This window comes from Varroa jacobsoni, unplaced genomic scaffold (genome assembly GCF_002532875.2).
Source record: "Varroa jacobsoni isolate VJ856 unplaced genomic scaffold, vjacob_1.0 scaffold_991, whole genome shotgun sequence".
Classification (NCBI taxonomy): domain Eukaryota; kingdom Metazoa; phylum Arthropoda; class Arachnida; order Mesostigmata; family Varroidae; genus Varroa; species Varroa jacobsoni.
In genome coordinates, this window is record NW_019213893.1 from 38,995 (window position 1) to 111,083 (window position 72,089).

Below are 72,089 nucleotides of genomic sequence, written 5' to 3' on the forward strand. Positions count from 1 at the left end.
ATGAAATAACATGTCAAACAATTACCGGAATCAATTATAACTTCCCTGCTACGTTCAGTGTTGCCTTCAGTAAATATACATAGACTTGTTACAGTATTTGCTAAATTATAGGAAATGTTATCTAGGCGACATCATACAATAACTTAGCTAACTTAAATCTTTGCGTTGGCACGCAATGCGATATAGGCGACGATATACCCACCTAGTTCCTTTCACTATTCCATTTACTTTGTGAAAATCTTTCCCAAACACGAATAGAGAGTTTCGTACGGCTGTCGCTTGAATAACGCTTGAATTTGCAGTTAACTTTTCAATTCTGGATTCTACCGGAAGGGAAAATTGTCTTACACTGCATTATCTTGGTAGAATACATCAATTGCGCACAAAATTAGCCACTCACGGAACTCGTGTAAGGCAAACTTCACAAGGAATCCTTTCACCTAACCTAATAAAAACACGAATGGTCAGTGGTATACGTCTAGGCACTACCTGTGTGATTATCGGATCCCATCTCGCGTCCGGTATCCGAAAACTGTCGCACCGTAACCATTTTTAAGAGCAAAAGTGAAAATGCTGTATTGGGTGTCTCCGTTATGGCGTCTCATCAGTACACATAATTCATGTAAAACAATAAACTGGTCATCATCATATCAAAAAATAAAGTGCGACCGCATCATAAAGTAATTTTCCGTTTGAATGATGTGCAGCACAAATGCGTTTACGGATTGTGGGCGAAGGATTGTTCTCGAACCTATACGAAACCCCTAAGGTGGCTGGCGATTTCGAAGAAGCACGAAGCGAGACAGAGGCCGGGCTTGCGAGAGGGAGAAAGTTCGAAAAGGTACAGAACTGAAAAGATCGGTTATACAAATTTTACAATACGGGTACCTGAATTCACATTTAGCAATGAACTGCTATATCGTATAAGCTAATGAGATTGGCGTGGGCCTAACTCAAAGTCAAAACCCTGTATTTTATAACGGTTAATTCTATAATTACCTTTAATAGAAAAAATCGAATGGAAGGAATCGATAAGAGGGGCTCAGCAATGTATTTTTGAGGCTGCCAGCAACACAGTTGGCAATCCACTCCGCCTCAGATGTACGTAAGCTAATATGTTTGTTCATACATATTATGTTAGTTTTAGGATGGACGATAAGCCATTTATTTAATTTCAATCAAGACTGCGAGTAGGAACCGCTTGTCTCCACAATGACTGTACACAAATCTGCTAAGTATAAATATTAACAAACGCTAGTTGCTTGGATTTTAAGCCTCGAAAAGCTCAGTAGTCCTTTGTCTTTACGTTGTAGGTTACTTTATAGCCCGTTATATATATATTGCGACTGTTTACGAAAGTTTGCAGTGGACCCCACATATAGTAAGGTTTCTCTTGCATCTGAGAGGCAAAAAGTGGTGCTTTATAGACATTCCAGAACAGACGTAACCTTAACGAAATTGAAAGCCTTCTCAACGCAACTCTACCTGCTGATGATCTTGGCTTCTGTTATTAGGGCGGAAGTAACTTCTAAAGTGATCAGAAGACAATCTGCCGGCAGACGAGAAAGCCCAACACCATCAGGCTGCCCGGAAGCACCTGGCCTCGTTTTCGCCGGTCATCGTGGTCATTCATGTACAACTGGCAATGTCCGCGCTGTGAGATAGCACTAGCTCGAACACGACACGTAACAATTTTCCGGTCAATTTCCCTCTTTTGTATTCGAATCGCTGCCTGGTCTTCCCAAAAGAAGACTAGGTCCTATCTTTTGACGTTCTTGTAGCAAGCTAGTAGAATGGGTGGGGAGTTATACAGGGCTTAGATGCCTGCATTGCCAAATGGCGTCGACACCGGAACCGCTGCGCTGTCAGCGTAGCTAACGTCACGACCTACCGTACCTGAGTATATTTGCACTCTCTTCAGAGCATCTTATCTACCCGGACTGCTCACTGCACCCGTTCAAGGCGTATCAAGACGCTTCTCGTGGCTCGTCAGTTGGTGAACTTCGCAGTACTCGCAGAACGCATAGCTTACCGCGCTCTATTCATACCGACGGGCATACTGAGGGTCCTTAAGCCATCAGCAATATATAACTCATTCACGCAACATTAGCCAGTAGGATCTAGTTAGATATTAGTAAGATACGAATGCTATCTTTGCCTAGGACAAGCTTGCAAGTATATCTATGAGACGAAGAAATGACAGAGATGCACTTGTTTTGTGCGTGAGAACCTTGTTGGACCGATTGTAGTAACGACCAATAACCGGTCTGATGTACTATTAGACTATAATAACGCGCTGTTGTCGGACTGACCTTGAGTTCACCGCACGACCACAGGAGGCGGGTACAGTTATGAGATTTTAACGCGTTTATGGTTGTAGTAACAGTTTATTCAAAGTAAAGATCCAGTAACTAAATATATCTTTCAGAAACGTCGACAATATAACTAATTTGCGTTATCTCTTTTAGGTATTTATTTATGGGTCAAAATAACATATCAAAATAACAAAGGATTAACACTTTTTATAGGGACGGTGTGGGTCAATCGCCAAATACTCTTGAAGATTTACGTTTTTATGTTTGCTACGAAATACCCAAAATCATAGAAATTTCTTTACTAAATAATACATATTTAGCATCTAAAAACATCGCTAAGTTTTACATTAGGATTCATAGGATTTATTTAACGCGTAAATTCACTTCCCTCATGAGCAGACTGGTCCATCTACGCCATATTGAAATTCCGTCAGGTCTCATCAGTTAGACAAGCTAGTATACGAAGTTCGTTTTACTTAATCTCTGATTAGAATTCGTACTTTCCCTCAAGAGTGACACGATATATCGTTACGTCACAACTCTCTAACTCCAATTCAAAATGCTGAATAGAGATCGTCAAGCAAGGGAGGGAAAAGACCGAACGAGACATGCTGAGCCTATAACGATGCTATCGTCACTTCAGCAACCGAGTTCAGTGAACAGCTGATACGATGCGCTCCGCTTAAGAAGACAGGCGCGTAGGATCGACTTCCTAACAGACGACCGCCACGGAAGCGCCAATATTTGCTGAGGGTAGCTTGCAAGTGAGACTGATGCTTGGAACTGCTGGCAGGACTGAAATAGGAAGACAAAAGATATCAGTATCCACTCGGTCAAGCAAGCTAGTGGACAGTTATACGAAAGGGTCCTTTCTCTCAGTGAGTGTGAACACCCGTTCTTTGTTGTCCAATCCGTGATTGATTAGCCCTTCTCCTGTGTATTCCCATTCGTTTGGTTTGGCATCGCTACTACTATCCATTACACGACCTAGTTCGAAGTGATGCGATGCCCTCTCCTGTATAGGCCAACGTATAGAGAACGGCCGGCGCCGGATAAGGACATTGTAGTCGCCGAGACGCCTCCTCACTAACTGGCGAAGGCTGGTCAGCCATCTAAAGACACCGAATGGACCATGCAACTATTTATGCGTGTAGAGAAACGAAAAGAGTAGAAAAGATGTCGAAGGAATGAGCGGCAGGCCTTCTTGTCGACATGTCTCAACTTTTCGCTGAAAATCCTCACAGTCTACTGCATAGAATAGTGCATATCCTGCTGGGGTGACTAAGCCTTAAAGAAGATTCAAGGGAAAAGCTGGAAGCGTATACTTTAGTTTATTGTACGTGTACAAATTCGTGTAAATAGAATAGTTCCGTTCTTCGTCCTATATTCGATATGTCCGACACGACAGATAATTTATGTGTGTGTATAAGAGGCCAAAACGAACTTTTAGTTTTGGCTTTTTCGACCCCCTTACAGTTCTAATTATCGGACCTTTTAAAATTTCTCAGCATCTGATAGGCATTACACATGGCATCTTAGATTAGTTACAAAAAAGGTTCATATTTACCCTAATCTAAATGTCACTGTTCCTTAGAACTTAGTACATGCTAAGCTATTTTAGCTAACCGTAGGTGCAGGTCTGAGCGAGCTAACTTCGTACGAAGATCAGAGACAAGAGCAAGTCTTGGCAATAGCCACGAACACACTCACCGTATGAAGCTGCTGATAACTTCACAGACGCGACCTCCGTCCCCATCTTTGCAGTTTACTATATCTAAGAATGGTACGTACTGCCTTTGGGAGCGCTTAACTGAAGCCCTTAACCAAGAAGAGTGTTAAGCCAGAACGTGGAACCGCTGGCAAATTTCCAACCTGTTTTAGCCTGCTGGCACGAATGTTGCATAGACAATTGCAGTTCTGCTTTTCTGTAAAAAAAAACGGAAACAAACCTGTACCGCCTTAGCTCCGACGCGGTAACTACAGCGAGATCAAATGACAAAAAGAGGTTGCAGGAAAAAACAAAATTTCACAGGGAAACGCGCGTTAAAGTTTAAATTTGTACGCGATAGATTGTTCTATGCCTTCAAAGATTCTTTTACCTCAAATATTCGATTGCCCTGACCTTGTAGATTTAGTATTTAATACATGTAATATCTGTGAATTGTTACTAAGGCTACCAAGGCACTATTGTTATGACCACATCAACGGTGACGGGTAACAGATACGTGTTTGCCGTTATTGAAAATTGCTTTGGAAGGTCAAATTCACTTTACCGTTGAAAGTCTGATAATCAGTAATAACCAGTAAGCGGGGCAACGACTTCCCCTCACGCGAGTCATACTTTGCCCCCATAAGGCTTCAAGCACCTATTAAATATATAAATAGCCCGATAGCCTTGTAACATTTTTAGGGTTATTGATGCCTCGAAGCCAGTTACCGTTGTGTAAAATGTAGGGTAAGGGCGGGTATTAGGCTGAAATTAACCTCATCTGTGTATCAAAGTTTGACGAAAAAGATTTGTTCAAATTTTCACTACATGTGCAAAACTAGATATTGTATATTGAATGAAATTAGTTGTAAATATCTGTTATACGATAAATTGCGCTACTTTTTAGCTTTAATATGAATATCTGAGGAATTTTATAAAAATTATCTCACCGTACTTTATCTGACTCTGGAGTGTGCCCCGAACCCGGAAATCGCTCAAAAGGCAGCAACAAATACATATATAGGTAATCGTTACAACATCTGAAGGACATCTGTTAGATGTTTTCTTGCCCTTACTACCAACTAACCGATCCACGACATCTGTTTGTCTGGCACAAATCTGTGGAATCGATCGATTTTCTATGCGATAGTCTTCCCCATAAGCATTTACTGCTCAAAGCCAGATCTCAATATAACGAATTTGGCTTGTAATGTGCCATCATGCTGAAACAGAGTGCCCTTGGAGCCCGATGTGTTTCATTGGCCCTCGAACACTTCCGGCATGTAATGGCTTCTGTCTGTCTCCAAAGCTAACACATTTAAAACAGCCCGCGATACAATTTTTCGCGCCTATTCTCGTTTATCGCCTCTTTAATCAGAATTGTAAATTAATAGTATCTATCAAATATATATCATAATCGACAAGTAGTTTCATATTTGTTAAAAGCAAGCTTGCTTATTAAAAGGTGAAGTGTCCAAGTGTTACTTATTCAGATCGCTCAATTTCTTAAACAAAAAGACTTCGAATACTAATTTACCTATAGATTCGACACTGCTCTAGCATTACATAGGATAATTCAATACTTATCCACGGTTCAGTGTCTTCTTGAAGTGGCGAACACACGACTCTTAGCTTTAATGCTTGCGAAAGAGAGTTCGTTATACTTTCGTTTGCTCTGCCAGCTCCTTCTTTTAGCGAGTGTACTTGCTCGGAGAGATCATCTAACAGCCTTTGAGGGAAGGCGAGTGAAGCCATTCACGTAAATGTCCGCCCATCTTTCATCAAGATTTTCAGTAGAGAAAAAGGCGCTAGTTTTCTTCGTGCCTACAGCTAGAAAAACGATAACATAACTGGCCACTTTGCTGTAAATGGTGCGATGAACCGCCGATGATTTAACGACGCCGTTTGCCAAGTCGTATATATTTATTCCCCAAACGAGAAAACCTATCTAGGCCTGTCAATATGACAAGTAGACGTATATTGACACATACATATGAATATTGAAGCTTTAAATTAGTTGCTGCAAGCCATTTGCCTAATGTCAGTATACGAGAGTCTTCCCGACCTTCACCTGAGTGCACTTCTTCCAATGTAGGCGTATGAAAACTTCCTAGGCAATAATACGATTGGGGCGTTGTATGTACGCTCTACGTTTCAACGTGGAATTGATCACATCGAGTCCACAAGCGTCAAGTTCGGTGCTCAGATACCTACCGAAGGATCACCAATTTAATTACGAAGTACGTCATTGCGTGCAGAATAGCGAACCATGATTACTATAGCATTCAACGTATATATCGTTAAAAATTAACTTAGAGTCTTCGATGCACCGAAAACGATCGAACCATGACTCTGTGCAGCTTGCCATAAAAAGTCGTTTTTTTTGCAGATATTTGAGACAATATGGATTTTGTAAACGTAAATCTATACAGAGATGTAATATTCGATACAGCGGTCCTAGCTATATATTCAGAACCAGATAAATAGAAGCAATGATATTATGTCAAGTCCTGCGAAGTTTTAGCCTGTGTTCTGCCGTGTCCCGACAAATCCGTAAAGGACTAAGGCTGTTGTAGAGATCACCATCGACTCTCAAAACATCTAAGAAATGTTTATTTGAAACGGCTCAGTTGAAAAAGAAGGCAAAAATAGTAAGAAGTATTATTGTTTTATTTATAGGATATTTTAAAGCTTCAAAGAAAAATTACATTCATTTTTTTTCGTTACCTGCAGCAAAATTTTTCAGGTGCTAGATATGGAAGGTAAAAACTTTATTACAGGAATACTGGCTGACTTCGGAGACTTAAGTGATTTGTTCAATTTTTCTTAAAAATAAATAATAATAATCTATTCCATACGATAGATTCTCTCTGAAGAAATCGACTTACGGCCAAGCCTCTCCTTAATCACTCAGGTACTACGTTAAAAAAGGTATTGCAATAGACTGAATTTGGTCCGCTCTGGTATATCCCGATAACACGAATCAGTACTAAAATTACGATAATATCTTTGTGAGAATTACGATTTAGTGCGGGACGAAACTTGTGTAGTACTACAAAAATACAATAGAACATATTTATTTTTATTTGGTCTTTTTGCAAACTGCTGAAGACATCTATCTTGTGTTCGAAAAATGTCATACATACATCAAAAATGATGTGAGACGTTTTAGGTTGGCCTCGGACGTTGGATGAGAACTGCTAAATAGCAGCGAAATACAAATATATAACGAGCACCGGTTTTTGCTCTTATATCTGCATTTTTTCTTTATTTTTATTACAATCGAAGATCGTCTACTACCTTGCTTGGCGCAGTGGAAGAACTATTTAGGCAGTTACAGACTGCACTTACTTCGTTAAGTAAAAGTACATTTACACCAAAACTCTTTGTTCTTATTTGGTTGGCATGTGCATCGGCGAAAACGATCGTAAGACGAACCGTTACCAAAACAACCAACTCCTGATTGAAATGGAAGTAGTCGTACATCTTTCCTAGAATACATTAATTGGTAAATATTTCAAAGAAATATAATGCATCAAAACTTATCAAGCATCAACTGTTTGACGATCAGAACACGGTCCAAGGGACAAATTCTCAAAAATCAGCTGCGCATATAGGCCAGGCGTCTACCGTTCCACTGCTAGCTCAATTGTGTTAAATAAATTCAGATGGTTAGATGTCAATACGTCATTTACTGTAGGTCAGTGATCTAAATCGTCGCGACTATACTCCCTATCAAGAATATTTACACAATACCGTTAGTTGCGTTATCCTGTAAACTATAACCATTTTCGAAAAAAAAAAACTTAGACATCTTTAACTTTCATTTATTCCATTAATAGCTTCAGTTTTATTTGTATCATGGAGTCGCCGGACATATATTCTATTATGCATTAGGTTGGCCCGCACGGTTTTCAGTTTGAAACCTTGCTCTGTGACTTTCTGAGCCGTTTGCCTAAGTTTCTGATTCATTTCTAACTGCGACCTTTATTATTTTCGCAATTGTTAGTATTCACCTATACAAGTCGCAAGTTACGTACCACTCAACTTGGCTCTATTAGGCGAAGGATTTTTGAACTGGCCGCTGGACCTTTAATCTGGCTAGTCTCGCACAGTATTTACTTTACCGTAATTAAACACAGACCAAATGCCATATGTCCCCATACAAAATACTTACAAAAGTAATGTCAATTAAGAGGTATATATATACATGCTACTTTGCATTGTTTGCTTAAAAGAAGTGCTATACGGGCAATAGACTATACAAATATGCTCCACAGAGGTTATTTGCTCTTCTGCACATTCCGTTCGCAACAGCTGCCATTGGTCCCGCAGCTTAAATACTACAAACATTAGCTTCCAGAATTTTCTTTTTTTCGTTTCCTATAGCCCTTAGTGCTCCTAGACTTTAATAGTACATATATTCTCCTCGTAAGTGTAGTCCTCCGAAAACGTCCACCTCCGTTTGTTCTCTTCTGTTCTTTTTCGATGCCCCGTGTCCACGTCGTCTGGCCTGTTGGCCGGTTCATGTTGGTCGCTTTAAATAATCATGAAAAGATGATCAAGTTGACTAACGACGAAGGTGAGTATCGCTAGCCGGAGAGGAATTCGGGCCTTCAGGACAATACGAGCAGCATCGAGTTAGATACGAATTCGGCCATCACGCACAATATCCAGCTCTCCCGCAAGAAGCTGCGGAAGCCTACGTATAATGGCCAACGGCGGCTGTCAGCGCGATCTCTGATGGATGTGCGACCGAAAAGGATCAGCAGGGCGGTGGATCATGACCATATTGGATGGCTGGGGTAGCCAAGCAGGTTGTGAGCTGCAATACAGGTCAGTACAGGCGAGTCCAGCCTGGTCTTCTTCTCATATATCTGGAGACGACAAGACCAGCCCGTAATGACAAAAAACATCGTCGACAGACTTCGGATCTACGTCATCGTTAACGCATAATCTTCTTAGTCATCCTATGCAGCAGAAAAAAGAGCGTAGAAATGAAGAAGTAAAGCAGTTATCTATCAAGCTGATTTTGGCTTTAATGTTCTATAATCGAAACCAGAAGTAAGCATATGATGCATGACTTTGAGAACTACTGCGCCTAACAGCGCTGTGCCATGTCTACTGAGAGAACGGTCCGAAGGGCTAATTTTATCGCAATTTCCCAAATGGATTACAAGGTTTAGGCACTTCACTGCTAAATTCTCATTCACTCGCAGTTATGTACAGTAAGCAATTTTATGTTATACTTGGAAAATCCTGCAATGATGATTTGGCCTTTAAACGATAAAAAATATTCAAAGCGAACGCTTGTGCAATTTAATCAAATCCTAATCAAACGTATCAGGTGAGGTTTTCTCTCAAGTTCATCCGATAACACTCAGCAGTTTGGGTGTGGTTTCTGACGCATTCAGCGAGTTGTTTAGGTTCTGAGTTTCGCTATCAGAATTTGTTCGTAGAAGTAAAATCTGGTGAGACGCCCAATAATATCTTTCACTGAATAGCCAGCGTTCTGCCTCAAAACACATCATAGTAAACATTTAACCTAGTAGATAATTTAATACAATTTGTATAGAAATAGAGATTTATTGATTGATTATATTCCTATAGTACATATAATTATAATTAGTGAATCGTCTATGATTTAGAAAGCAGTAATATATCTTGCTATCAATATATAGATTCACATGTGTTCCGTAGCGTAGCTGTTTTGAAAACGAGACATTATTTATGTCTCGACCAGAGCTATGATAATAGTCGCACGCGACGTTTCGTACCTACTTAATTATCCTTGTTTACGGTGCATTCTTACGACCGGTTTATATGTTCGAAGGATGACCGCTAGGTGACGCTTCTACTATTGATGACTGCTATGCCCGCGCTTCGGCGTCAAACAAAAAAAATAAACGTATGCAATTCAAGGTGGCGACTCGTTTAAGGAACATCAGTTACGCCGTTGGAGCCGATGAAGCATTTCTCGGTCCATATAGTAACATTGATCCTTTCGAATCGATTGGAAATGCTATTCGGTCAACGTATTTACTATGATATTGTGATTGTTACTATGTGCCAAAAACTCGATTGAAATTCATGCGGACTAAATATGTGACATATCTAGATCCGATAGATAGATTCTATCAGATCTGATATCTGTTCTGTAAAGATATAAATACAGTAACTGTAGAATCTGAACTTAGCGATGACAAGCATTTGCTTTTATATTCTGACGTCTGAAACGAAGAAGCACACACGAAACTCCTGTCTAGGACGTCTGCAGAGGTGCATCTATGGGGCAAATTCATTCCACATATAGGTGTAAAAGTTGAAATCGTTCTACAACAGGATATGTTCGTGACACGCCTATTTAGTACCATAGGAATGGATGTTGATTACGGTTCTGATTTTGGAAACTAGATAAATACTCATATCTATGCAGGCTGCATACTGTTTTATTAAATTTAATTCTGTTCAACACCGTTTGCTTGGGCAACATTCGATTTGAAATTATAGTGACAGTAGGTATGATAGTTAATTTCCATAATATATAAGTATTTTCCATATTATCATTGTAATAACTATGCTGAAGACGCTGCGAGTGTAATACTGTGTATATAACATACTGTAATAGACGTCACATAAAAATCTCAGCTTATATAAAAGTAAATGACAAAATTTGCATATTGTTTGAGAGCTGCTCGTTCTGCCGGAGGATGTTTTTGCTGGACTTACAAAAAAAAAAACTGCCAGTATTAATAGATTCATACGACTACTATAACATTGATTAAGTATAAACTTAGGCTTATTTCCGTTTGTTTTGTTAAAAGATATGTTTGTTTTGACCGCATCTAAAGTCTAGGACTAAACATTGATAGAGGCATTTTGTGCCACTCGGAGCTTTAACTTAGGCCTTAACTTTACTTTTTTTTTGTAATGCAGAGTGAACTCGAAGTAGATGAGCACGAACAAGCTTCCTTATGTAACGCCTCCATATAACATATTTTGAAGCATAGTTGTCTTATATGTATAAACTCGTACAACTATCTTCGAAAGCGGTCCGGTATTAAAGTAGCCCGACAGTCCGATTAGCAACGAATTGGGAGTATTCAATTTTTTAATGCCCTTACGCATGACTCATCATCATTCGAACGGAATAATAATACTATTGTTAATGTTCATTGTCAGAACACGAGCCATGTGTTCAATCATATCCAACATCCATAAATTTTTCTGTAAAATGGAAAATTTAATGAAGCTAAAAAATAAATGCTTCGTTATAGTTTGTGGAAAAACGATCCTTTCAAATGAGCTCACGCCGATTTTTTATTTATCTGTAAGCTATGTAAGAAATATATTTGCAAAGCAGAGCCACCTTTACGAGCACCGACAACATTCAACATAATAGCACGACCAGATCAGAGGGATTCAGTGACGATGCTCGTTGTCCTGGGGTTGTATTAAACCTGAGAAAGTTCCTTTAGGATATCGGACCATTGCCCCCTGAATCTATCGCGATCCGTCTCTGTGAATCTGATCTTCTTACAATTTCGATTGATAAATCGACAAAGACGTTCTTATCACGGCCTTTCAATGAACGGCGATGTCGGCATAACCGTGGTCGCACATATAGCTATGCTTAAAGCGTGAAATTTTATGCTTTAGATTCAATGAGTAGTTTTTTTGCATACGTCCTAAGTGGAGTAATACAGGCGCCCCTAGCGCTTGCGACGAACGCGCTAGGTTTATTGTTGAAAGTCAACATTCTTATTTCTACCAAAGCCGTATACTCAGTCCTGCTGAACAAATATAAGCCAGCAAGGACTACAAAATATTACAACACGTTTTTACAATAGGCTCTAGAGAGGGATCCACGTTGTTCAGTTCTCAGAGTCGTGTGAAGTTCCACTGATAAACTTTGAAGTATCTCTACGTGTGCTTCTCCAGGTCAATTTTTGTAACCTAAGTATAACAAGCTGTTTGCGTCGGCTATCAAATACACGGTTTTAGTAAATTCAGCGATGCTGGGACAAGTTATATACCACCGAACGTAGTGAGTATATATATGTCCGTAGTAAAAAATTAACGCAGCTTTAATGCTACCTTAACTGGGAGAATCGCAGACGGTACGATTACAGAAGGTTGAAAAATAGTGTATAGTGGAAGAGTAGTCCCTTATACGTTCTCAGACGAAAATGCCGTTTGGAACTTGCTGGCACTGGGGTCAGGGTTCTCTCACCGACAGATTCTGTCGTCGGCTAATTGACGTAAACAAGTAAAATTAGCAAGTGAACCGTGGAAATTGGACGGAGCATGGAGGGAAAGCTTCGTTTTAGGAATGAATGCGTGATGCGTAAATCACGTACCTATTCATGAATAGTCATTTATGAATAGGTACGTGATTTAAATCCTTTACAGACGTATGTCGACGCTGTATGTCACCAACAATTAAACAGCGTGTTTTTAAGTTGAGTGACGTGTTTATACCTAAACTAAGTTAATTTACAGGAATTAATGGGAAACGTCGGATTCATTTCAATATGGCTTATTTCATATTTGATTTAGGGAGTCGAACTGCTGCACCTAAATTTTAACACGATATTAACACGAGAAAAGCTACTTGTACCTTTTTAGAAGGTCTCTGACCATCACTGACCGAGTAAGCGTTAGATGACCATCATAGGACCGTAGGAGAATTTTCCTGCTCGTCTCTCGGAATAATCTATCTCATACATGGACTTCTCTAACGTGGGATGCCACAGTATCGGCACATTGCAGTTGCGCATCGGTAAGCTGCACTATTCCAGTGCGAAGAGAAGATCGTTATATCGATGTTTTCATCGTTTAAGCCAAATAAGATCGACGAAGTTGGCTGTAGTTCAGTTTTAATAATAGACATAATACTTTTTTCTGTGAAAATTCGCCGAAAACCATAAATCTATGCATACCTATCTTTCTAATAGTGGTGATGTGTTTACAGTATAAAAAAAAAAACGTTACTTATCAAACCATAGGTCGAAAATGTTTCTCGAGAGTAGCTGTGCAAAGAATGACAGCTAAAGATCGTTTTGGCAGACAGCGGAGGGAGTACGCTTCAGTTTTTTTCTATTTTAGACTCGTTGGAGATTTCATCGAAACCTGATACAAAGCTTCCGCAGACATAAGATGTAGAGCTTTAACTTTTAGGTTCAAAATGATTGAAGATTTTCTCTTTGAATTGTGTGCAAAGGAACTGATGAGGCCCTAAGAAATCGCGAAACTTTGACATTCGTTACTCGTCTGACATGCGGTGTTTTGTCGCATCTAAAAGCGTTATAAAACAAGCCTGTCGCTGGTACGTACACCCAGTTGGACCGGTAACAACGATAATAATCTATTCACTCGCGTATATATATACAATTTTTAATAGTTCTACCATCTCGCAAACTTGTCTCGGCGACAGAGTCGCAAAGGTCCTTATCACTCACGATCTAATGTCATTGACGTTCGTTTGTGATCGCGATAGGCCCGATTCGGTGTAGTCTTAAGGTAGCTATGAAAAATGGGGGAACCACTGAAAGACTACACGCCGAAATATTTTACATGCCGCGACAACTGGTTAGCCCTTATACAATATATGCATATACGCATGGGGTATTTGGCGGCCACTTCAACAAGGTGTTTTAATTTGAACTTTTTATAAGGCCTACTTCTACATAAGCTGACTTTAGGGTATTTGGACTCGCTGAACTCTGGTATTTTCGCCTTGTTTCCTTGTAGACTCCATCCGCAATTTTTTTGCCGATACCAAGGAATTCTACCAACAGAAAACTGTAACACACTCAGACATTTTATTTTCAGTGTGGTCATATGTCAACAATTCGATTTTCGATTTCTTTACTTCATTCAACTACGAAGATTTCGCTGTGCAGCAAACTTTTTTTATTCATTCTTTGGAACGATATTTTTATCTCAGAATGACCATTCCTAACCTTATGTTAAGGTTCACACAAACGCACGTATTATCTAATTGTAAACGTAATTATCCTTTTTCCCGGAATTATCTAGTTTTGACCCGGTAATCTGGATACTTTAAAAATAAAGAGAAGGGCATTCTGTTTTCCAGACATGAGGTCGTCCCGGTCAGCTCGAGCAAAATCATCAGCTGAATATTTAGTCGAGATAGAGTTATTATCGATTGATTACTATGTTTCTTAATCGTCCGTTGATGGGATCAACTTCCTTACGTTGTGTTTCACCTTGTATGATTTCAGAACGATTAAACATATTCATTACTTCTTAATAAACTGAATCACGGCATTCGCGTATGATTAATTTCCGTTCCTTACATAGCCGCTATGATACTGCTATTCATTGCGAAGTGGATTTCAACCGTATGCTCGCTCGTCTTGTCCATCGGACTAGCGTTTATTTTAGACATGTGTAGATATTACAGGCTGTCAGATGGAACTTATGCTTTTACGTACTTTGCTACACTGTGGTACTAACAAAATAACTGAGATTGGTAATTTAGTGCCACGAATGGTCTCGTTTTTTTCTGCTATTAAAATCAGCAGTGGGCATTCCGGGTGTCCTTATAGACGACGCTCTAAGGGTAACGTGGACGACGCTGGCTATAAAATGTTGTGACCAAGACCATTGTTCATGGGTAGGCGCTCTTTGTGTTTAGTCTGTCTTTCTATCTGTATAGGTGCCTATCTGGCAATTTCTTTTTCCTACCTCTTTGCTTAATGAGAGGCCACTTCCGGAGAAATGCTGACTCGCAGTAAAGGGTTCTCGTTCGGTGTCGTTTGTGACGGTCGTCCAGCCATCAACGACCCCTTCATTACAACACTTCACAGGGAAAACCCAGCCTTCCTTGAAGATCGTTAACTGCGCTTGCTTATGACAGTTCCACTCTTGGGTCTATCATGCGTCTATTCAAAGGAACGCGGGAAATACTGAAATAAATTTCACTAAAGGTCAGGTTGATTATGACGTTTTTTCAAAGTATTATGAGGTCATCCTTAAGAAGTACGCAAGTTGAGAATGAGAATCGGTTGTGGATCGCCTATATTTGTATATTTAAAAAATGAATTATCGTTTTTTCTTTTTCGTATCGACTTGGCTATGTGATAGGGAAGAGCAGAGGGTATTCTTTTTACAATAGTTTTGATGTTATTGCCAAGTAGAAGGGGCATTTCTATGGCTCTCAATGGCTCATTAAACAATGTATGTTTCTGAGAACGTGGCTTTCAAGCCGTCTCGAATCGACTATTCGAAGGTGAATGTCAATTGAAGAAGACTCTGAAACGACAGGAAAACAATGAGCTTATCATGTCCGTGATTTACTGATACCAAATGTATCAGAGGGGAAAAACTACATTCCAATAAATATAAATATCTTGACAATTGTACACGATTGGCCGCTACCAAATCCCGCAGCGCCGAGAGAACTTTATTTATCCATAAACACTTTATAAAGACCAGCTATACAATTGAGGCCGGACCAAGGACTGGTGAACGACCTTGATTGGTTCCGGTATGTAGAGCTCGACGATTGGATCTGTTTAAAATGGAACCTTTAACTACTATTAACTAATACTTCTGACCTTTTCACTTGTATGTCAGGAAAAAGTAAGGCAGTGAACGCCAAATGTTTACATGGATCACAGTTATTTGGTAGCAAACGTATAACGCAATATAGATGCTGTGTATAGTTCTTGCTTGCCGCAAATGACTAAACTTGATGTTATTATGGACCTGCATCCATCGCCTATCATGCGAAAAAAAAATAGCAACGCGTTAAACAATTGATTGCATCGTTTAGTGATTACATCTATCTATCTAACGATTGTTCGAAATCGACAGGCTCTCGTTCCAGTGTCACATAAAAAACGCTAACATTTTATTTTTCTTGTATATGATGTTTATTAAGCCAATGCCACCGAATATCGTGGACCAGCTAAGCGATAACTGTGAAATTTTTACACAGCCAGTGAAGTTTTACCGATGTTTTACTAAGCTAAAACTAATTGAGCTGTTCAATGAGTAAAGAAAATCTAGGACTCCAAGAACGAATTAACTAGCAAAAAGCACGTGGCATAATTTCAAAAAAGTGAATAAATATCTATCTACAAGATCTACATCTTTCGAGCTTGCCTCGAGTTCTGTATATACATTATGTTTATCGCACCGAATGCTATGTTGGTGTTATTCTGTCTACTTTCAAGTTAGTGTCTTTCTTAGCACACATAGACATAAAAATGAATAAAGGAATGTTGCCTATGCTGAAAAGTGTCCGTCGAAACAATCTGTTTTCAGCCATTCACCCATTCAAAGGAATAGCAAAACTTGAATAATCGAAATCAATGCAGCGTAAATTCGGAGATAGCGGGCGTGCATTTCCCGTCTGTGCAATTTGGGTCAGCTTAGAGGCGGCGGGCTACCGATGTTTGCACCATATGCGGAATCCATCTAACCGGTTTGAGAAAAGTAGGCGATCGATGCGACCTGGGTGGGGTGAACGAACGAGGCTCGTAGAAATAGCCTGCGTTTATAGGTGAGACGTTCCACTTGAAAAGATTTGTTAGAAATGCTGCGCCAACTTAAGTTGTCCTCAATAAGCTCTGCGTAAGTCGGGCCGAATTGAAGCTATCGCATGATATGGATTCACCTAAGAAGAATTGACTTTACTAAGCGCGAAACTGGTGGTAGGGGCAAAACTGGGTGGGAGAAACATTTCTCGATTTTATACGCGTGCAAAGTGTGCGAATGTTGAAAGCATAATGAAGTAATATCGGGACAAAGCTACATTTATGCCAGCATTTCAGGGATTGAGTTAACAGAATAAAACCATTTGCTTACCTTCACATCCGTTGTCTTCTCAAGCAGAGTACAGCAGGTATTTAGACATAGAAAAACGAAACATTATGTTGATTTATATTGTATTCATGATTATCACGTTCATTAAACATATTGATCGCATAAGGTTCTTCCTATCCGAATTTTCATTCCACCCTAAACTTTGTTCGACTAATCTAACTAAGGTATAAAAAGTATTTCAGTATTAATTAACTTGTCGATTCGCTCAAATAAGTCACGCATTGACATCAAGAAAACTGTTTGGGCTTACAAGATGTACCCTCTTCCTGGTCGATGAAATCGCGCTGGCTAGATATACCTACTATTTCACCATATAATTTAAGGTAAAGGTTAGGTAAGGCTCTCTGAAAAACCGCAGTTTGCTAGGATCAACTCTCCGCTAGGTAGAATTTCGCCTCAAAGTTTAACCGATAGATTACCACACGTGCTGTGCCTGTCATCAAGCTAGGAATGACGTTTCGCGACGTTTACAAATAACACGCTTAAAAAAAAAATGATGTTAATCGCTGTGCTCTCGTTCCTGATCGAAACAGATGTCGATGCCTACTTAACGGACGCGGAGAAATGCAAGGACCAATAATTTCGAATGCCGAAAGCCCTTTGTATTGCTCATCATAGACAGACATGGTTGGCAATACGATTCTAGGTATTAGATCACAAGTCTTCGTCGACAGGTATAACATCTAAACGACCCTTAATTAAAAAATGCAACTTTATAACTATTACGCCAATTGTCCAAGTAAAAATAACGATTTATAATAGCTCATTGCCGTAGCATACATTCACACTCTCAAATCAGTACTGGTCACATTCATTCAAATGTCGATACTTACCTATATTTGAATTGGATTATGTTGTTCTAGAAAATCAGCACACAATTGGCTCACCTATAGGTTCGTTAGGTGAACGATTCGACATTCATTTCCATTTATGTGTGCTACTTTCTCGTATGCTAGCAAAACCATCTAACTTCGATAGGCCGGCTTTTGTTGTTATTATCATTGGTGTTTATCTGATGAAAAAAATAGCGGCTGCTTGTCCTTTCAAGAGTGTGGACCTCCCACTGCTGCTATCGCTGCTACGTTCGGGAATCCTCTCGATTAAGGCTTGCTTCTCTCGGATATTTAGCATCTAGATAATATTATACTGCTATTCATTTATTGGCCACGTTCGCCCTTCCGGTTGCATTGCCCTCCTTGTTGATACGGAGAAAGACACCGATTCCTTCTCGTCTCTCGCCTGGCGCCTCAACTCCTTTCACGAAATGGAGCTTCAACAGTATCGAGTGCTTCTTTGGAACAAAGAATATCGAGATATTGCTATACGTTAGACACTATGTGCTATGGCAGTAAGCCAAAACACGGCAGTAACATAGCGATGAATAGATGCGTTATTTCCACAGCAGAATATGCCCCAGTCTGGCTGGCCTTGGGCTCAATAAATTTTTGGTTAAACGTCCCTGTGCAGTCATATATATAGATATATATCGTCTTAACCGTTCATTTCTGGGAAGAATGCTTTGGAGCAATGTGCCGGCGTCATCGATTCTAAGGTAAATGGAAAAATTCAGTTTTACTCAAGCAGTCAATATCAGGTTTTACTGAAGTTAACGTAAGTTGAGAATTTTTTTTTTCAATTAAATTTTACTTCTGCCTTATGAGTATCATCCTAATATACGCGCTACTAGAACGACAAAAAACACGAACAGTAAGTTGCGAACGAGTAATGTTGAACTTTAAGGAGCGCTGATTCTATCCAGGGTCATTGGAACTGTCTTTTTTAGAACCTTGGGATAAACCCAAAAAGAAAAAAGGAAAACAGCAAGCTGTCAACTTGCACCCGCAAAACTTAACTAGTAATGAAATCAATTTGGAGTTGTAGTAGGCAACTTTTCAACTGCCTCCCACTTGTTTTGCTGTTTACCAGTCGCTTGGCCACATAGTAAAAATAATCACTAAATAAATTGAATTAGTTTGATGCGATATGTGAAATCATTTTCCTTACTTTTGAATGGTAATTTCAACGATTCGATGAGGAAAGCGTCTTAATCTATTTAGACTATATAAATATCATCAGAATTCAAAGGTGCCATTCCTAATCGTTATATAAGGACCATTTAAGAGCCTTAATATTTCGAAATAAAAATTGTGGCCTGTTTTTAGTAAACCATGCCGACACGATTTCTGTACTTTAAAAACGCCTCGCAGTTACAGAAGGTTTTTACTGATATTACGCCTTGTTTAAAGGGTTTCTTCGCTCTGAAGTGCAACGCTTCGCCAGCTATTTCTTCCTCATTCCGAGTCACTCTTTAGAGTTTTTAAGGTGTGTAACCACCAGTTCCTCCTGTCTTAATAATGCAGATACTTTCGATTAGCCCAGAGCTTTATGTCAGCATTTGGTAAGAAGCTTACCCATGATTGATAAGCGCAGTAAACGTATACATTACGCCTTGTAATAGTGTTCGATGGGCTAACGAGCTCCATTCATGCTAATGTCCATCAAGGGCAGTTAAGCATTTGAAAGCTGTCTCTTAAGTAGCGTTTCTAGGAAGAAAAGGTCGTCTTACACGGAGTTTCTCTTTAACAACGTCTGGGCAATAGACATAACCATGTGATTATACCGGCACCTAGCCTGAGCATTTGAGACATATAGGACTGTTATTTTCATATAATATCTGTGTTCTGTATGCACGGCGTATCGTACTCTATCCCTAACATTGTACTTAACTCAATTTTTTTTTAATCTTAAATTAACATCGTTTTCGCCTTTATGTCATTTATATTCCATATATATATATATATATATATATGTATATATATATATATATATATATATATATATATATGGGTGTGTTTCGTACCTATAAAAAGGTCATTTCTAATATTACGTAACCGATCACGTCAACTTGAGGCGACGTTTCGCATCCGCACGTTCGTAAACTGCAAATGGCGATACACAGTCACCCTTTTAGCGTCTCAGAGTTGAAGGAACACTGATAAAGCTGTCCTTGTTGCCCTCGCAAAACTGACTCGACGTGAATCAGCAGAATTTGGTGCGGCAACACTATGAGGCAGAGTAGATCCCAGTGCCAACGTACCAGCCACGCTACCTGTTGCAGTGAAGTCACTTTGCCCCCATTCCGTTGGCCTGTTCCTAGGTGTAACTCTGCGCTATCACCATCGCTGCACCGGAACTGATTAGGCATCCACCTCCATATTTGTCACTAGCTCGAGCCGAACCCATTGGTAAGCGCGACTTCGGAAGAGGATACGCATACATGTCAAGAGGGGCATTGTACTAGTCGCTTAGCGTTGGGGGTCCAGACGAAGCACAATTCATAACCAAATGGATTTACGATGCGGTGCAGAGCTTATCATACATATATAGTGAGCTCTGCGCTCACTGTATAGCCTGCTATACACAGGCTTCTTGCACCATTTTAAGTTTGCGATACAAAATAGATATACAGTATTAAGTGGACATGAGGATGGATACTGAACTCAAAGCGATATATCGTTATCCTGCCGAAAATTCATTGTGGATTCGTGTGAGAATAAGGCAGGCACTATCCTTGTGATGGATTGCCTGATGAATGAAAGGGATGAGATTATCTTGCCGTGATGATAAAGTTACTACTTTGAAGTGGTGGACACTTGGAGAATGATATGGAAAAAATAGTGATACCAAAACAACAGCCTCGATAAAAATCCTTAGAATACCGGCGCATCGTTCTTATATTTGTATCGAATTTTTTTATCTGCTGTTTCTGTCGAGCAGAATCGACCGAATCGTTGCGCGAGGTAGTAAATTTTGTTGTTTCAATAAAATATGGCGAAAGGCACTGATCCATTTGCTAACGCTTACTCGTTGTTTAAGGCTACATAGAAAATAGATCTCTATTCATTTAACATGCAACCTAGTATACAGTCGTCAATAGAATATTGACCATTATTTATCTGATGTACCCCGAGGTGGTGCACTTAATACGAATTAGACTTCAGAAAATATTACGATTATATATAAACCTTATATATAAAGCCTTAACAAAATATCGAAAACAGCATTTTTCCATTTGGTTGCAGATACTTCCGTCTATTCAAGTTGCTAGACTGCCAGTGTTATAACGCTTAGTTCAGCGGCTTAGAGTAAGCTATTCATGAATGACGATGGAACGGAAAAATGGAACGGAGGGACTTTTCCCTTTTATCTTTTATTTATAAAGAAAAACCGTAAGTATCGCCACACAGTAGCTTCTCTGGAGAATTTATGACCCGTTTCTTGCAGGTTCTCACAACGTCCTTGTGAAGGCCGGAAGCTTCCGATCTTTCTGTCTCGTTCTTTTCTTCCTCTATATCTTTCGATTGTGCGACTGTGAAGTAACCAACTCGGTAGCGTTTGCTCCGTATAGCATATATATGGGCTGGCAACTGACGAAGGCGATGCCTGTTCCATTTGCAGATTGGATCAACGGTTACCAGTTGATGCTAACGCTTAGGCTGTGGGCTGCCTATTGCAGCTGTGCAGGCCAACCACAACACCAGCGACAACTGATCCGGATCAGATTTTTTCAAAAAAAAATTCTTTCTCAAACATCGAAAGACGTATAGCGATCAAGAGGCATGTAAGCTGGTAGAAAGACACTGTTATGGGGTAACGGCGACGATGATTTGTCGAAATGTGTTGTACTCCGTGTGGCAACAGTAAGCTCGTTCATTATTTATTTGCAACCAAAAAGATACCATTGTTGTTTTGTTTCAAGCAAGCGACAAGTGTACTGTCAGATATTGATTATCTTGTGATGATTGTTTATAGGAATGTTTCCGGTGTTTGCCATAACCGTCGGCTAGCGATGGTTTGCCATGGAAAATGGGTGTGATTTGTGTCTTTCAAGGTCTAATAAACTAACAAACAGACGACTCAAAGTTTTGTTTTCGTTGTGAAATACATGACATATGTGACGCGAACATCCTTACTGATAGTAATGACTTTCTTGTCATTTCAACACCGGGATGATAATTGGCGTTTTGTCGCGTAGCTTTAGCACTTTTGGTCCAAATTAACGAACGAAAGCTATAGTTTAAAAGAATGTTTAGAAGAAACGATATGTTGAATACGTATGTACCTATATATGCACCAAAACGCGCTGCAAAGCGCAGAAATTTTTAAGGGATAAAACCGTATTTGTGTTAAATTGGTAAAAAAAAAATTGTTATAAATACCGAACATTCTGAAAATGCCAAAAAAAATTATTCAAAGTATTTAGCGCTCATACATCATGCAATGTCTATGTAACTAAACTTGCAATAAAGTTAGTATCTGTGCGTTCTTTGTTTTGGTTCGCAAGAATTAAAACAGTTCAATCTTCCGACGATAGAACCCATAGACTGACTTGATCATAGCGTCGACTACTGGCACCTATAAATGCACACGGTGTTTTGAAATTCCAGAGAGTTTCGGTCTGCCGTATCCGAAGTGAGACCCAGAAAGAATGTACGCAGGAATTTATAACAAATTACTTTGTTTTGACAGGCTACCGTCTACCATCTGAGCGTGTCCTAGACCGGCGAACGAAAGGCCGTAGGCAGAGAATCGTTAGCGGGACAATCTTCAAACTGCTACTTGCAGCTAACGCTCATTGAGCTGACATAAATGAGCAAACGGGAATGCGCTGCTATGTCTATGGACCTTCGCTACGAGATCTTGTTGGCACCAAGTTTTAAGAAACCCTCTATCCAGTAGATCTATTTTCTGTCTTTACTTTCAATTCAGCCCAGCTGGAAGAAGCGTTGGTTCTGGCCAGTATGAACCGTATGATTCGATTTTGATACGTATATATCACTCTGCAATGAACCATAATTAAATACCTTCGCTTCGGCTAGCCATTAAAAAAATGTGTTCCGATCGAGATTCTAGGCAACAGGACATTTAGATCCTGAACAATTTCTGATACTTGTGTAGCCCTATAGCCATTCAATGGCAGATAGTTTATTGCAAAATATTGATTAATGCATATACTATCCATCGGCTGGGAAATGCATAGGTAGTTTGTCATATCAATTTATAACTCTACCTAGAGTACACTATGCATCATATATAACTGATAGTATCTTTGAAATATAAAAGTCGAAAGCGCTTCTTTTTTTGCTCCCAAAGATAATACCGTGTGACATGGTTGTCTCGTATTCGAACTCAATTGCAGATTCTCAAAATTTACTATGTGCTCTTAATTTTTCATACAGTCAAGCAGCATTATTTTCATACGATAACCTGACGTTTACGTAACGACACGGACATATTTTCTAGCCACGAGCTTCAACCGTGTTGTTTGTTATCTGAGTTTAAAATGAATATAGTTCGTCTATGGCAAACTGATTTCTTGGAATATATGATTTATTCACTTCAATAGTCCAGTAGATTTAGTAAGGCCTTCAGGCGAACTCAGGCCCGGAGCGAAGCTGCTTTGAGAATTTTTCAAGCGAGTTCCTTCACGCAGAACCCCTCTGTTGATAGTCAACCGTCTTCTTTGTCAGTCCTCCACCCCACCCACCCATTCCATTATATTTGCTACTTCAATAGAGACTGAAATCTGCACGCTCCATTTCAGCTGCCTACTGCTGTTTCTGCTACTGAAAGTAACGGGACAGTCATATTTGCTTGGCACGAATTCCACAAAGGCAAACATAAGATATCCGAGTATAGGACACCGGAGTATATGACAGCATCATCTCAAAAGGGATCCGTCGCCTATGACGTGGGCAGAGCGAAGGAGGAGGTCAGAACGGGATTTTACGCTACATTCCTTGAGATTGCTGCCTTTCTGTAAAGCCGACAAGGGCACATGTGCCTGTTCAAACAATGCGCCCTCTTGGGTACGTTTTTCGTCGTCGCTTGTTGCTAGTGGAAAATACATACAATATCTAAGAACAGTACAACTGCTATGACTCGAAACATACAATATGTACAGAGGCAGTTAGCGCGCCTGACGTTGTTGAGTACCGGCAAGCATTCCAGGTAGAAGCTACGAATTGAAGAGTGAGATGAAAACGGTCTTTACTTTACTTTCTTATTTCGCTTTCGGTTTTTGCTTAACACTTATCTACAGCCATGTTCTCTGGCGAATATAGTTGTAGGTAAGAACTATACATATTATTCTAAATACGGTCGGTTCTATTTTACACCATGAATCATTCTTGAAATGTTTCAATAGAGTCTTTTTAACGACATGGGTTGGCGAAACGCAGACCAGCTGTAGATTCGTTTGGTCACATTGTTCTAATAATAGACCTTTGTAAAGTAAAGAGAAAGTGTAAATCTATTTCATATTTATGTGCGTTTGACGCTTTTCGCTTGCCTACTTGGATGACTTTTATACCTAACTAACACGCCATCAAATGTGTGAGATTTGAATTGATTTATATTTGGAAAGCATGCTCAGTGTATTGGGCTGGCTTTCGAAAAACGCGTATTCTATTAAATGTTATATCTGCTGAAGGACTTAGTTGTTTATTCAGTGAAGTGCATCGATACCTGCCCATTGAAGGCTGCTTAGGTTTCCTACGACTGAAGATCCATGTGATACGATGGAGTGCCGACAGTTTACTTTTAGCGTTTGACAGCCAGCTGATTATAATTCGTCAACAAACGATTGCGGAAATGTGAACGAATACAATAGACACTTACAAACCCTGCTTCCGACTAAGTGTTCATTTCCCAGGTAGTTAGCCATAATTTTGCAAGCAACGTAAAGTATGATTCAATTTTGTATGCTTACAGCTTCTTTTTAACCTCTTCTCTCTCTTTCTAGACTAGCCCGACATAGAAACACGTCTTCATTTCGGTCATTTTGTACTAGCCTATCTCCTCGTTTCGCCCCGCCACCATTTACACGAAATGAATAAACTCAACGTAAACGTTCATATCATGTCCTTCGGGGGTTTCAGCAGCTACGTTCCTTGACACTTACTCGATCTCTGTATTTGAACCACGCCCCTGATATTATCATGTTTCTACCTCTTTTTCTTTCTATTTCTATTTTGAGTTTGGCCTGGACAGCGCTCATCAGCGGCGTTCTGTGGCCGTGTTCAGCAAAAACAATTTCAGGTTAAGTACCTCTCAGTCTAAACTTATTCTACGACTGGCCTCTCCCCGATTGGTTTACGCTAACTCTTCGTTGCCTTCAAAGCCTTTCCTGTCGCTACCTCTACTGGTGCAGCTGGTGTTTCTTCTCAGCCGACGTTGCAGCTGTTATCACCGCCAGTTCATGAAATCTTTGATCTGATCTAAGATTTTATAAAAATCTCCAAGTTCTTTTGCTAAGATTTATTAGCATAAAAATTCGCGGCAAAGCCTCTGCTGAAATCGTTGAAGTTTCGATCTCTAAGTCGGTCCTTGTGCGACTTTGCTTCCCCACAAGGAAGGCTTGCTAGATATATGGATCATATCGTGGCGATAACTGAGACGGACTAAGCACACGTAATTAATTAATTCATTCATTGCCATCGATGAAGCTTTTTCTGCTGCCCTTGGCGCCGTTCTGCACTAAAACTTCAGCGACGACGAAACCGTCTTTGAAGAAGGAACCGGCAGTATTCGCAGCTCCCTAAGGGACCGTTCATCTGAATGAACCTATTCGGAACGGTGCCAGTGACTGAGCGAATACAAAAACCAATCGACTGATTATTTCGTTCTCGAAAAGAAAAAGCGTCGACTCACGGGCTGACGTTGCGACAGAAATGAGATGGAGATTGGCGATGAGAGAAACTAAACGATACTAGAGCTGGTCGACTCGCTGGTATCGTGCATCGAAAAGCGCCCGCCAACCGTGGTGTATTGTATTTACCTGTTCAGCGCACGGCAATACGTGGTGATTCTGATAATGACGTGGGTCTAAAAAAAACTTAATTTATACCTCCAGCCAGTTCTCCTGTCAAAGTCTTTACTGCGTGTGGGAAAATAAGCGAAAATCGTGTAGAGCTAACGGTAATGGTGTTACGTTCGACATCCCTTTGAAGATCTAATTTGTAATGCGTTGATTGCGCGTTTCCAAACTCGCACCGAAAGTATGCGTAAAGCCATATATTGTTTATATATATATATATAAACAATATAAAGCAAGGTAAACTTGTAAGTAGCCAATATGACTACAAACAATGTATTGGAATAGCTTGTTGTGGCTTTCGACTACGGAAAACTTGGTTTGCCGTATTTTCATAAAAATACGAGACTGCACGATTTACAGGCGTTTTTGCAAATTTAAGCCAAAAGACTCGCGTCCTAAGCTTCAACCAATTGTATCAACCTATTGCTTTTCGCGGACACACTAACGGCATTAATCCTGCCATTATGATGCATTAGTTGTCGTTGAATAAACATATCCAATTGTATATAGATAAAGAAAGCACGCGTAGGCTGTACATACACATGATCACACAGCTCCGGGACTATTCTCTAGTTTTGCAGAATTGCCCTCACATCTGATTCTTTTTCTGCTTGGAATTTTCCAACCTAATCTTTGTCGCACTTACAGGTAGCTGACACGTGAAGACGGTAACGCTATGCAGATCACAATAAGATAGCTGACTTCCGTATACGCCTGCACGCGGCAGCTCTGTCTCCGACACATGATACACGTCGTGCCGAATTGTCAGCTTAGAAGTGCATACACAAAACGAAGGCGAAGGGGTATTTCTGACAGCATACAGACAACACCTTTATTGCCGGATTTGACAGGTACGCTGGCCTGTGCTTCGTAAACGACTGTAGTAAGCAAAGACGACTTGCCCTGTTTCCCTCTTCTTTTTCCCTTTGGAATCGTTAACTGTGGGGTATGCTGCGACACTTGATATTCGCACAGGATAGGCCGTAGTTAGTGTGAAACTGTTTATTGCGTTTATACTGTTTTTGAACGAGCGATCTTATTAATCAATTATGTATAACTAAATAGGTAACGTTATCTTGAAAAATAACTTCGTTCGTATCCCTTGACAACTCTAGCTTAGGCGGTATAACAATCAGGGTCGATATATGACTCGTTTCAGCTACGGTGGAAATCGTCATTATAGAACAAGTTACGAAATATTATGTATACGCACTATGGTAGATACACTATTAATTGAATAAGAAATTTCTTGTCGGTCTGTTAACTAAAAATAATTGATTAAATTATTATTCAACTTTGTGTATAATTGCTAAGGCAAAAAAATATAAATGGCAAAATGCATGATTAGGGTTAAACAAATAGTAATTAAGGATCTTTCATAATAAACTACTTACCTATGTTAAGCTTTTCTCGAGATGTAGTACGTGCGGGTGACCTTTAACGAGGACAAATAAATTTCGATTTGATCCGACATTTTCTGTTTTCTGTTTAGTCGCACATAGCGTGAAGGATCGTTGGTCCTATGAGATGTTTGTCAGCTAATGAGGACGTCATCGGTTATGTGCGCTACGATGGCTGCCGCCTCACTCAATATCAACAGGTTAAAACGAAGTCACACGTCAGAGTATACCCAGACTCGTCTACGATGGTCGGCCATTAGTCGCTAGCATCTACGAGATAACACCTAATAAATTAAAACGTTGGGTTTATTTTTTAATCAATACCCTAGCGTATGCCCTCACGTAAAAGTATATTTTCCCTTGTATCTTATTTTCGCTTAGCCAGCCAGCCAGCCAGCACAATGATTATGTGATATACCCTCTGTAAATACTGTTGTATACATGCAATAGTGATTGCATGCACTGGTAACTTTCATTGTACTGAATTGCAAAGGTAATTTAAACTTAGAAGTTCTAAATTTCAATTTAAGGTTTAAGACATACTTTTCTTTTACAAACGAAACGGTCGTATAAGAGATAAAAGCGATGTAGAAATGCGGAAGGATATAGTTAATCTCAAAATTAACTTCATGTAAGTTGACTGCTCACAGCATCGCCTTCCTATAATGCGAATATATTAGAATTCTATAAATAATTTGATTTTGCAATTTAAATATATAACAAGCACGTGACGTTCCACATACATTTTTGCATGCACATACACTTATTAAAATTTAAGTATGTAGCGTCGTGAGGCAGCAACGTAAATCGGCGAGTTCAGTTAACCAACCAAATTGCCTTTTAACAGAATCTAGCAAGATGACTTTGCTAATATTGGATTCATTAGCAAAGAGATAACTACCCGAAAAAAGCCCAAATCTCAGTCAAATAAGTCAGCGTACTTCGTACGTGCGGAAAATCAAAGACAAAAGACAGAAAAAGTGACTAGTACCTGGAAACACGTGGACCAAATTTTACATGTTCCTCTAAATCAGTAGTGAAAAATGCAGAAGGAAAACTTATATTTTAATAAATATTATTGGGATATGATACCCTAGAGTTATTCTATGGCAAAAAAGAAGCAAATGCGAAGAATTATTGGCGCTGATGCTTCTACCATTTCCTCGAAAATTTCATCCTTCAGAGACGTTTTTAATGACATCTTATAAGATGTCAGATATAGGAAAGGGTTTGATTGAAAAAAAAAACTTCACATTTAATATATCTACGACAGAGTACTGATTTATGATCAGAATAGTATTATTTATTTACATAATTTATATGATTTCGTTGAATTATGCTCTATTGCACATATCGCAAGTTCCGGACCTCAAAAAGCGCAACTAATTTATCTACCCACTTGATATCAGTGTACACATTATGCATATAATAGTAGATTAGAGTTATACTTACAAATTAGATTTAAGTTAGCTTTTTCAGCTCACAATAAATTCGTAAGCGGGCTTATGCATCCTATATCGTCTTAGTGACTAAAATGAAACTCAGTGAATGATTTGTTCCGAGCACGCTACGGAGACAAGCAAGGATGGCACCTCCACTGACCGTATTAAAGCATGCATCCGCTATCATTCCGCGGTACAACATCGCCAAAGGCTCAGTGCAACTTTCTTTTAAGAACCTAACTACATAAAGAAGCACCGAATTTTCAAATGACTAATGACACGAAAAAAAAAATGGACGGGGCGAAATAGGTAGAATAAATAAAAACGAAGGTCAACGTAAATCAACAACAAGCGTAGATTTTTGGTATCAAAAAAAAAGCATGTGGACGTGCGGATCTCATCACTGAAGGAATACTTCAGACAGCGCATAGAGAATTGACACGGAGATGGGATTCTCTACAGGGTCGTATAACCAAACTTTCTCTAGTCTTGCGGAATTTAAGGTCGTTGCTGAAAAGCGAGATGTGAAGGCGTTCATTTGGGACCATCGCAATAGAAGTATTGTAAAATAATGAGTGCCCTGCCTAAATACTAGCATGTCCGGTGATGAACAAATGATAAAAATGTTAGCTAAATAATTTTGTGCTCTCTTTTTGCAAATGACCTTGAGGTATTCAAAGTTAGGAAAATTCATGCGCCTCAGCAACCGCAAACCGTAAATGACCCCAACAAGTGCCTAGCTCGTTTTCTATATGGTGTTGATAACGATCGGTCAGAGAAAAACCCTGACCAAACAGTTCGGAGACGCTAAAATAATAAGGGAAAATCGATTACGCTACAACGGTCAAAGCTCAAACTATGCACTCGCTTCACGACATTTAGCGCCGATGATTAGGCTTTAGCGATCGAAAATGAAAGCCAAAGTTACAGTGATCTCCAAATGTAACTCAACTGGGGGAAACATAACACAGACTTAGGATTAAAATATTGTAACACAGTACCGCAACGTAGCGGTAAGACGGCTTTAGTTAAAAAAAGCCTTATGAATATAGACGAGAAAAAAACACGGCTTACCGGAAAGCCGTTTAAACACATTCACGATGCAGCCGGCAGGAAGGGCATTAGATCTGACGAATATAACTTGATGTTCTAAGATGATTTATATAGAAAAACACTGCAGAAAGACCTGCTAACCAGAATTAACTACAGAAATGCGAAAATCACACACACACAGATTCTACTACAGAATACGAACTCAATAGCTGTCCTATAATTATATTAATTTTCGTTCTGCTCGTCGAAGAATGTAGTTGTAGAGTCTGTACGGAATAAATCATATATGTATATAATGTATCTTCAAGGGTTATACGTTCAAAAAATGATCAGCCCTTCTAATGAAACGCCGTTGTTTTAAAGAACTTTAACGTCTGCGTAAACGTATGTATTGCATAGGATACCACAACACGTAGGTATTTCTTGTGTACAGTTGTCTCGGGGGTTTTTCCAAGAAGCTCCAACAGACATGTTGCAAAAGAATCGAGTCAAACTCCGTAGACACTATTTTGGCTCGATACCGCTATCCTGAACTTAATCTGCAACAAACACAGAAGAGGACAAGGTGGCTCGGCTAAGGGGTGTCGGGACGGGAGGTTGTGTCATCAGTGAGATTATTTTGCAGGAAGGAATCGCTCACGGCTTTAGCTCCTGCTTCCGTAGTCGATGATGGTAGAATCAGGACCAGCAGGCTGGCACACTCACAGCATGTTATTGGCCCTTTGGTGTCGCATATCACAGGTTCTAAAGGACGGCCAGCCATTGGCAACGACGAGGTTGAGAAAGAGAAAGCGAGGAAGGACAGGCACGCCTGTTAATTAATATGAACGTGTAGGTATAAGAGCATGGGACGGGTGCCTTCACGGAGGGTGCCATAGCTGCAGGGTAATGAATGAGGTGGAACCGGTCAGAAGAATGCTGAAGATATGCATCGCCTTATTAGAGATATGCACAGTGAAAGCGAAAAATGTTCCGTAAAGTTGAAGAAGAAAATTACTATAGGCTTAGGTTATTAAAATACGGGTACATAAACTAAATTATGATATGAGCATAGAACGAAGTATCAACATACATACACAACGTTTCGATCATCCCAACGATATATACCTCTAACGTGTAATGGGCTAACATTGAATATCGCTGGAACTGCCACTATAAAATATACGGGGGAAACAATCTAAATTTACTCGCAGCCAACCCTCTCTTAGACACGTGCGCTTGAATCGAACTGCCATTCGAGCAACTAGCAACACTGCACACAGGCTGCTAGCATAACGTGTTGGGTTTTCACTCCTGCTTACAAAATTGTTCAGCTTCCGTAAGTAATGCATACGGCATATCAAGCGATGCGCAGAGAGGTCGCGTGTATTCAACGAACTTGAACAATGGGTTCGCACCGTTATGCAATCAGCATCGGTAACTAGTTTGTGGACCGCACGAGCACTGATACAAATTGTTACGAAGAGTATTGCTCCACTGAGTGGCTTATTTCTCGCAACAGTTAATTAAGGTCCAGCAAACTGGGCCAAACACAAGTGACTTCCTTGCCCTCTCACAGAAGCAGAGGCAAGTCGAGCGCATTCCGGCCACGGGCCACGCGTAAGAAGATTTGTGGTTAAGCGTGGCTTTGTCTATGTGTTTTTCTGCCTGTGATGAGAAACATTTTATGCACTGTCTGATTCAATCCGAATACACGAGGTGTTCCGGCAGACAGGAACCGGTCAGTCGATTCTGCGAACAAAAGAATGTATAGACAAACACAGAAGTAGGCTTCAGGTTACTGGCATTCGATCTGAGTGATATTCAGTACTAGTTCGGCCTTCTAAGCAAGAATAGGTGCACAAATCTCAATGGGATGCATCAGGCGAGGATGAATCGCGGGTTCGATACACTGACGTTATCTGCACGTTTATGTTTGGGGTTTTCCGACTTACTGGCCTTGTGCCTAAGATATCGCAAGACACGTAAAATGATGTTCTCTGATTTGGTAGGCAAGTGAATGCAGAAATAAAACATACCGTAAAAATTCTAAGAAACAAAATAGCTACTAGCCGACTAATTAAGATTCAGCGGAAGACTGCTGTCGCATCGTATCTGGTGTAAAGAGGAGCGCATTGGGCTCACGCAGCCATCTCCGAATCTGTAATTCCAAGATCGACTCGACTCTGTTTCAGAAAACGAGCGTGTCAGACAATTTTTCTATCAATCCGCACTTTTCACTAATATCCGAAGCAGTATGCGTTTCTCTAAAATGGTAACTTCTTTTCAAACACCTTACGGTAACTTTCGGACGCGTTTATTTTACGTTAAGGCTCTCGATGGTGCTGCTACGGCGAATTATGCAACTCGTTCAAAGCTTACAATGCCGCTTTCGTTCTGGAGAATCCTGTAAACGAAGAACATCATCTTGTATTAATAGAAACTCTCTCCCTTAATTTCATATTAGATACTGACATATTTTTGAGTGTTTCGATCCTTATACAAATATATTTAATACCGTACATTCTCAGCACTAACGAATGGCACTGAGGTCTTTTTTATTAATTCTCCGTAAAAGTTGTTCTATCCGATTTTTCTTCATTGTCAAAGCTAGTAGAAAACCATATTTACCCCCATTAAATATTATATCTAAGTTAGCTAGCATATTTGATTCGATGCCTGTACCGTATAACACCGTTGGAAAGAAATTATAATAAATGCCTTTGCTGAATATATCTAAAAGGATATTAAAAACATCTAATAAAAACGTCTTTGATATCGTCACGGATTTGTGTTACGCGCTATCCAATACCTACAAGGCAACACAAGTTTGCACTCAGGCTGTGTGTAAATAAAAATCACAGTTTATACGTCTAGCAGAGTTTCCAACAGTGCAAAACACACTTTCCAGCCTTCTCTCACCAGTTGCTCCGTAGTTCTTGCTATTGGCGAAGGCATGTACATAAGTACAGTACGGATTGAATGGTAATGAATCTGTCGTACATATTATAATATATGTACAATGTGCTCAGCTGTAGAAGGTTCGATCTGTAGTGGTAAGATGAAAGTAGATAAGTACACTCGTCACGGTCCCTTCTGTAGAAGCAGAGAAAATTCTTAATCGTTGTCTACATTTAGATGTTGAAATTTCATCTGTTGTATCTAGTTGGCTTACGAATATAGCAGTAACATTTAGCAATTATTGGTTTGCCTACTTAATTTCTTAAACGTGAATCTGTAGTTCGTTTTGGCTGCTATCAGCAGCTGATGGTTAAATCGTGCGTTAATCTGTACGGTAGGGAATAACACGGGAAATGTACAACATCTGGTCGTTTTTTCCTACGAATAACTAAATTCGTTACCTTACTCATTGATATTTTGCAAAGCACACTGGTCCGATACCTTTTCAATTAGAATTTAAAGCGAGCTCACCCGTTTGGCTTGAACCTGTGTTTTGAAAACACACGCGATACCAGTCATTTTACCGTCCTACTGCATTATTCCTTTCAGAGCGTCGCAGCTATCGTTATGTGATCCCCTTTAGGGTTTCCTTGTTTTGGTTCATCCATCAGCCGTTCAATTAAAGCTCTGAATTGTTTATGCCGCTCCGTTACGTTATTTCGATCACTCGGTTATTTTGACTCAGATATTTCTACATAGAATATCGATGTCCTTTAAAAATACCTAATCGCTTTCTGAAGAAAACATCGTATTTGACCTCATAGGGAAGAACAAGTAAATACATTTCGATATATTCTTAAAAATCCAAATCTGTGCCAACTATAAAAGTTTTTTCCACATCTTGCGCAGAATGCACACGTTTGACAAATCTTTTCTCGTACTTCTTTCTCTTTTGTATAGGAAAAAAGATTCCTATAACTAAACAACTAAAGACGCTTTCCTAATTAATTGGTGGGTTATGGCAATCAATCAAGTATTCGCAAGCGATGTTTGAACGTGAACAACATATTTGGTCTGGCATGGTACATTAGTTAGAGGATTCTGGTTGGCTATTGCAATGCCGTCGCGACATTGACGTACGTTTTGTGCGTCTCATCCAGCCCTTTACTTCCGCTAGGCTGGAACTTTTTTTTACAAGTAACTATCAAGTTGGTTAACGTCAGTAACAGCACTCCAGGAGGACGAGTAGGCCAGCAAAACTAATAGGACCATAGTAGCCCACAGTGTACGACCATTCAACTAGCACCATTACGCTCGTAGTTTTTGCATTTCGTGGCGACTGATAGATGTGCAAAAAGGGGGGTGGGGTAAAGACCGAACGCTGATGCATTGCCATGTTAGATGCTCTAACAAGAGGAACAAAAGATCTTGCTGATTTTTTTCTCTATCAGTAACCTTGCTAGGTTAAGAACAATTATAGCAGACGCTTTACGGGCAAGCACGTTTTCACTGCTAGGTCAGCGGCTGATGAGGCGCCAAAACAAACAACATGTTTGATTTTGTACCGATATTATATAAGCAATGCTTATGAGATCGTTCTGTTCGATTAGTATTTAAAAAATGTCAATAAATGTATGTCATCTAATGTTGCAATAAAAGCTGGATAATGTTGTACGGTATATGTATATGATGGTCTATTTAAATAAATAGCTAAATTGCTGTTCGATAATAAACAGGGTGGTAGGGAACCTACTATCTGAAACGTATAGGCATATACGGGTCTATCTTGCTTGGCACTAACTGTTCATAATCGTTACTTAAAGCACGCTCGGTATGGAAGGACTCAAATTTTACGTTACATTATACCTTCTTATATACTAACTAACAAATGCATCCATTTCTTTCTAATTTTGTAATTGTATCGGTGACCTACTATCGGTGCTGCGTGTTGGACCCGTTAATTGAAATATCTTTCAGTAAGTGCTACATATAGTTACGGAATACACTTAGGCCAGTCTTAATACTCGTGTGACTAGTGTTTTGCTTAGCCAACAAGTTTGCTGGCTTTAAGCCGTGCGCTGAACTGGTGTGCTCAGCTGGTTACTCTATCGAATGAGCAGCAAAATCGTTATCATCTCCAGTAGAAATCGAAAGATTACCGCAAATTCAGCGGAACGTGACCCAGTTTCGCTACCAAACCGCGTTTGCTTGTTTGTTTATCACAGTAGCTTTACTGCTGCCGGCTGGCGGGTTTATCTCTTTCTACGTTGTTATGGTGTTATCATGTTCTGGGTTCTTAACAGGGAATTCTGTGAGGTCCACGGCAATGAAACTCCAACATCGAGATTGTTTGCGTTGCTCCGCGGATGGAAAAGTTTCAACCCGTTTTTTCTTGTCTTTCACCACAATAATAACAGGAACCCCGCGATCCTACGAGCGAGGAACGTGAACGCCAAGATTACTTCTCGCTTTCTTTTCCTCTGTTTTGTCGTGCAGGCCCCCAGTCAAATTGAAGCCTCATCCGTGGAATGCCTTGGGCGTTCCGCTCTTGAAATGTGATCATCATCGATAATATAAAAAAGATAGACGATGCAAGTTAACTGGATGTGTGAAAAGAATGTTTTTAGTCAAATGATACAACCGGTTTCATGATACTGCGTGTATACTTTAAAGCTTTATTTAAATAATGAACTCAATTTGTACGTGTAGGAAAATTGTACTAATAAGCTGTCCCGCCAGTTTGGACACTCTACTTGGTGATAGCGGGGCGGAAACGTGGATGTCATAATCGGCTACTTCTCGATGCGCGAACTTTTGAAGTTTTATCAAAATCTGCGTTTATCTAAACGTTAGGCAACAAATAAACGTGTTCAAGATCAAATGTGCGTCTCTTTACGAAAGTTATCCGATTGTAATAGTATATATATTACTTTGGAAACGCATTTTATTTTTTCTAAATGCAGTTTATACATTACTATTTAACTTAAAACTGGGTTAGGTCTATGTTTCAAATGGCGATGAACTTCTGTGTTCTTATCATAAGAAAATTAAATCCCTCATCTGTTAGAAAAATTTGTCTGATCACTTCGCTCCAGATAGCTTTCACTGCTTATAGTTTTATGGTAGTGATATCCGTCGCAGCTGTTAGGTTCCCAAGATAGTAATTCTTAAATCGGTTTAAAGTCTAATTAATTTCTTTTGTTTGGATTACCCGCCTTACAATTTTATTAAGTTTTTTTATTCGTTTATATGAATCGTTATGTCGAAATATACCCATCTGAACGTTATGTATTTTCGTCGAAATATCTACTAGCAGCTCGTTTGCATCGGATTCCATTTAGAAATCCGGACTTTAGATGCGAACTCTTTTTTTGCCCCTAAATTATTGTCGGGGGACGCTAGTGACTCATAAATTTAAAAATATGAGATGCTCTTTAATTATTTCTATGTTTCACATTTTGTTTAGGTTTCTATGTGGTGTTGTAAAAAAACAAAAACTTTAATTAATTTAATAAATTAAGAATTAACTGGTAATAACGATTCAGGTAGCAGAAAGTACCACGTCGTAGTGAACTCTACTGAGGAATCTGCGAGCGAATTTACAATAAAACAACACGTATTTGTATAACTATCGCTGGGTACTTAATACTTACCGTTGAACCTTCAAATTTGCCACACGTGTCCTGCGCCATCGATTAGGTGTGACGCCATATTCTATTTATTATTACGCTTATTTGATTTTTTAGCTTATTATGCTTAATTTCGATGCTAGGATTACATTGTAAGCTTATAATTGATCAAGTACAGCCGTTTGAGAAAAGTTGTCTTTGGATGTAACTAAATTCTAATACTCTCGCGGAAAGGTATTCAAGTGTATCTGGCAATGCTAGCACATAGTAAAATTTAAAACTTAATTTGGTTCAGCTGATTGACCATTCTTATATAGTTGAAATGATCAGAAATCAGACTAAGCTCGTATGTTGTGACTACCTACTATCACTAGAATAGATCGAAATCACTACCCGGAGGCGATAGATACTTACGAAAACAAACACGAAAATAGAAAGGGGACCTTGCTAAGTGTATTTCAAAGTACAAACAATCGGAACCCTATCGATCGATTATTGACACGTGTTTAGCATCAGCATCTGCGCTGAGAAGCTGTACGGATCATTGTATGTTCGCGTCATAAGGGCCGTTAAAACAAGTATCGGTATCAACCGGCCGGCGGATCCCATGATGGGATCCTGGCCAAGGAGGAACAGAGCCGGCATGCGCGCGCTGCTTCTCTGACGCTGAATTCGTAGAGCAAGCCTTAGCGTTGGATCAGCGCCTTTTCTATCGGACCAGACCTTGCGTGCATGAGCAGAACTAATAACAAGGTGAGGAAAAAGCCTTCGTGTGGAGACAACGGGTCTACCAGTGCACCAGGTTGCCTGTTACTAAATAGGACAGAAGGTTTTTGTTTGCCTTGTGCAACGCGAGCAAAGCAAGGCAAAGACTGTGTCTAAGGCAGAAGGGGAAGCTTCATGCGGGTGACGATTCGAGTGGCGGAAGGTGCACGGGCCATTGCGAACGGAAAGACAAGATACGGAGAGGGATAAAAAGAGAAGCCGGGTTGACAAATCGGGTGTTTAAGCAGTGAGCGTTCTGTGTTAGCAAGCAACTGGGCGGCCGAAAGGCTTGAGGCGGCTTGGAGTTTGCTTGGCTCACTGCCTGCAGCAGGCTCAAGCTCCCATTGACGGAGAGAGGGGAATTAGGGAGTTTCATACTGCCGGAGGGTTCTACAAGGATCCTGCACGTTGAGATTCTGAGTGTTCGAGCCACGCACCGACTAACCAAAAGACAGCCAATATGAGTGGGGCTGGACTGGTTTTACTCTTATACACAACAGTCCCAATGCTCTTGACGCTTTTTTTATCCCAGCCAACCTAGCATTTTATCCCAGCATTTTTCCGTTGCTTTCACTTTTGCACTCCATAAAAGCTTAGCTCTTTCCCTTCTATCTGTCATAAGCTGCTGGTTTTACATACGTTTAAAAGGACAAAACGAACCACCAACGAACGAACATTCGTTCGCAGGCTCACTCGCTAGGGACAAGCCTCTTTTCTCTGTCTGCCTCTCACTAAATTCTAATTGAGTAGCTTGCTGTGCCGAACACCCTGCTCAACAACGGTATAGTGGCTGTGGCGGGTCAGGAAAGCTGTGTAATTGGGTTACACGACTATACGCCATGGTTCGGCGTTACCGCTTCACTCGTTGTGGCTGCCAGCGGTTACCGCTGCTTTCGTTCATCTGCCTACGTACTGCTACTGGCTTCTTCGACGATATCCGCTTGTAGGGTAGACTTGTTCTCAAGCGAGTGATTGAAACTGCTAGGTTGGTGTAGACGCACGAAATAGTGATGCACAGAACGGACGAGGGTGGTGAAAATGACGATTTGTCAACCTCAGTTTCTCTGCTCCTATCCTAGCATCTTAACCTATGACTTAAACAATCGAGTTAGATCGTAGATTTCGTTGACGTACCCGTATAAGCTTGCGAACTACAGTTTATGGGCTTATAACAGGCTTATGGAAAGCATAGGAAAAGCGGTACGCTAGATATAGTGAAAAGGTATGGCAATATAACGCGAATTGGAGGGATCCAGAGCAGAAGGTTTTTCTGGGAAAAACACTGTGCATATAACCTGTCTTTTGCAGGCTAGATACTGTGGAAGGTGATTCAACAGGAGAACACAATAGTTACTAATAGTAATACCAAGAAATAGTTCACTTGTCTGAGCTGATGGCGGTCATGAATGTTTGTGGAAGTGAGTACCAAGTAAGTGCATCGTACTGTGACAGCTGAATGAATCTGTAAGAATTATTTTTCATACTTCTAAGGCCAGCTTTGAAAACAAGAATTGGATAGAGACTTATAGCGCGTCTCTTACGAAGTGTGCATTTTTACTGCGCAAACGATGGAACTTAACGGGCATGGATTTCGAATTGCTCCCAACGCGGGAAAAAAGTCGCTTCTGTGTAGAACAACCCATAGCATAACCCGATGCTAAATCAAAAGATTCTATCATGTTATGCGTACATAATTCAGTTTCCGAGATAACCGTCTCGATACGGCGTAATTCAGTGAAATCTGCCTAAGTTATGGCTCCGACGGGTCCGTTTTGACCTTGAACACTTTTTCCGATAGAATTATTAAGCATTGCATTGCTGTTGCTGATGTACTGTATCCACGTGGCAAAAGAATTTTACGCAGATCAATATAACAGTCATCCAGAGTTGACTCGAAGCTTGATATACATAGACGCCTAAATTTGTCTAGAGGTGTGCAAGTGCCAGAAACTTGAACTTTGGCCAGGTGTTGAAATTACATGACGCGGAAAAAAATCAATATTGACTTAGCTTTTACGGCAAACACAAACAATAGCCAGACTACCTATTTGCATGTTTATACATATCACATGCGAAAATGCGTTTTAGAATCTATGGGAAACACGAGTATTAGCTAGTTAATTTTCGCAGAGGATTTCTGGATTATACTTGATAGAAAAAAATGTAAAAGGTTGAAACACAAATTGTATCCATCAAGTTCCTAATTATTATGAACGATGTGATACGCTGTTAAATCTAAAATCAGAGCACAGATTACGAATACACATGCCGCGTTTTTTAGGCGCGAGGTTTATTTCTCTAGCCTCCATCCGTATATCCCTCTTGTGTTCCAATTTTGCTTCTATGACAAATAAATCGGTGCGATTCCGTCAAAATTCTCGACTGCTTGATGATTTAGTCGTGTCGCATGAACCTATCCCTAAGAGCCAGAGTATGCAGATATAATGTCACCTATTTTATCCGTCCCCGTTCTTTTTCTCCGTTCTACATAGAAAGCTGTTAACCTCTCTGTCATGTCATTAAGAGTGAGACCTTTCTGAGTCTTGTCGTCGCGTGCTCTTGAAAGATATGCAAATTTTACGGAAGTTCCTAAAACCTGTCAGGGATTCTTCCTATCAAAGTGAGACGAACACTTTAACATCTGTCGGTTTCGCTTGTTCGTATTATAATGCAATCTAATGACGCAGCCTTCTTCGGAGTGTTCAGTCGTCGCCCCCTGGGAAAATACAGTCCAGTACATTCCTCTAATGAGAACTCCAGAGGTGGTAATGACTTGCCAGTGATATTTGCGCGGATGATGTAAAAACGATGCTTTGCCAAAGCAAAATACTCGTTAAAAAGGCTGGCGGGTTTAGACAGCAGTGCGCTGCAGGACGTCGGCCGCGCTGACCTCGCGCGGGCATGGGGAGCAACTAGCGCTTGTTCCAGCAAATAGATGAAAGCACAAGTTTTGCTTTTGTCACGCCGTTCGTACGAGGCCTAACTACAGAACTACTGTGTATTAGCTGAAGCGGCGCAATAATGTTATATGGACACATATGAGAAAAACAGAGGTGGACCGTGCCGAAAACGGCTAAATACGTAACAACTTTCATAAATTTACATGTGTTCCCGGCGTCACGCGCTTACGTGAAAAATCGAGCTGGCATACAATGAAGTAAGTTAGAAAATCTACAGATCGCGTCTGATATCGCAGTTCACTGAGTATAAGCCTTTGTATTACGGTTGTCTATGATATGAACAAAACTTTGCGATCTCTGTGAGCACACCTGTCTACGTTGTTTACAGTAAGAAAGATTTATTCTTAAATAACATAATGATCATCTAAACTGTATCTGTGACAGCCATGAAACTTGACTATAATAGTTTTACGGTAGCTATAGAGTTCGCTGGATCAAGGTGCCGCTGTAATAAAAACATGCATACGTGCATGCAGCAAGACAGAGATACTACTTGGCACAAACCGCTCCAGTCTCAAACTAAGACATTGGGCAAAATATTGAATTAGTTCAAGTTCCATGGGTTTGTGTAGTGGTATCTAGTTCTTTTGCTGAGTTCTTCACATAGTTAAAATGCTGACTATAATGATAGTTAAAACCAGGAACTGTGGTATAATTCACTACTGCTCATCAGGACCATAGTAGGGCTACAGCAGATCTAGAGACAAGGACGCATTGATATCCCGTTCTCAGATTAAAGGCAATCGATCGTATTAGAATAAAATCACTATGCTTAAGGCCGTTCACTGGCAATTCACTGTCTGGTATGGCCTATATGTTAATTAGCGATACGCGATATTTTTGCTGTTCCTGATTTTTGGCAAGAAAGAGGCTTCGTTTAGCCGCATGCCTATAAGTTCAAAACGTTTTCAAAGATTAATACAACTGTTCCCCTTGGTATATTCGCGTTTACTTTTGGAAGGATTTGTATCTCAGTCCTCCGCTCCCACAAGATACACGGATTTTCTCATGTCGCCTTCTTGAACTGCAGACACCGATAAACGATTAGATGATTGACACTTTTTGACCATCTTGTTCATAAGACACAAAATCCGCTCAGCTGAACTGTCACGAGCCCTTCAAGAAACTTAATGCGTTGGAAGACGTCTTTGAGATTAAGGCCCGGTCGACTCGACCTTGCGAGCATACGAGACGCTTTCCTCTCGTTATCTCTTTCAGTTTCCAGATTACAAATTGCAAGCCTGGGGTGACTGATCGTAGAGATACGATAGATTGGGCTTTAGTTTATATGTAAACGGTATTTTCGTGTCAGAATCGATTTTTGTACGTGAAAAGTTAAAGCGTTAACGACGGGGGATGAAGTTAGGGGAGTGGTAAGAGATTATAAAAATTATTTTGGCAAAGTTAATTACTACATTATATTATGAAGATTTACGAATATTAGTGGGGAAGGTGTATTTTATTGAGAAAAAGTGGACTGATAATTCTATGCAATATTGCGCAGGAAATCAGTGTCAACAACTTTTAGGCAAAGAATAAATACGACATGTCGGCGCATATATGACGATCAAAATCATTGTCTTTGTTACCTGGAGATAAAGGTAGAACACAACATCACGTAATTTCTATATCTAGATATGTGTCAGTTCGTTTCCATGTCATCTCGTTTTAGCATTTATGAAAATATAGCATCTTCAATCCTTTTTGCATCATTACATGTTCGATACATCACGAATGTGTCAGCGTTTGCCGTCGAACGCCCACTGAACAAAACAATGTTTCTAATCTCCTTCGACACTTCAATCACCTATTCATTTTATTCCGGTTCGAGTTATTTTTACAATCAATGTTTCGGCGATATTTTGTTACGGAATAATCCAAACATCCCGTCACCGTTGCTTTACCACCAACATTACCCCTTCATCATATCCCCTCTCAGATCCATAGTTATTCTAGCTCTACACGTTGAACAACGTCGCGGTTCCCGTTCTACCTAAGCTTGCGGCACTTGATGCGTTAGCACCATAGCTACACTGTTCGTACAAGCGATGGGTTTGTTCGTTTGAATAACTATCTATATTTACTATAGAGAGCTTCATTTTGTTAATAATACAGTGAGAGTGTTTTTTTTTTTTTTTTTCCTTCGTAAAAGCACATATTGTTTCGGTCGCCTCGTTTGTCAGGTGCCAGTTGTCAGGAGCAGGGTAGATACTTGTGTTCATATAAAGTCTACGGCTGTGCACAGGTCGATATGATTCGTCAAAATGTTCTCCCGCTCCATTATGAATAAGATAGGTTTAAAGATTTTTCTCTTTGACAAATTTTTTGCATTAGAAATAATCGATATAGTTAGTGGCTGGTCTGGGGGATTGTGGATCACTGTCACGGATAGTGGTGGATGGAAATATCAAGTGTATAATGCCGATTTATATTTTAATATTTGGCTAGGGTGCTGGCTGATGAAGCAAATGGTAGCATAGCCCTGGGCTACCAAGTAAAAATTCGACTTTTATCCAGGTCAGCCCTAATTTAAAGTTTTTAACAATATCATGTAAAAAAAAAAGTCAAATGAAATAGCGAAGCGTCCAATATCCCTTAAATCCAAGGTACAGTCCGTTTCGAACGCCGCGAGGCAGGCCAGAACTAGTGACCACACATTAGACTGGAGGGTAACATAGAGGTTCGAGCAACTTTCGGGCAGTCTACTTCATAATAGAGCTAATTGAAATCAGGCCGTTAAAGTGGACTGGTGTTGCGCTGGTCTCTTCCGTGCGCTTACTGAACATTAAATGAAAATGCTAACATTTCTACATCGATGACCCAGCATTTAACCAAGAACTACTTCCATTTTGAAACATTATTTTCAATTAAAGCGACATATATATATACTACGTTCAATAACTTTTAGCAGATTGAGCTCAAAGACTGCGCATTGGATAGCAGCGCAGTATTCATATACTATCGTATTGAATCTTCAATAATGAAATTTTTATTAATTCAATGTTTCACAATGGTTCTTTTGTTGTCTACGTTCGCGTATAGACCTGCATTATATTCGAGAAACGCGCAATCTTATAGGTAACTTGAACGTTATTTTCAGTGCAATGTCTTTTATTATCTAACCCATAATTTGAAAGAACCCATAATCTAGAAGAAGTTATTTAAAGGTTAGCAGAGTTTGCTTAAAGTCCCTCCTAGCCCCCCTCCTAAATTTTCTTGACGTCTTCTAAAAAGGACTATGACAACTAAGCCTTAAAGACAGATTGATTGATGGAGGCTAAATGGAAAGGTCTGAGTTTTAGCTAGATAACGAACGCTGCCAAATTTTTCGAGAGTAACACAATGCTAACACTCACGGTTAGAAGCGCTATAATCAATTCGACTCTTTACACGTTACCATTTTGGAGCTATTGACGTAATTTTTACCTAATATGCTTGCAATATATTATTCCCTCTAAACATAAAACATTCTCTATACCATCAATGGCTTCATACAGTGCCAATCGATCTGACCACATTGGGACGCTGGACTGGGGATAGTTTCATGGCGGAAACTTAACATCAATATTGGCAACCATCCACGTCCGTACATTTCAGCTCCGTTGTACAACATAAATCTAAATGCTTAGAGACTCCTGTGACACACAGTGGCTCTAGCTGATCTTCACCGTGAAGACTGGCACGCTTCCAGTTGCTGCAATCTTAGGTTTCAGGCTTTATTCAAGTATCTTTGACGGAGCGCTCTGGTCAGTCATCCCGATACACAGATCTAAAGATTTGTTTCAACCCTTTACCTAATTCGTGATGCCATCTAGATCAGCTGTTATCCAGCAGCTCTTGTCACTGCGGTAATATTTAGTCGACAACTCAGAGTTAGTTAGCTATTGAAATCGTGGCCCGTCTCAACCCCAAAGTAAAGATGCACAGTGTCAAATGAACGACGCTTAAATGAGCTATGAAATATGAAATACGTTAGAGAAATATGCTCGAGTCTGGCTATGCGAAAACCTTACTGGGGCTATATATATATATATATATATATATATCAGGTAATATTTGCCGGGGTCCGATACAGTACAAACAGACAAAATGTCGTAATAACACCTGTGTGCTAAAGTGGTGTTTTATTTACTTTTTTTTTTTATCTAGTTCTATAGACAGCACTTTTGTCATTGTTCAACCAAAGTAGTTACCTAGCATTATAAAAGAAATAAAAAGGATAGGAATCATAGCTGTTCACGCACTAGCTACTAATACTTACTATGTTACTTATTCAGTATATGATTTTTCAAGTGTCAGTCAACGCCAGGAAAATATTTATAGCTGGCAAAAGTTTAGTTTGCCATTTCAACTAACGTAACGAAGAAAACTACTTATCTTTTATAACTCTCCAATAAAATTTCGTAAACTCGCCACTTGATTGTATCTACATTTATTCAAAATTGGCATTACTAAGTGAACAAAAATAAATACTTAGAGTTTTATGCTTGATCCTTTACTGTTAAGCATTGCTTTAGATGATTGGCTATTTTTGGCATGAAAAAGAAGTGTGCTGCACCCGGTTTCGAACCTGAACTACCTCATATCCCCCCCCAAAACAGGTACTTTACCGTGACTTCATTGCATGAATGTTACCTTTTTCTTGTTACGAGATATATACCATGCAAATCACCTTCGGCATTTATAATGCTTCTTTTTTTTCTTTTTTATTTAATCTCATTTGTCCCGTAGAATACGTCATTGGCGTTCGAACCAGCAACCCATGGCACTTTCAAGCAGAGATTACCCCTCCAAGCTATCGCGCCGACAATAGTGATTTGTTTATGCGACTAAACGAGGGCATATATGTCTGTAAAGTGAACTATTTTTTACGCTATGGACATCCAGTGTGTCAGTGAGATATCCGTCAACATTGCTCGATCTGTATGCCATGAGAAACTGAAGCTGGAAGGAAATACAGCGATCAAGCATCACGAGCTTCCTTTATGTGTGTATATTTCTTCCAATAAGGGCAACTCTCTGCTTTTCAAACTCATCTTGTTCGAAACGAGAGAAAAAATATTGCTTTGTGCCCAGTAAAAGACTCCATATTTTGCATTAGTTTGTGATATCATAATTATAATTAGTAAGAAGTAAAAACGTAATTGATAAATAGTTATTACGTTTATTCGGAAGATGCTTGCGTTTTGTTGTACATGATGTCGGACTGCGTCCATCACGAACGTAGATATATAAGTTATTATGAGTAGTTTTTTCTAGGCAGCGCGTTTGTTCGTTATTCAGGCTGCTGCTCCACAAATACTGAGTATCGAGTACACGTAATCAGTGATCAAGGCTAAATGCGCAGTAGGTATTCGCTTATTTCCTATTGAATTCCGAAGTTGTTGCTTTTTTTTTTTCATAGTTGCCAATAAAACGTATACTATTTCCTGGGTTACTGGTATATTTTTTTTAGGAGAAGTGTTGTTGAGCCGTGAGTAATAACATTAGTAGCCATAATGATAGCCCTTCGTCTTCCTTTCATAACTACGATAATCGCTGATAGACTAGCCAAAGGATGGGAAGAATGTAGACCGCAAAGGCTACATAGGCGCTTCGAAGACTGAAGACGTAGAGAGTAATAACAACGATTATGTTTTCAAAACGTTCATGGCCATCACGATGCCCCATTGCTTTGGAACTCCGCTAGGACTTTGTCCCCTCTCTCTATCCCTTCTGATAGACAACAAGGCGCAAGGACGTTATAGTGCTTCTGCTACAAGCAGAACCGCCCAAGCTACTACCGGAGCCATAACAACAATTTCTGCTATAGTTTCGGTGCTGCTACAAATGCCAACCGTACTCGTAAAGCTTGCCGAGCCTTTAGCAGATACTGGATGGGGAACTTGTTGGGCAGCTGGTCGGGTTGGGCTTCGTTCGGTTGGGTCGAACCCGGCTGAATTTAGCCAAGGTCAGACGCAAGGGTGGACTGATCGCCATCTGTCTACACCTACTGTAAAGCGGCGAGAAATACTCGCCCGTTTTCCGCTGCTTTTCCTCATTATAGGATGTTCAACTCCTCAAAAGAGCCGTTTAGTGCGTAATTGAGTGGAAAAATATCTCAGTCATCGACGGGGCAGTCGGTAGAGCGAAAGCGGATGCACCATCCGACTGCGTTCGGTATCGGAACTGGCCTCTTGTCCTTCAGGTCACTCATTGAAAGGGAGCTATAACATTCTTACTTTTCTTGATAGTTTGTGCGGCGAGCCGAAACACAGCTAACTCTGAAGACCTACCCCATCAAGGGGCGCTGGTACGACCCTTTACAGTTCAATCCACTAATCAAAAAAGCACCACCTCTAAATGTATATGCATGTACAGTAGCTATAAACGCGACAACTCCTCCTTTGACTGTTTGATTTATGTGTGAACAACTGTCGAGCACATTTTATGCCATCGACACTACAACTAGCAATAATAATAAAAATACGTTTCTGGAGAGATATCTGATTTGGTCTTATAAGCCTAAAATGGTAGAAGTGTTCTAACAGGTAAATACAATCCTACAAGACAGTGACACGATTGTTCTTCACTGCAAAACTTTCAAAAATATCTGGCAACAATGTGCATAGCGTTTGACAGAACAATTTCATGTTAGTAAAGTCCGTTAACTATGCAAAGCTATAGGGCAGTACGGAACAGACTATCTACTTCGTGCGCTTCGGACGTAGAAGGTATATGTCTAGTAGAATAGATGAAAGATACAGATCTGGCATTCTAACACAACAGTAGGGTGGCTTCTGTGCTATCGCTTGATAGACGCGTATTTTCGCTGCTACAGGAACAGACATGCAGAGAGGCGCAGAAGCTTTATGAACGATCCCTTCTACCAGCAGCCTCAAGTGGAAATTCTAATTGAAGTAGCCAAACAGGAGCAGCTCAAGACGATGCGATCGAGTGACAAAGCGCCATCAACTTCTTGTTCGCGTGAACGCTTCGGTGACGCCTTCTGGCGTTTTCGTAAACGCAGTTCAAGCTTCATTATAATTAGCACGTTACTAATAACATTTGCACAATTCTAGCTGGTTCACCATAAGGCCTTTTTGCTCGTCAGTATTCTATCTGATGGCCTTATGTTAGTGACGCTAGATTTCTTGCCGAGCGGACAAACTTCATGAAGAGACATCCATTCAAATTGTACGCTATCAGCTATTCCATTGGTGCTGACAGCTTATCAGAGTTCCGGTAATTTTCGCAACGAATGTCCATGCTTTGCTTTGTTCTATCTGTATCTGCTAATAACAACTAAGCGCTCACTTTCCGTACTGCCGGATCTTCTCAGTAGGTGATTTTTATATTGCTACTTAGAAAAAGCGCAGCAGCCAATTTTCACTGTCGTCATGTCCTTAATAAATGAACGAACCATATAAGACGAATAAGTTAATAACCCTCTACTTCTTTATATCACCCATTTTTCTAGGGCGTGTTTAAGCCTTTTCTAAATTTGGACTAGGCATGTCACGTAAAAACTGCGTCGGCGTATTCATTTTAATTAGAAACTATTTGATTTGATCGTTTTTGCGTGATGAGCTGTCTCAACTCTTCGTTGTCAGAATAATTTTCCTGCATGAACTGGCTATTTTTGTCCTTTTTGAAAGAATACTAAAAGTTTTCCGCAGTGTTCCTTTGTTTTTGTATTGAAACTGTGCAGTTCCAGCTTTTTTTGGCGTGTCGGTTTCCTTTAGTAATTCCAGAGACTATTCGGTCGTCAGTATCTAGGCCCTATAAAACCGGTCCACAAGTCGTATTCGCGCTTGTTTTCTCTTTTTTCTTTTATAATTGAAATTAACGGCAGCCTGAGGATTACTCACCCCTGGTAATTGAACGAATCAGCTCAGAATAATTGGTTTTCCTCATTCTGATATTTCTGAGATTTCAAAGGCAGGATCTTAAGCTTTTTAAAATCCTAAGTCGTGCTTCATATGTGTTCGTGCTTGTTACCTTAGACGTTCAAAGACTCGGCATGCCCAAGAGCCCTCCTTTCTTTAAAGGCTATGTTGCACGTGAATCCGCACGATAGGCTCATCAGACTGTTGCTGGTTAAATTGGTCAGAATGATGTTTGCGTTCAGCGTTGTTCTCGGTTTCATATCTTTCCCGCATCTGCCCCTATTTTATACATATATTTAGTGTTTCTTAAATTAATTCGGAAATATTTGTATCCATTGCTGTACTCTGTTTGTTTAGTCTGGATTATCAGTTTTTTTTCTTTGAGAAGATGTCTGGAAGAATGATACATGGGCACGATTTTTTATCGTTAAGATACTGACCGACATCTTTTATCGTATCTACAAGTGCGCGTAACAGCACTTGCAGTTTGGTGATGTTTTTGAACAATCAGGCCACGTCGTCAGCACAGATAAGGACAGTCTTAAAAAAACAACTTTAACGATTGTAATTCACAGCGATTGTGAGAAATCTGAGCAGCAGTATCATCTGTGAGACAATGAAACCGATCATGAATATTTTTACTTAAACAGCCCCTCTTCTTAAGTTCAGTTGATACAACTTTGTCCTTTTCCTTATTTATTTTCGAGAAAATGTAATTATTTTCCTCTGTTTCGTTAGTGATACAACATTGAGCCCACGCTTTATCATTCACAGACATGTTTAAAGACCAGAAATCATACTACAAATCTACGCTCTCAATGCCTGCCCTTGCATACAAAATGCGAAACAAGAAATTAAAGTTTATGAAAATTATATGAGGTCGTCCTTTATTTTCTGTTCGCACTTGTACGCGATCTAATTGTATTGAAATTCACTAATAGAGAAGCAAAACGTGTAACTTATCATCTCATAAGCAAGAGATTTGCAAAATAAGAGTTGTTTTCATGTTGAATCATTAGATAAGTGTCGCGAAGGTAAGTTGAGGTAACCAAACAAAATCATACTCGAAGCTGGCACTAAGCGTTTTTTAGAACAATGCTACTCGTTAGCAACCGTTGCTAAAGAGTGTGTTGTCGAGCCGGACCAAGAAAGTCTTCAGAAGCAGCTGCCAATAGTTTCCCTATTGGCCTTTGGCGATTGACCCATCATATATTCGACATGGTTTCTGCCATGTCGGGCGGGTACCCTTCTCTTCCTGCCTGGGAGAAAATGAAGCTCAAAAACAGAAAAAATCAGCTGTAATGCTTCGGAGGGCTATGTTCCAGCATTTACCATCCCCACTACATAAAATCCGCTAGATTCATAAAGTGTTTGTGTACAAAAAACTAGACTTTGTGGAAATTCACAGTTAGAACAGGATTTTAGAACTGACCCTTAAACACCGTCTCCATATCAATATGGTATTTTGCTTCGAAACAATGTAAAGCTTGTATCTAACTGGACGAAAAATTTTACGAGGTTCTAGCGTATAGCCAAGTAATAACACCAATGCTCCTGATTTGTCGAGCTATAATCCGAGGTTTATCGAGGAGATTACTGCTGATTATTACAACGGTTAACGGTAATGAATCGACCATTGAGCATTTTGTAAATAAGCTCGATTATTATACTATCGCGTAGAGTTGTACAACGTAACGAGTGCGTTAAAGTTCCTTTTTTTAATAGATAGAAACTAACGAGGTCGATCTTAGATTTTCAACTAAAATTAACTAAAAACCTATTCTGGTAAAGATGCTCACGAATGAAATGGGCAACTATTGTGTATTTCTTGAATTTTGAAGCGACGAATTCTAGAAATGTGTTTATTCCCTTGAAATGTAATTAGGAATGAAATTAAACTATTTTCTGTGTTCGACCATTAAAGTTTCTACCTTGAGAAACTCGTTTTGTTGATACAACCATTCTAGTCTCGAAAATTTATTATTATATCTATAGATATAACCAGTTATATCTTTCCAAAACACTACTGCCGTGCAGAAGAAGAATTATACTGAATGATACTACGTATATATACACGAAGTTTCGTAAGAACAACAACAATAGCAACATTAAACAACAAAGATAACACGAGCAAGATACCCCTTCATTAACCAAGTCTTTTTTTACTTGTTGGCTAAACTTTTCAGGCTACTATTAGTCATTTCGACAAACCGAATGCTCATTTTCATTCTGCCTACCTTTTATAGCGCTATTCCAGTCCCCGGAGCAGAACTATCTTGTTCCGTATTTTAAGGCTTCCTTAGGTATATGTTTCCTGACATCTAGCTCCTTTTCTCACTTCGCCCGTCTATCTCGGTTCAGATGACTCAACTTGGTTCCTTTTTGAAACTACTCGGGAACTCATGTGCCAGCACTGGCAAATTCCCAGCCGTCTTCCTCCAGCTTTGTCTCCCAAAGACAATGTTCTTCTATTTTGCCGTCTTTACCGCACGTCCCCTTCTGCCCAGAGACTTTATGCTGATTCTTTTGCAAAAGACATTAGTGGCGTTGGAAGCGGCCGTTCGGAAGAACAGTTGAATGGTGGTAGCATTGAACAGGACTTTAGCGCTCCTTCTCTCTCGGTCGCGTTTGAATTTTAAACGATGCCAGATGGACGCGCGCGTCCTGCCCATAAAAAAACGGATACGAAGCTGCCATGCTGGCTTGTCAAGTACATCAGCTGGATGTTTTTGAATAGAAGAAATGCGTTCGGAAGCGAGAGTCAAGCTTTGCATAGACTTGCTATTGAGTTAGTACCGTGATCTGACTGAATGCAGACAATGATGCTGAATGTGCCATGCTTTGATTCAACAGTTTTTCGAATAGTAAAATAGACAAATCTATTAGGGAGGTATCGATGGATAGATAAATGGTTGTGTTTAGGCAGTGCGACACATGTCTTAGTTCCTATTATGTGCTGCAGTTTTATCTTTTTATAATCACCTTCTCGATGGTGTAACTGCGGCGAATTTGTTTGCAGTTACCATGGATTTTGCCGCTACACAAACCCGCATGATTTCGAATGATCGTCACAAAGGAAGGAATGCCAAACAGTGTATCAGCAAATTAATCACACAAAAGAACAATATTTCCTATAAAAATGTCCAGAATTGTATATGAAGCCATAAAACACCGACACAATCATTGAATACCAGAATTAATTAGGTGAATACACAGGGAGTGAGTGAGGCTTGCTCTAAACACATGCTGAACGCCGCCATTATCACTACAGGGAATGTTCTTTTTGATATTAACCCGTTAGGAAAAATTGCATCACAAACATAGCTATCACAAGATTCAAACGCCTTTTAGAGTATACGTTGAGATCATCGCTATTCCTGTACTTTTTTTTTTTTTTTCTCTGCAATTACAAAAGATGCCAAAATGGTTACTTTTCCCACTTTTCTTTGAAGAAGGTTTCTCTAGTGTACATGCTGCATGCATGCTTATCGCTAGGGCAATGCGCCAAAATTTACTGCCCTTAACTTACTTAACAGTCAGTAGCGAAGCGTTGCACAACATGGTAGAATGACGAAGCATTTTGTTTGGAAATCGCCGGTCACAAGTCAGCATGGTTAGGGATACAGTGTGCCCAATGTATGATATTGTACTCTAGACAAGAAATTTCCTCTTCAAATCGATTTCTTCGCTAGTTTTAAGTAACAGGAAGAAAGCGGCTTAGTGATTAAATTCGAGCCTCCTAACTGCATCACGTATCGAGGCAACACGGATACTACTACTTCCCATTATTATACATTTCGGACACGTGGATCCAGAGTAATGTAAATAAAATTAGCCAGACCTTGAAAAAAAATTGCAGGAAACGAGATCAATTATGAATTTTCAGTTAGTTGAATATCTTTTATGAGGTCCTGACGCTGTAAAAATAGTTGTAGACAAAAACGAATAAGGTTTTATAGATAATAAATAATATGGCATTTAGACCAATAGGAACTTGAATCGTCAGTTTAAAAGCTAAGTAGAACTGTCACATAGATTTACCAAAAAAATGCTTGTATGTTTACATATTTGTAGCAGTAATCTTCTACCAGAGATTTATCCACCCATCACTAATAAGATGATATGGAAGAGCGAGCCTATTAACGATAACTAATCAATCAGTCAATGAATCAACCGTATCGGACGATCAAGCGCGCCCGTCTAATAGAACACCTCAACTTCGTTCATAGTTACTACCAAGCGATAGCTAGCGTCACACGCATCACTTGATTTGATAAATTTCCTATTGAAATCGGTACCAGTCTAAACAAGAATTGGGCATAACGAATTGGGTCCAATCGATGTAAAAATATCCATTAACACTGACGGCTTTTCCAATTCCAAGCGTTGCCATATCGGGAGGAAATACACACTTTCACTGTAACAAATAGAACTGCCACAATTTGGGCCCTAGCACTTAGCTTGCCATCATTGCGATAATTATAATGTACATGGAATCGCACCCTTAGTAATAAAGCGATGCAACAAATGACTGTCACTTCTAATAAATGCAGCGTAATTAGATTATTTTAGGGAGACGACGGCCCGAGGAGGAAACGGTGCTTGATTTCTGGCGTGCCATAGCACCCTGAGTCTGTAAGGGATGGAGAAGTGGCAGATCGCCGCAGAAAATGATGGTCAAACGAAGGCAAGCTAGTAAGGGTGAGCGAGCAATGCCTTCGTTGTTACTGCAGTATTTACTACTCAATTGCCTCCGCGTCCTGCCCTTGATCCACATCGAAGCCCCCGTATCGCTTTAGTTTGTCCTTCGAAGCTTCAATGCGCTACGTCGCATTAGACGGAATCACGCGACAAAAATACTGTTACTATTACTATTATTGCTGTTACGATGAAATTGACGTAATAAGTTCATCGTGATATAATCGGCCATCCGATTGTCTATTCAGGCCAACTCATTCGTTCAGTGCCTGCGCCTGAATCGCCTTTGTAGCCTCGATTATCTACGCCTTTGCTAATTTTGTTGCTTTGTTGAGGAAGTCTTTGGCTATTGAAGACCTGCGTGCACACATGGGTGGGCGTCCGGTTTACAGACAACATAGGGATGCCCAATAAATATACGGTGGGCGTTGGATTGCCATTTTTTGCTGGCTAGCAAATGAACTAGAATAAATTAACAAATTAAATATGCAGAATGTAAAGATTATTTTGAAGCAATACAGAAATATGGGTTCCTCTCAGGTTCTTGTAATTGTATAGCTAGTTGTTGAAGCAATTTATATCTCATTGTTGCCTTAATTTTCTTACTGTTTTATCTATTACTTATGAGTGCCAAGAGGATTGTATGGCGAGTGATCTAGGTTTTTGATATGATCTCACTTCACTATAGTACAGATATGTTTCACACCTAACTAGTCTATGATATTTCCAGACATATTTTAACATACATTGATTTATTTCGAAATACTCAAGGAATATGAACCTAAAAATCGCTGAGACGTTTCTGTTACACACAGGCATGTACTCTGAAGGACGCTGAATACTCTGTATAATACAAATGAACTATTCGTTATTGCAGCTTTTTAATTTTGTTGTTTTATACTACTCAAATACAAGCATTTTTTTTTGTGAAGAAAAATGATTTCGAAACATTTCTTTGTTAGCGGGAACATAATGTAAGTCAAATCTTGTTCTCGCTCAGAGAAATTGGCACTGAAATAATAACTTTAACTATATGTAAAGTGAGTTATGCTAGTTATTTTTATGCTAGATACTGCTTTGAATACCTGACTCCTACATGTACGAAACGTCTACAGGCGACTTTCAGACTACACCATAATCACTGAACCGGAGATACAAATTAGGCATCCTAACCTAAAAGAGGGATTATTACCGTACTATGTTACCTGTGTTCTGTGTTAATAGCCTGCCGGCATTGCTTAATAGCAAAATCGGTATGAAATAAAAGATGTTTATTATCTCACGCGACGGGTCATTGAATTGCAAATAATCCTAAACAGAAATAACCACTGGTAACCGTTATCTGACGTAAAAATCTTCTGTAGACATATTTATTTTTTAATACACAAGCATTTATGTGCTTATATATATGCGAAATATATGAAGCAAAATATATGTGTGAAAAAAATGTTTAAATCTGATCATTTCGTGCAGTCCTAGTTCCGCTAGTCTACATGTTATTGGTCGTGATATTTAAGGTTGCCGAGGACGAGTAAGCCAGAGGGGTAAACAATATTTCTTGCAAGCTAGCACGTAAAGCAGTTTTTACATAAAAACTTTCAGCGAAATGCTGAAAGTGTCACGCAAGTTTGCTTTTAACCACGAGAAAGTCATGGAATTCTAAGTGGGATTCTTCATCGTGGTTCTTATTTCTCTAAAAGTACGAATTCTGCTTCTGAGCGAAGCACAAACAGCGCTTGCGGAAGCAACTAGCAGAAAAATCGCAAAACGTAGTTTAATGTTTAGTGTCGGAATGGTTATTCGAAAAAGGCCACGGTTGCCTGTTCATCGTTTACTAAATATCCAGGGCCAAAATTTACTGTCAACCAATTTCGATCTCCGTAACATAACAGACTCACCGAACGGTACCGTAACTCAGATTGGAATTAGAAAAAAAATAAACAACTACATTTTAAGAAGTTGTGTAGAGGAAGGTGTTTCAGCCATGAGCGTTTCATCGGTACCATTATATTGAGAAAGTTTATGTTAGAATAGTAAACAACTTATAGGTACAATGCATTTGTTGTCGGATCTAGAACGCCACTTACCCAACTTCCGCAATCTCAATTTACCGTACAGCTATCCCTACAGTCGGTACACCTATTATAGTCCTGTAACGGTTCAGGCTCATATTGTTGAGTAGGCTTCAATTAACAGCAGCCGACTTTTTAAACAATGATGCCGTAAACAATTCCCCTATGACTTTCACTGACAGTATTACCGTGGCAGGTAATTCGTAGAGCTTTCTAAGGACAGCCAGAATGAGTACACGTAAACGATTGTCAAGAAGGACTCATCGTCTGTTGACTTAACTTCACAAGCTCTTTACATTGCATCACATATACATAAACACGTTCCGACACGGCTATTGAGTGAGTTTTCCAGCATCGAAATCTGGCCGCCATACACGAATCTCGCGCGCGTAATCCATTTTCCTTGTACCTATCAGCGGGTTGTCTCGCTCGCCCCCCCTCTCTTAATTAGTTTCGGTAGCATTTCAGTCAGTTTTTGGCCAAAGCAAGATAGCTTGCGTCAAGCAAGAAGCGCAGCAGCGGCGGCAGAAGCGACCAGGGCCTGCCATATTTAAACGATTTGCCTTTCAAATCAAGGAAACGCCCGAGGTGATTGATGCTGATCCTAGATAGCATAGTGATGAATCGAGAGAAAAGGGAGAAAACGTCGCATGCGCACATTCTATACCCTTGCCTTGCTTTGCCTGCCTTCTCTAAACATCAACAGCTTTGGCAAAGTTTATTTCTTACCCTGTTCTGCAGATAATGGTAAGTGTTTGCGATAGATGAAAGGAACTTATCTCGACCTGCATTGGCCAGGCCAGGTTAGGTTAGTTCTGCAGTTCGCTTTTAACCGCCACCATTGCCTTCGCGGGTACACGATCGCGGTTCGTTCCTGAGCGCAGAGATCACGTCGTTTCGGCTATTCGATCTGACAGAGCTCGTGCTACGTTCGAGCGAGACACTGACCTCTGGCTCGCTGATTAAGCCCGTTCGAAGTACAAGTGGAAATTAGGCTGACACCACTGGACAAAGTAGAGAGATTTGGGTTGGGAAGACACTTAACCGCGTTGTACAATATATTGCATAGATGCACATATTCGGCCAGTGTGTGTATACAGCATCGATATTCGGAGCAAAAATGAGCTGTTCCTAAATCACGTCTGGGTCTGACTTGAAAATACATTCTTGTCTGATACACACACTCTGAATAGTTGCTGTCCTTATACTGCCTACTCCGAATATATAATTCTAAAGTGTTCACTAGACTTTTGTTATCTTTTTTGAATGGAAGACCTGTATGCGATTGCTAAAATTAATGCGATTGATTAAAAAGATAAATTAAATAAAAAGTATAAATAGATGGTCGTAATGTATTGCTAAGCATTTAGGGGCTTCACAAATAATCCAATTCGTATGCTAATCTGCTGATGTGGCAAAACTGGCAGACCTTTAGTAAAAAACAATAGTCTAATAAGATAAAAAAAAAAAAGGACAATACAAAGTTTCGAAAAATGAAGGAACAAAAAGAGAAAGCGCAGTTTGGTATATTGGGGTCGGCCTTTAGTTTAGTGTTGAATATAATGAAGAGTACTATTACTTCATCTTACTCAAATATTAATGTATTATCACTATAATGCGACGGAAATATTAGTTTAACTTGTACAGACTGTACACGAGCTATCCACGTCTGTATTCCTATAAATAACTTAGCGCTCTCAACCTGTAAGTCCTTTAGGCACGTGGTGCTTCTCGATTGTCAGTCCTACAAGGTTTGCTGCTATTAGTCTGTACCTACAATGTTACCGATCAACCATTGGAACTCTGGGACACCTATTCAATTTTCCCAAGTCCGACCTTTTTTTTGGGCTGTTGTGTTTGCTGATGCACATGAGCATGCGTTTCGACATTTGCTACAACCGTTATGCTAAGAAATTGTTTCTTTTGTGGCAACTTCCTCTACACTCAAAGGCACTATCAGAGATCTTAATCTTTCAGCTTATCCGACCTTCGGACATATATATACATATGTACATAAGAACTTCTTCTATGTCAAGTCTAGGCAAAGTAATATACACAAATCCAGTCGTTTTAAAGCTTTTGACGAGAAGATTGCAGAGATTCTGACGCACGGAGTTGAATCAGAGCTCGCTGCAATAGCGAAATGTTGGACTTGTATAGCACTGAGTCGTCTAGATACAAGATGACCTCGACTAACTTTCCATATACAATTGTCGTGGCTCAGAGGGGCAATTAAGCCCACTCTGGTTCTCCATCTTGCTGAAGGGCCTCCCCGGTCAAATAGAGACACCCAGTCAAAATCATTCCTCATCAGAAATTTCCCCATTGAAAGCCCGTGATATTGACCAATATTTGCCTGTTTCATAGTATTATTCGGCGATTCGTGGAAAGGATGTTATTGGGATGTTCCTATCTTGTTGCATTTTGTTATTGCCCACTTTGCGGCTTCCCCGTTTGCTCAGCGGCATCACCCCTTGTATTGCCATCGATTATACGGTGGATCCAGCGGTGCCTTTGCGGTCCGCCTATATTTTGGCCTGACACCATTACTCACGTTAACGAAATTATTTGCTTGAATAGTTTTGTATTTTCTAGTGATCAGAAAGATTACTTGGCAACTACTACCTCATCGAAGACTCGCACATGATGATACCCACTTAATTATCATTGAGAAATCACAAACGTTAGAACATGGTAATAAAGGTACTTTCAACCCGTAGCAGTTCTGTAGTTTGCGTCATTCTGAACATGAGGCTAATCGTTTGCTGTTTGTCGTTTAGCGCATGCGGTGGTTCGTTCATCCATGGATGCGGGCAGGCTGCACACAGTAAAAAACGTCGTAGAAAAGTATTTTCTTTGCCGTCAAACAGCTTTCCTTGACTGTAAATCATATTCAAGCGCCTACTTAAGATTGGCGCAGTGATTGACCGAACGCTTCAGGACGAAGGGAACTATAGGGTAACAATGATCTCCGAACATGTGACAAAGCCTGTGAAACTCAAACAAAAAAGAAGTAAAAAAGATTTCACTTTATTGGGTATTTTACTTAGTAAACGATAGCTAGAGCTCTATATCATATCATTAAGGAAAATATCTGAAAGTGAGGACTCGCTGAGGAATATATACAGCAACTGTTTCCAACTTGCGGTGATTTCAATCGAACTTATGTGCTTAGATTACCAAATAGAGATTTTATTACATAGACCTCACAGTGATTTCATGACTTTTTTCTATTGCGTAAGATCGAAACGCCGACCTCGGTTTTGATCTCTTCCTTTTTAATATTCTTCTATAATACCTAACAGGGTCAGTATTGGTCAATCCAATTCTGTTTATTTCAATAATGTTGCATAATTAGTTTTTGCTCTTCCTCAGGATTTTTCGACTTAAGTAAAAGTCCTGCTGCATTTCTTCGTAAGCGACTGTGTCTGGTGTTTACGAAACCTATAGTGCAATTTTATAAGAAAAGGGATACATAAACTGTAGCGTCCTTATTTTGACCTTGTCAGTAATTGGTGCATTAATTAAAGAGAATAGATTGCTTTTAAAAACGAATTAGCTGTGCAAAAACTGGTAAAGGCCGTCTCTCTTTAGCCACTAGCACAGGTTCCCTTCTAAGACCGAAATGAGCTGCTTTTATTGCGGTAGATAATTAAAGAAATGTACTTCTAGTACGAGTCTAGAATATGATTTTATAATATGATTGCGTGCGTTTATGTACATTTTCTGCCTGTTTGATTCAAACCCTCTCACATATACTTATAAACCCGACAAATAGACTATTAATCAGAGAAACAATATCTGTATAGAACGAGCTATTGGGCACAGGGAGTTTTCTAAACCATGCGGGTCTTTTCTGCAAGTTTAGCTAATCTGCACGGTGTTCTATATTCCTGTACTCAGCTGCAGCCAAATGCTAGCGATCTCAGTCGAAGGATACAAAGCGAAACAACAGAGATGCTCGATGTTTGATACGATCACTGAAATCGGTAACATAATAATAATAATAATAATAAATGTATTTCGCGATCGAATCATTAAAATGGTGTCCCAACAGCGCTATAGAAATATTAAACGACTTACGCAAGTCCAGTTTTGAAAAACAACAAAGCGTTCTGTCCTTGGTGCTCGGGTCATCACTGCTATTATCAGTACTCATTATACTACTATAGCGTGTACAGTACGTTGCCGTTACTGAATTATTATTACGGAAAGAATCCGACTTTCGGTAAGGGCAGATAGCTGGGACGATCAATAAATGACTCACACATCAAACGCACAATGAGGCATATAATGCAGGCCTTTCGCAGAGGTATATCCAGGAGCTCAGATTTCCCTCTTTGTTCGCCACCTGGTTAACTATCTGGGACATACATGTTTCGACCCTTCCCCCCCCCCCCCCCGACGTCGCCATTTTTTTAAAGCGTTTGATTTTACCGCAGTCGCCATTTCGCTAATTAGTGTACATTGATAAAGTTGACTCTCGGAACCTTGCGTTTGCATTTCTAAATTAAAGTCTAATTTATGGTTCTCTGCATCTTGTGCGCTGTATAGCGATGCCGGAATGACGAGGACAACATTCAATAGCATTGCAAAATCCATGGCGAAACTGAACGTTGGGGAACTATTGTGTCTTCAAGGCATTGTACAGCAACTTCAGAGCGAATTTCAGACAGATAACATGTCGATGATACTTGAGCTGCTGCTATTGATGTCTCGACCGCCCCTACAGCCAACAGCGTCTAAATGCTCGTCAGCTGAGTAGATCATGTAAATCTGCGCTTCAGCCATAAGTTTGGGACGACGACCAGTTCGTTCTGAAGTGTTGCAAATAGTGTGATCACCATAGGTTACAACGAGCACTTACAGAATGGCGGTACAGGCATTAATGTGATGTACCGATTCTAGAATAAAACTAGTACGAAAACCGATATCTAGGGATAGACTTATTTGAACGGGTGTCAGTCAAAAGACACCAAATACGCTGATGGTGTTGTAAATGGAAAATGCCGTAAATGGAAAGGCGGTATAAGCTACACAAAAAAAACAAGCGCATAATTTTAATCCTACCATGGGCTCTTTGAAAATGCCCCATGCACGTATGTTCTTAGGGCATTTGAACGCAAAATTGACAAGCCAGGGCTAATACCTGCTAAGAAACTTGTCATCGCTGTGACACGAAATACATCTCATGACTTTTCCAAATACGACTATGACTTCTGCCATTCATGCCAACTTGTAATCACAAAAGAAGCGACTAAAATGAAAGCTGAAATTGTTACCATATATCCGTCACTAATTGACAACTTAGGATATTACCACGGACAAACAGTTCAGCGTATAAACAGGTGATGTATATGTATATAACTCGTTTACATGGGACGTGTAGCAGACCTGATTACAAAACCCAGGTACTTAACTCCTGGAACCTTCCGGAGCAGACTATGCAGCCGTATTCAAACGTTATGCCTAATGTTTTCTGAAGTGCTGACTTTCAAGACTTACTAGTGTTGACGAGCATCTGGCCTATTTCTCGCAAGCATAGTTGAACCTTAAGATAAGCCCTAAAAGTGCCGCACTTCTGTCCAAATAAATGTTTCAAATTCATTATCCGGTGCTATCGCTAAAGCATTGCTTTAAGATGTGGCCCTATTGTGTAAACTTTGTAGCGTTCAACTTGACAGCGCAGTAGCTCTCCGATAGCATAGTGTGTTTCGTAATATATTTCACCCTTATAATAAATATTGCGCTGGCCGTTCTAACGTTCTCATGCGTTGTATATGTTGCAGAAAAATAGAAAGGGCGCTCGAGGCCCGGATAGTCTGTTTAATTTGTCAGTCAATATACAAAATTATGATGGCATAGAGAAAACGCAAAACATAAAAATAGCATGTCCAAAAATAGGAGGACGTGCTTTCAAGATGGCCGCCCAGACTACGTACAAATAAAGAAAGCTGAACGACATCCTGGACCTATATTTGCGATCGGTTTACAGTGTCTTTCCCTACACACATTTAATTTGCGAACCTTCTACTAATCGTCCTGGCCACCTGCCTCGGTCGATTGCTCGAAACGTCACACGCTATAGTTCACCATTATAGAGAAACGAAAATTAAATAATGATAGCGCAGTGTTTGTATGCTCCTAGTTTAAGCAGAGGGGATTATCGTTACGGTCATTAAACTACCAAAAATAAGACGATTATTTGCCTTCGAAAACTAGAAGGGTTTAACAACTCCACACTCTGTACGTAGAGTCTTAATGATTCTGTGCCCAAATATAGCGATGCTATGTTACCTTTGATGACTGGAGTTCAGTGGATTTTATGGATCGTTTATCTTGGGATGATGAAAAACACTGAGGCATCTATCCCTGCGGGTCATAGCTGCTGACTGCGATCGCCATTCAACAGCTACAAGAAGAATTCGGGAACAGTAAGAAGTTCAAATACACCAAGCAGAAAAAAGACCAGTTCCAGCCAGAAAACTTTAATCAAGAAGTCTGTTTTCCCGATTTATCGATGAATACAGGGGACAGAATTGATGTCGAGTAGGTGTCTCAAAAATGGAGTCCCAATCTAGACGGTGGGGAAGAACTATTATATGCATTTAAAATTAGGACACTCGAGTCAAGCCTCTTTTGAGTAGGCAAAAAAAATGGGTTGTATCTGTGTTCCATCCGCGGTAAAAACTGACTCGAGAGGCTCAATTAAGTTTATAATACCTCAATAAACGCGAATGACCCAGAAAAGCAGCGGTCTTAATTATCATAAGATGAGGGAGGATATTCTGAGAAATGAATCTCTAAGTGAATGTAACGCATTTTATGTCTAAAAGTTCATCGAAATGGCGAAATATAACCAGAGAAACTCGCTGCATTTTTGTACTAAATTATGTAGTACATGCATCTCCCAATAAGCCCTGTCAGCATGATCTTATAGTTGCGTAGAAGCATAGGCCTGAATGTAAATAAATAAGAACGTGTCATATCTATCCTATAGGCAGTAACTGTGGATTTTATTAGTATATAACATACCATATTGTATTGTTCGACGAGCTTATGAAGTATATTCTTGAACTTTTTGCTCCATTCAGTATGTTTCGCAATTATTTCAAGGCTAACTGTATTAAATGTGAGGCAGTCCTGGCGTCCGATTCTCATCTGTAGTTCTGTTCTTTACCATCAAAGAAATGGAACAATATCGGAAGGCATTAGGGATCCAAATTTTACCTAGCTCTAAATCTATCGCAATGGCACAAATTTGTTACTACTACCGGTGTTCTAAATCACTCTATTAATTCGGCAGACATCTTCTTTTTCTTGCCTCAGTGGAGTATGGCATTAATTTTTGTAAAAACATTTTCCTTTTCTCTTTCAAAGCTTGTGATGGTCTATCATCAACTTCAGGGTTTCTTCTTAGCATCGTGGCCGCTGTTACCATCACCGCTCAACGTCCGCTATCCAAAAATATTTTAGATATGTATCAATATACAGATGGCACTCAGCTTATTAGACGCAGTCGGCGAGCACCATCTGTAATGAAAGCCACGGACGTTACCCCCTTGAAAAAAGTCTAGAAGTTTTCTTTAACGAATTGATCAGTGCCCCAACAATGAAACCTAAGTCTTTAATTTTATCTTTGGGAACAACCCGCAAACGGTTTGTCTAATTGCCTCTCTATCGGCCAGCAACCATGGGACAGTATTTATCATTGCAGATACATGTCAGCAGAATATTGCTTGTTTTTTTTGGTTTTACACTTTGAACAGTACCTATTCAACATAATTCATACATGCACGCTTTTGATGAACAAGTAAATGTTTTTCAACATGCGTAAAGCCATACGATCTTTATTTTTAAAGTAGTCCTGTCTAATATAATCAAGTAATTGCTATCGGGTACTACTGGTTTAAGTGCTAAGAACTCATCTACCATTCTCGGAGGAGTAGAAGCACCATAATAGATAAGTGTGATTAGTACTTGGAAGACACAGGCCATCTTATTAATGCATGACAGTGTTTAGTCCTGTTTGGCTTGCGGGACACAGTCGTCTATCATCGTCGTTACATAATCTCTAGTCTAAATTGTCGCACTGATGGGCCTAACGACGATACTGGACATTAACCTTGAAACATTTACGCTAAGAGCGTCTTTGTGTCTGCCAGTCCCTGATGATTCCCGCATCGAATCAAGCATCCGCTAAGAGGGAGTAATGGTCAACCATTAAAGAAATGCATCATTTAAGTGTTTGTACACGTCTGCACTTTGATTCTGTTTATACTATTTTTTTTTGTAATAGACACCCACTGATCTGCTCACCCTCCCTCCTAGCCTCTTACTACCCGCATTGTTAGCCTTACCATAACAATAATAACGGGAAAGCAACTTTGATGTCTATTTTACAACGCACGAGTGAAACGAAACTGGGTTAGGGGTTCAGCAGAACATACATAACTATAATTCCAGTTGTTAAGATATAACAGGCAATAATACATGCAAGTGCTTCGTTCTAAAATGGACGCCAATCCAGCGATTATGATAAACCTACGAAAATATCTGCTAGAAGAAATCAGAAACGTCAGGAGAAGCTATATAATTGGCCATGATGACCAATCTTGATACTGCAGTTATCTCTAAAAATGCTGATACTTTCTTTTTTCATATAGTTAAGTTATAACTTTTATTGGTTAGGGCTTGCCTGCATCATATTACAGATGAAACAGTGACTATACTGAAGTGTAGATGGTAAACGACTAGCTTTAGACTAATAGCGATTAAAAATGATGGCTTCAAACATTCGGTACGCAGCAATCATATACGCTCCGAGCCTTTTCGGATTCTTCTAAGCATCTAGAAGACACAGCTTGGCTTTTCTTATGTCAGCGAAGTCATAGCCATTCGAAATACACCGAGCCATAATAGGATATATAAAATGTTTACCTTGCCAAGTCTTCAACTGCTCAAAGCTATAAAAGCAAGGCAGATATGATTATTTGTGGACACTTGGACTTACCACAAATGCGCTTCATTGCGTGGTTGAACCTAGCCCTGCAACAAGGCCTAACGGCAGCACCGTGCATAATACATAAAACATTCCCATAGGTATTTGTACACTAATTCGTTTTTGAGTGCTGAAAATAATGTGATTATCGTGAAAATATCAGGCCAACGCATAGGCTATTTGCAGAGATACTGCCTGATTCACTACATACTGATGACCTGATACAAAAGCTGATGTGACGACCGAAGGAGTACAGGCAAAACGCAGACAGGCAATAGCAAAACTCTGTCGGGAGATGCAATTTTGAGCTGTTTTTTGGTACCAGCGATATCTTGAAGCAGGTATTGGTCGACGGTATGGCGGATTCACTGGCAGGGAGATCCAATCTATGCTGCAGGTAGAAACGCAATATAAGCTATAAAAGAATTCGCCTATAAAGGTGTCCGCGTTATGTGAATTTTTTTCGCATTGATTTACTCCAACGCCATCTGTGAAGACAACAGTGAAGGATCAAGGCTGACTGTAGATAAGCTAATCATTGGCGATACCAGCCGGTGTATATTGGAATTCGTTCGTATAAGAAATCCAGTATAAGATTGAAATAAATTTGGCTTCGCGAAGCGTGTGGGAACAAGCGAATAGTTGGGTCTATCATCTGAGTTTACGGCTGTCATTATAGGAAAGGAGGGGACGCTTCCTCTATAAAATCCATCAATAATGCACAACTACCGATTATTCTAAATAGTAGCTCATTCGATTAGAATATAGGTGATTTATAGATGAATATTGGCCTGCAGTCGATCCCGAATCGGTACATTAGCTGTTCATTTATCGGCGTAGTTGCACACAATCACGCTATAGTGAATTTTGCGATCCTGCTGCGGTGACGATCTGTCATGTTTTATCTCATCCAATAAAATATAGCCGCAGCGCTATACGCTAATCTTGCGTGTGCCGCCTTCGTCCACTTTAAAATCTTGACAATGTCATCTTACGTCCACCGAGAACAGACAGGAATAACAGCGTTGGGATAAGAACTTTACGTTTCTTAATCACAGACATAAAGTGTATCATAATGAGCAACGTCCAAACGGTAAACTGCCAGTGTGGGGGCAAGTTACGGCGTTTGCCATATGATGATTTTCAAAACCGGATTACCCGATTGCTTCGCCCGTTCTCTAAGTTACACGAATTAAGATCATTTTGAACAAAATACAACTAGTGGTCGTGCTGACTATAATCATGACTAATTGGTAAAACGTGACGATAAGACCAGGAAATGTGTGATCTTAGTTAAGCGGTTACCGCAGTTCCTTATCAGTGTTACCTCATGAGGTTCGAAGCAGGAGCTTGATCGTCTCTGTCATCTAGTTGGGTACATGCCTTAGAATTTGCTTAGTCCTTCCAACACGTACACACATGGAGTTGAAACGCTAAACGTCAAGTGTTAAACGAATAGATCGCCAGTTAGCCAACGTGAGCAATCGCTAATGATGAACCTGCGGTTTCCAGCTGCAACATCGGCTTCGATTGCGATGTGTTTGGTACTATAGGCAATCTGGATTATTCGAGCAGTTCCACAAATTATTTGCGAAACGAAGCGCCACGCTGAAAGTACAAAATGTCTACTTCAACGGCTAACTCTATATCATGGATTCACGTTTTTTTATATGCACGAATGCGTCTAGCCAATAAAAAAAAACTCACCTCATACTTCAGGTAATCTAACTTCCCGCAATAAACTACGGAAATAACAAATGGCCATAACACATGTTGTCCTAAGAACGACACCGCTACGCCATCTGTAGAGCTAGCTACTGCGTGTAGAAATTTCGAAAAAATCTATTCGTTATTGCTGTTAAGCCAAGCGCAGATAGCCAGACAGTGAACGATGCGAGATTAAAATCCTTCATGAGCCTAATGTATAAAAACTAATGTTGTTATTATTCGGGAGATTGACCAAGCGTCAGGCCTTTCATCGCATCGGTTACTCCCTGAACCTTCTAATCATTCTTTAGACATTAAGCCGGCATAGTAGATTTTCGGCCGCACAGCTAACGGCCGTATGTTCTAGTTATACGGTAAAAGTCCGCTTTACGACCCAAGCGCGCCGTTCTCCATATCACGCGCAATTTGACTGCGGAACTGAGACATTTGCTTTTGTTCAAATCTCATTTCTTTTCTCAGCACGATGCATTCGGCATACTTGCAAACAAATACGCCACAATCATAACTGTTTTGCTGTTGCGGGATATCTCGGATAAAGTGAACTGAGCAGGTGCGGTATTCCATATTTTGTGTTTCCATTTGTTCCGACAGGTAGTCTCTAATCGTATTGACTTTTTTTACACTGTCAGTATGGGCAGTTTCGTTTTTTTGATTCCATAACGGATCGTAGTATTCAATAGTCCAGGTTCCTGTATGAACGACGGCCAAACACCAATGAACGCCATTTTCATTAACAGGGAACAGCAGAAGGTCGTATTTTTGAAGGTCGTCAATTGCGCCCTTGACGACATCGTAATGGTAGTTTTCGTAGCTGTAAAGAAAGCTGGAACTGAACGCGTACGCCTTCGGCAGCTCTTGATTCGATAGTCGGTCGTCATTTGCACGCCCGATAACAAGTTGCAAGTAAAGGTCGATCGCGTAATCGTGCAGCTGCTCGTCTGGTATCGTAAGGGAGCGTAAATCACCTTCGTTAAAGTTCAGCCTAAACTTTTTTGCAGTTTTTTCTATTTTGTTAATATCAAACCGCTGTTGCAGCGAGACCAAAGCACATCCATGATCGCTGCAGCCTTTACCGCTTCCAGCTGTTTCTGAAATGTTCAATTGCTCTAAGTCGTTCAGTACTTCGGATTCTACATCTGCATCGGAGTCATTCGTTAGTCTCAGACTCTTCATTGGTTTAGATTTTTCCCACTTTTTCCACACTTTGATCCCGTCTCGGCAAGTTCAGTTTTTGCATCTGTCTGATTACCTGAGGCTTGTCAACAATGAACGGACGATAAGCCACTTCGTCGCACTATATGCTTAAATAATGCCTGTTGACGCTAGCAAACAGTTGGCAGTTAAGCAGAATAGTCTTAAACAATCCTGAACGGGAGAGAAACGTTTCAAGCAAACGTTAAGGAAAAGGTAAACCTGATTCGAGCGCAGAGCTAGATTAAGGTGCAACCGTTAAAGGCTAGGTCGCTACAGTAAGCATTACCTATTTTCCAAGTCAAAAAATACTTCGATGGAACAACGATAAGCCAAGCAACCAATGTGATGACAGAAGAATTGGTCCGATTTACCGGTCTGATAAATGGCAGTTAGATCGCATGCAATAATCGCTATCCAATATTTCAGGATATATGGATAAGGCGGAGGCAACTTAGCGGAGATTAACTAAGCTGTACGCCGATGCCAAGCAGAAGGCATTTTCAAACAATACGAAAACTCTTTCAGACACTTGTTGGGTGACCTTGCGCTAATCAGAAAATATTCGGAATTAATTATTCACGTACACGTTTTGGCTTATTTGCATTGATTAAGCGCTCGAGCACAGCTTCGAAAGGTTTCGAACTTCATACGATTGTATGCAGACGATTTTTTCGCAGAACAAGGGATCCTTCTTCGAGATATGATCTTTAAATAACTAGAGTATGCAACTAAGTTGTGCGAGTCGTTATGCATGCTTCTACAAAAGTGAGCTGGCTACAAAAAGCGTGGTGTAGATTGAATTCTGTGTTTTTTTTTCATCTGAGCGTCTTGTTCCTTATCTGTGGCACCTGTGTCTGTTGAGTGACGGTTTTAGAGTGTTCTAGCTAACACGAATGTTATAATAAGACACGTCCTTGAAACAACGTTTCGGTAGGGTTGTAGAGGATATCAGAAAGGGTCTCACTGTACTGATTTAGATTTTCTCCTACAAACCTTTGAAACGGCAGCATCTGGGTTTGAACCCGTTCATAAACACACGATTGGTTTGGTGCTGGCAGCCAGCCATCCATCTGATCGAATGCCTGACGGCGATACCAAAACGTAAAGGTCGAAACAGAGCTTAAGTAACCACGACATACTTGCCTTTATAATATGTCGTTAAACCAATCTCTGCATTTTTTTATTAATGCTATTTTACGTATATTCGAGTTGTGTTAGTACAACTCTACCCTACCCAATATTATCGAAACAGATCTTTCTTCCTTTCTTTTTTTCACATTTTCTACATTTTTTGCAAAGAATTACTTAGATACGTGCATAAAATACTCAATTTTAGGTTATTTACAATGATGTAGTTTTTTCTTTGCAAAATCTCTAATATTTATCGAAATAATACTCTTGCCACTGTTTTTACGAGAAATGTCACCCATAGGTGCTACTATGGGTCATTGAAAGCTGAACCTTTCAAGCAGCTTTCTTCATTGAACTTGGTATTTTCTGCATATCAAAAAATACTGCCTAGAAAATATTCTTCTTTTTTCGTAACCAATATAGTTGGAGCAAGTATGTCCTTCTGTCTTGCAGGACTATCTACGTAGGATACCATATCGAAGGTTAAACGCGTTTGAAATACGTTATCTAATCAGCTTTGAGCTACCAGTGAAGTTAACGAACTCACGATATGACTGTTTCTCTTCATGCCTCCGTGGGGAAAGGTTCTTACGCGACCCGTTTTTCTCTAATACAGGTTTTGAAATAGAAGATCTCTAACTTTCTGAAGTTTTGTCTATATTAGTAAATGCCCAGTTGTCTACTTGGCGTATATGTTGTTCAATCACGTCATAATAGTCGTACGAGTGATGATCTGTCAACTCAGTTTGTACCTGCCTATCTAACCGAGGTCGCATACTGCGTATTTCGTACGTTATAATATGTATTGCCTCTGCAAATTGTTCTTCCTCGGCAAATTCTGAATGGAAATATCTATCAAGTGTCTCAATAAAGTTCTTTCCTCTACCTTTCTCTAAGTTGATGGAGCAGTTGCACGCTAACAAGATCAATCTTTCTCATTGTAACGTCCGAATCTGGTTGTTGAAGGCACAGTTATTATTTCTATAATATTCACAAACGTCTCAGGTTTTTATATTGATTCCTACACGAATATCGTCACTGAATTGTGCACGCGTTTGAATGGCAAGTGCTATGAAGTACTATCTAATAAATAAAGTTGAGCCATTACTATTCTAGAATCTTTGTTAGAAATGGCATTCTAAACATTATATTACCGTACTGGCCGAATACTGTTTATATTGGGACGAGCTTTGAATACTTCAATATTCAGACACTCAATACGCCAATGTTACTGTGATTCCCATGCACATATATGGGTCAGGAGCTGGGCAAGGAAACAATTCAAAACGTTGTCGTGTGTCCTCTGACGTGCCTGAGTACGAATCTGAAACAACCAGTAAGCGTCGTCTCATACGTGGTGCTACCTGTTATGCGTGCTCAATTTTTAGTGGCGCCTCATCCTGCGCCCGCATGTTACCTAGCATATTGATATCGCTCTCGGTTTGACCGTTTGTTCCAAAAGCCTTTACCCAGAAACAATATTTGCAGCGTACTACTCTACACCTGTCTGGAGTGTGAAGAATAGTGTGTGTACGTAAGTACAACGCGCTTTGTTATTGACGCCGGTATTTGTACCTGCCTGTTCGTTACATCGTTTACAAAGGGCGCGCCTTTTTCAAGGTCTAATGAAGCGGGCGCAATTTAGGCAACGATCTTTCTCCACGTGCCATCAGTTACTAATGCAAGTGAGATCGTTCGTCTTTTACTGAGTCTGAGCTCGGACAGGCTAAACATATAAACATGATATCGCTAACAGCTTTGACTTCTCCTAATGTTCTGTAGCTTTACTGTAAAACAGCGTATGTCCAGTTAAAACTGAATCGGAATCTACTGCTGAAAAATCCGTTGTGTTAGTTTTCCAGTCTCGTCGAAAATCGAGGTGCACCTTTACGTGATGCCTTTGCACGCACATTATTTGATAGATACGCGGATAAGACGCGACTCAGGTCGATCGAATCTTGTTTTTAGCAGTTTACTGCAGTTCCTTTCTCATACGTTCGTCGTAACGAACTTCACAAGTGAAGCCCATTGCCGCTTCGGGGTGCCGATGAGGTGCTGAAAGACATTCTTCACATTGAACATTATTTCATCGTCGTCGATAGCATTTAAACAAATATTATTTCGTATTATTTAGAAGTAGAGGTTTGTTTAGTGAGGCTGTTGGCGAAACGTCGTTGTACTAAAACGATTTTGCCAACCAATTTGCTGATTAAACCCTAATACCAAAACGAGCTCGACCTCAATTGTAGTTCTCCGAAAAAGTTCAGATTAGTCTTTAACGAGATGCATGCTGCTTTATATATTTTTTTTTTTATATATTTTATATATTGACAAAATATTTCTTGTCAATCTGATCAATTTTCGGCAGTACCGGCAAGTTTGGGTTTCTGCGCCTGGGGTCCCCGTTATTTGCACTGCACAGCTACTACTGTGGTGCAGACGTAGACCCTAATGCCTACCAGTTTTCTTTACTGCGTCACTCGATGCTTAACAATATTCTGGCTGGATCACTCCGTAGTGCTTAGACCCTGCACGCAAGAGCTTTCTGGGTTGCATTAAGATGATATCCTTAAACAGTTGATTTAGTACGGCCCAAATGACGCACCCATTAAGTAAAAATCTGGCTTGGTCGTTCACATGTGCTTCGATCCTATATGAATTTCAGTGCCAGCGAGTATAATGAGAAAGTACAAATATTGATTCATCTTGACGTCTGTTTAATCGATATCACTGGGAGTAAGTCATGCATTTTTTATAAGTAGATATAAAAAAACGACGCCGGTCAATAATTTATTCAAATTTTGAGTCGTACATAGGTCGAACCTGTACCACGCCGCCCACATTGCTAGATTTTGACAGATTTCTAATAGATACAAATCGCCAGTGTTTGTGATTACGGCTACGCCTGCTTACGCTCACACCTAACAGAATGCAGACGCGTACATTACACAGATCAGCTTGAACGCATTTTTTCTCTAGAGCGTCGACGAGCAGCCAATCCGCGGCTTGGACGTGCCTTCGATCTGTACCATCGCGCTCCTGTGCCACTTAATGTATAACCCGCGGTACTCATAGTTTCCGCTATTTTGCGACGTAGAGTTGGCATGTTGACTTGATAGAAATTCATCGGAGTACGGTTTACAAGGTTCTCGGCATACATACAGGTAAAGATTCCACAGTCTAAGCTACTTGACTGTTGAGGTATATCCGTTAGTATTCGGGTTTCTAGATCCTGACGTCCGGCAAATGTCTTAATATACTCCAGTATTCGGGCGAGTTTCTTATTGATCTCGGTTCTTCGATCTTCTATTGTGCCTAACCAAGAATCGTAATACTCTAATACTCCGTCCTCCAAATTGGCAGCAGCTAAACCCCAGTGATAACCAACTCCCATATGGTTTTGTGTTCGCTCGTTGGCGTCACCAAATATTACGGGAAATAGCAACAGTTTATGGTCGCTGGGGGTCTTGTTGTAATGCACCATTGTTTCCATGCTCAGCGTTTGGTCCCCAACTAAAGAACGCGCCGGGAAGGCGAATGCCCCAAGATCGCGATTTCGAGTGATATATTGCATGTAGACGTCAATTACGTTATCGCTTACCATCTCTGTGCCCAAGAGATCTTTTAGGTCTACCTCACGAAATTCATGTATGTTAACAGATCGTGCTAGTCTTTGAATGTTCTTAACCATAGATTGAAAATGCTTGTCTGGCAGTGCTAATTGCGATTGGATTTCCTCTGTGGGCGTCGACGGGCCTGCTGGGAACTCCGACGTTGACATCACTGCCAACGGTGTACCATAGTCATTCGGTGAGCGTGGGATTACACCTTCAGTAGTTCTGATACCGATATGGGTTACCAGATATGGAAATTGTGAGCTGTAAGGGCTGGATGGCGGCAGAGTCATACCGGAACTATTCGACGACCACGTCGGAGTAAAGAAGTGCGATACCGTACCTCTCGCAGGCCGCCATATCCCTCTATGTTGTTGTTTCCACGCTGATGGTGAAACGCAGCCGCTAGATGACGGTGGGCCCATTGAATCGGTGTTAATATTAATAGAAACACTTATCTGATGGCTGGCCGTGGAGCTGACTGATGACCGTTGCATAACTGGAGGTTGCAGTACGTTGAGTAATGGCTCCCCGAATGGTCGCCGAACCGGATTGCCGTCAGGTGATTTAGATGAGCCACTACTAGTCATTACGCGTTCCGCTCTTAATGCGCTGAAATTTAGAAAATGGTGTTCAACGTACGTATGCAACTAACAGAATGCAACAAGTTAATCTTGGACAACAAATCCATCAGTCAATTATTGACTGTTCCACATTGGGACCTGGACTGCTTCGTTCGTATCCTGTAACGGTTTTCTATCGTATATTCACGACGTCCAACAGGGCGTTCGTATACATTCGGAATCTAATTTCCAGTAGATGCCGAAGCGAGACGATGCTTTGTACCTGTATTCCTTCATTAAATGGTGCAAAGAAGAAACCATAGTGCAATAAC

General features: G+C 40.1%; 2 protein-coding genes and 3 long non-coding RNA genes across 6 annotated transcripts in view; 2 read left to right on the plus strand and 3 right to left on the minus strand.

The window, feature by feature from the left end:
• Positions 1-7,838: 7,838 nt before the first annotated feature.
• On the minus strand, positions 7,839-27,258 carry LOC147752786 (uncharacterized). The gene is made up of 3 exons (XR_015313109.1): positions 27,154-27,258; positions 14,737-14,957; positions 7,839-8,993 (listed from the first exon to the last, which is right to left on the minus strand). It is a non-coding gene; the product is annotated as an uncharacterized LOC147752786 (long non-coding RNA).
• On the plus strand, positions 18,125-27,510 carry LOC111265597 (uncharacterized). Of its 2 annotated transcripts, none has more exons than XR_002683535.2 (7): positions 18,125-18,433; positions 20,964-21,110; positions 21,340-21,581; positions 22,411-22,583; positions 23,486-23,750; positions 26,408-26,610; positions 27,252-27,510. It is a non-coding gene; the product is annotated as an uncharacterized LOC111265597 (long non-coding RNA). The 2 variants fall into 2 exon arrangements; XR_015313108.1 differs by lacking the exon at positions 18,125-18,433 and adding an exon at positions 19,932-20,126.
• Positions 27,511-34,308: 6,798 nt separating this feature from the next.
• On the plus strand, positions 34,309-35,415 carry LOC111265594 (uncharacterized). Its single transcript, XR_002683533.2, has 2 exons — positions 34,309-34,510; positions 34,838-35,415. It is a non-coding gene; the product is annotated as an uncharacterized LOC111265594 (long non-coding RNA).
• A 28,869-nt stretch (positions 35,416-64,284) lies between these two features.
• Positions 64,285-66,828, minus strand: LOC111265591 (sentrin-specific protease-like). Its single transcript, XM_086970547.1, has 3 exons — positions 65,235-66,828; positions 64,855-65,135; positions 64,285-64,517 (listed from the first exon to the last, which is right to left on the minus strand). Exon 1 carries the CDS (start codon positions 66,426-66,428, stop codon positions 65,622-65,624), a length of 807 nt encoding a protein of 268 aa, XP_086826673.1. The 5' UTR covers positions 66,429-66,828; the 3' UTR covers positions 64,285-64,517; positions 64,855-65,135; positions 65,235-65,621.
• A 3,529-nt stretch (positions 66,829-70,357) lies between these two features.
• The window catches only part of LOC111265593 (sentrin-specific protease 1), a 2,785-nt gene continuing 1,053 nt past the window's right edge, over positions 70,358-72,089 (minus strand). Inside the window, exon 2 of the mRNA XM_022842404.2 lies at positions 70,358-71,806. Coding sequence (XP_022698139.1) covers positions 70,534-71,784 — 1,251 coding nt within the window. The 5' untranslated portion in view covers positions 71,785-71,806 and the 3' untranslated portion in view covers positions 70,358-70,533. The remainder of the gene's footprint in view (positions 71,807-72,089) is intronic.

What these genes read in the sequence shown, in the direction of transcription:
- LOC111265591 (XM_086970547.1), bottom strand. Translation starts at nt 66,428, where the DNA reads ATGAAGAGTCTGAGACTAACGAATGACTCCGATGCAGATGTAGAATCC.